At 34.3% G+C, this 63,749-nt stretch overlaps 5 protein-coding genes and 1 long non-coding RNA gene across 10 annotated transcripts in view; 4 read left to right on the top strand and 2 right to left on the bottom strand.

Annotated features, from left to right (window-relative positions):
* Positions 1 to 11,533: 11,533 nt before the first annotated feature.
* LOC130719781 (protein FAR1-RELATED SEQUENCE 5-like) lies at positions 11,534 to 13,471 on the bottom strand. The gene is made up of 4 exons (XM_057570390.1): positions 12,721 to 13,471; positions 11,968 to 12,625; positions 11,610 to 11,668; positions 11,534 to 11,568 (listed from the first exon to the last, which is right to left on the bottom strand). The coding sequence occupies exons 1-4, from the start codon at positions 13,469 to 13,471 to the stop codon at positions 11,534 to 11,536; spliced, it is 1,503 nt and encodes a 500-aa protein (XP_057426373.1).
* Positions 13,472 to 16,546: 3,075 nt separating this feature from the next.
* LOC130721512 (uncharacterized) lies at positions 16,547 to 23,920 on the top strand. Of its 2 annotated transcripts, none has more exons than XR_009013485.1 (5): positions 16,547 to 20,207; positions 20,706 to 20,774; positions 22,656 to 22,833; positions 22,928 to 23,175; positions 23,312 to 23,920. It is a non-coding gene; the product is annotated as an uncharacterized LOC130721512 (long non-coding RNA). The 2 variants fall into 2 exon arrangements; XR_009013484.1 differs by having other exon boundaries at positions 22,928 to 23,088; positions 23,312 to 23,919.
* Positions 23,921 to 25,676: 1,756 nt separating this feature from the next.
* On the bottom strand, positions 25,677 to 26,792 carry LOC130719780 (F-box/kelch-repeat protein At3g23880-like). Its single transcript, XM_057570389.1, has one exon. The coding sequence runs from the start codon at positions 26,790 to 26,792 to the stop codon at positions 25,677 to 25,679; it is 1,116 nt and encodes a 371-aa protein (XP_057426372.1).
* Positions 26,793 to 31,525: 4,733 nt separating this feature from the next.
* LOC130718251 (probable LRR receptor-like serine/threonine-protein kinase At4g29180) lies at positions 31,526 to 36,054 on the top strand. 4 transcript variants are annotated; one of them, XR_009012549.1, is made up of 4 exons: positions 31,526 to 31,897; positions 32,265 to 32,817; positions 32,915 to 34,897; positions 35,412 to 36,054. XR_009012549.1 is itself a non-coding variant. In XM_057568785.1 (2 exons), exon 1 carries the CDS (start codon positions 33,941 to 33,943, stop codon positions 34,661 to 34,663), a length of 723 nt encoding a protein of 240 aa, XP_057424768.1. In that variant the 5' UTR covers positions 33,625 to 33,940; the 3' UTR covers positions 34,664 to 34,897; positions 35,412 to 36,054. The 4 variants fall into 4 exon arrangements, 1 of the variants encoding a protein (XP_057424768.1); XR_009012550.1 differs by having other exon boundaries at positions 31,526 to 31,901; XR_009012551.1 differs by having other exon boundaries at positions 31,526 to 31,959.
* A 24,257-nt stretch (positions 36,055 to 60,311) lies between these two features.
* On the top strand, positions 60,312 to 62,131 carry LOC130716637 (F-box protein PP2-B15-like). Its single transcript, XM_057566618.1, has 3 exons — positions 60,312 to 60,723; positions 60,836 to 60,954; positions 61,400 to 62,131. The coding sequence occupies exons 1-3, from the start codon at positions 60,448 to 60,450 to the stop codon at positions 61,746 to 61,748; spliced, it is 744 nt and encodes a 247-aa protein (XP_057422601.1). The 5' UTR covers positions 60,312 to 60,447; the 3' UTR covers positions 61,749 to 62,131.
* An 868-nt stretch (positions 62,132 to 62,999) lies between these two features.
* The window catches only part of LOC130719779 (protein FAR1-RELATED SEQUENCE 5-like), a 3,115-nt gene continuing 2,365 nt past the window's right edge, over positions 63,000 to 63,749 (top strand). The window contains exons 1-2 of the mRNA XM_057570388.1: positions 63,000 to 63,042; positions 63,669 to 63,749. The exon at positions 63,669 to 63,749 is cut by the window's right edge and continues 2,177 nt beyond it. Coding sequence (XP_057426371.1) covers positions 63,000 to 63,042; positions 63,669 to 63,749 — 124 coding nt within the window. The remainder of the gene's footprint in view (positions 63,043 to 63,668) is intronic.

Raw genomic sequence — 63,749 nt, 5'->3', positions numbered from 1 at the left:
TACTGGTTTTTCCATCACTATATTTTAGGAAATCATCTTCAGGGGTAGATTTTTTGTCGAGTCCTGCAGCGGCCTAATCACATGTGCAACAGTATCTATTGATTTCAAGAATCTGGAAGATAGCCGATTGAACTAATTTGATATGAATAAAAAAAATGAAAGAGATTTAAAAATCAGAATAAAACTCACCGAGCTCGGAAAGGGGCAGCTTCTTGTGTGAGAGGATAAAAAAAACCCTTGTAGCCCCATAAACATTTTGGACACTTGTCTTACCTGTTAAAAAATAGGATTAAGGAAAAGAACACCACCAACTATATTTTGATTATTCGACACCAGATCAAACTTTTAAATACATTTAAAGGGCTTGATCTTTGCACATTGCACAACCACAACAACATTTGTTGCATCTCCTGGTGCAAGATAACCTATGACTTCAGCAACATACTTGCCAAAAAAGACGCATTCAACCCGAACCCTATTCAAAAAAATGGTAAAATATTAAACCGATTTCATAATAATAAAGATGGATTAAATGTGAATAAGCATTAAACATTAAGTGTACCCATCTTGGTCAAGTTGAATAGTAATTCTCTTTTGCTTTTCCCCATCCTTCTCATTCTTGCTCACCAGTTGCACTGGTGAGAATTCCAATCACATATGCTAAATCAGAAAAATATTAATCCAACTTTTAGAACAGTAATTTAAAACCAAAAATATTTGAAAATAGTATATACCTATAAGAAAAGACGCATCAATGTCCTTAAACATTATATCAGAGAGTAGCACAAAATTGTAAGGACTTAAGTTGATAGCCTTGTTGGGAACCAATCGCACAGAAGTATGAATATCAAAGTTGATCTTGAATGGATGTGAGGTTGGACGGAAATCACGACCGCTTTCACCAACACCAAAAAACAAAATCTGATATACACGTCATTCACTTAGCAAAGATTGAAATCGGTATATAAGAGTCTTTCTAACCGAAGCGTGAATCTTACAACCCTGGAATTCAATAAACAGATAACATAAGAGATTTACCAACCATTAAAAAAAAACTTAAAACATGGTGATTATGTGAAAAAGTAATATACCTTATCATCCATAAGAATCATGTCCATGGAAAATGGAAGCTTCGAGCCATATAAGCTCGGATTAAGCGATAAATGGTTCACCTATGCAACAATAGTCAAGTTCTCCTTCGAGGCAACGAGGGTGGCGAAATCGTCAATTGCCATTAGAACAATGTATATTTCAAAGCTAATAGTTGGTGAAAAATGGAAGGACTGATGAAGTTGAATAATAACATTAGGTGATTGATATAGTAATCAGCTAGGTGGGGCTCACAATGATGATAAAAGGTGATGATTCCTATTAGAAAACCAAAATTATTTGAATTTGAATTGAATAAGATGAATAAATGCAAATTTGATTTCATTCGAATATATGCTCAAATTTGGATAGTAGTAAATAGAATCAATGCTAATCTGACTTTTCCAATTAAATTTGCGGTTTTTATTTAAGAGAATTAAATCAAATAAATAAATGCAAATCAATACTTTATTGCTTTGATTTGCGGTTTTATGAATCATGTTTGTATTCCATAGTTGTTTGTTTTAAATTCTACCCATTTTAATTTGTCTTTTTCATTCAAAATACCCGTTTTTTTAAATAAATCAAACAAATAAAAGGAATCAATGCTGCTCAATACCAACGAAGAAATTCATTAATGAAGGGGGTTAATTTCAAATTCATTTAAGCATTCAAAATGTTTTCAAAATTGTAACAAAAAAAATCTTTCAATAATGGGTCTCCATACAAAACTCAAATAAAAATTTTAACCATGAATAGGTACACTCAATTTTTTTAAAAAAAATACTTAAAAATATTAATTTGATTATAAAAATAAATATCTACATAAGATTTTGATTTAAATAATTTTAACCGTTAATGGTTGAATATTTGATGAAATGATGCTTCTCCTAATTTAATCTGTAACGTTATTTAATTATTACTTATTTTGCTAATCAAGTAGATTGCTTAAAATTTGGAAGGAAAATAGGGAGTTTCAAAACCAATCATAAATTGCAGAGTTTTAGAAAAAACGACCATCAAGTACTGATTAATCAACCAATGCCAACAGAGAAACCAATTAATGAGTGAGGGTCAATTTCGAATTTGAAATACACATTATAGTATAAATTTCGAAATGAAAATTGTTTCTCAAAGATGGAAACAATTGAATACAGTAGTCATTGAAATTAATGTGTAACATTTTTTATTTATTAATATTTTTCAAATTCGAGTTCAGTGCTTAAATTATGGAAGGAAAATAGAGAGTTTTAAATATATGGGCTTCATACATAATGCAAATGAAAATGAAATTGTAATGTTTTGATCCAAATGAATAGGAGTGTGACACTTGTCATGTAAAGAAGGGGGTTGAGTGAGAGTCATTCTTGGAGTGTCAAATCATCTATGTGGGGATCACAACCTTCCTTTTTTCTAAAGCATATAAATGTGTTTTTTAATACGCGTCATAATGAGATTTTATTATTAGGAATGAATATGGTATATCATCATTTATCACATATTTATCTTCTCTTCCTCTTCATAAATGTTGATATCGAAATGATGTACAGTACCAAGCATTTGTTATCTATTGCTATAGTAGATTACTCCCTCCGTTCCTGATCTTTTGTTGTTTAAGGTTATGCACATTGTTTAAGAGTGCAATCATTGAAATATTTGTTGACATAAACACCCTTATTTAATGTTGAGTTAGAGTGAAGAGAGAGAATAGTAATTATTGGTTAAAAAACTTGTTATGATTTTGATTGGTGAAAATAAAAGGTGGTAGGTGAGAGATATAGTATTAAATGAGGGTATACATGGAATAAATTGAGAAAAAATGCATTGGGTTTGTAAAACAACAAATGTTTTGGAATTTAGACCAAAACTTAAAACAACAAAAGATCAGGAACGGAGGGAGTATCTTTCAATTTAGGCTTAATAACACATAGGCTAGGGAAAAATTTAACATACACAAGTAAAAACTTGTGTATGGTTGCACATCCCCCTTTTGACCTGTTACTTCAGGTTTTTTTGATTTTTTATATTTTTAAATTTTAAAAATCTAAATAATTAAGTAAATATATTAAGTAAATACTTATAATATAATTATGGTTTAACTAACACTAACTCATATGGTAACTAATGTGGTAAATAAGTAAGGTAAATAAGTTTTAAAAAATGAAATAATGTAAAAAATATTTTAACCACATTAATGTTAATCAGATCTACCCAACTTACCCTATCTACCCATTCAATTCAATTAAACCAATTCATATTATCCTCTCCAACTCCACACACAAAGAAACCAATCCAGATCCAGAATGTTCATCTAGGGTTCCTAGCCACCCCCACACCCACCATCGAACACTCCAATCTTCTCCGTCTCCAGAACCCTCCATCCTTCTCCGTCTCCCACTCCAATCTTCTCTGTCCCCAACCTCCCCCTTCGAAACCCACCTTTCCCTTTGAAACCCACCTCCCCCCTTCGAAACCCACCTTTCCCTTTGAAACCCACCTCCCCCTTCGAAACCGACATTGCCCATCGTTTGAAACCCACACCCAGATATCGATGGAAACCTTCCATCATTGTCCTTGTCGTGGGTTTTTCCGATCTGGGTGTGGATTTGTTATCCTCGATCGAGGCTGGGTGTGGCTTTGGATCTTGCTGTTCATGTCCTCATATCTTCGATTCTGGACATATTCTTCTTTCTCCCACGTAATTGTTCGATTCCCCTCTACTTTTGCTTTGTGGGTTGATATATGGGGATTTCTGGGTTGAATTCCTGGGATTTTGAAAAATTTTGAGGAAAATGGTTAAATTGATTTAGGGATTTTGGATGATTTTACAAATTAGGGTTTGCGGGCTGGACAATTTGGGAATTTGGAAATTGTTTTCTGAGAATGGTGATTTGGGTTAAATTAATTTGTTGTTTGTTTTGCAGTTTCCAAATTAGGTTTTTTTTGTGGTATAAATTTGGGATTTTCATTACGTTGATTTGGGGTTTAGGATACATCAGCTGATTTGTTGTTGTCTCTGGAATTGAATCACTGTTATTTGAAGAATTTTCTGGGTATTGATTTGGGGATTGAGTGACTCATGTAAGCATTTTATAATTGATTTGATCTGATTGATTGAATGCATACTAACAATTGTTCTTTGTTGAATTTGAACTTAGGGTGTTTATGGGCTAATCATCGTTCCCTAATCATCATGCGAAAATCAAAATCAATTATTAAGGAGGTGAATCTGATTTTGGGATTGCTGGGTGTGCTGGGATCGACGAAGTGTTGTGTTTTTGTCCGGTGAGGTTAGTGGGCCGTTGGCATGAATTTTTTTCTCTCACTTGCTCGTTTTTTGTTTGTCCTGTTGTTTTTTGTTTGGCCCACTTAGTTTTTTCCCCGAATCATCCTGGGCCATAAAACTACATGTTTTTTTTTTTACGGTCAGGGCCTGAAAACTACTTATAAACTAAACAAACTAATTTATTTTTAATTGACCAGAGAAAAACTATTATTTATTTAAAATAAAGTATTAATTAATTTAAATTTAAATAAAGAATGAATATTAAAAATTTTAATAAATAAAAAAGAAATGATAATTTGAAAAAAATAATAAATATTTATTATTAATTGACCAGAAAAAAATATTAAATTAAAAGAAAAAATATTTATAAATTATAGTTGTATATTTAAAAAAAATTCTTTACAGAAGATATTTAAATTGCACTATTAATTTCTTTAATAATTAAAAATTCAATATTTTTGAAAAATAATTAAATAACTATTAACTACTATTATTAACTTTTAAAATATTACTCCCTCCGGTCCTATTTATAAGCAGCAAAAAAAAAATCACATAGTTTAAGAAATGTAGTTAAACTAGATAAAATGCATTAAATTTGTCTTGAATCAAAATAAACTTCCAAAATTACCCTTTGTTATTAGTATTGGAAAGTGGGAAAGAGAGAGAATAATTAATGAGGCACATTTTACAAGTTAGAATTAATAAGGGCATCATTGGAAAAAAAAATTAATATAGCTCAAACTTTCATTTGGTTCTTATAAAAAGGACCAAGATTTTTCTTCTCTTTCATGCTTATAAATAGGACCGGAGGGAGTATTACCTACATAATAATATGTTGTACTGTACTGGGTTTGTCCTCTTCCTTCCCTGACCCCTTTCTTTCTCTTTCTCTCTCAGCTTCTTTTCTGCTGCCACGCATGTTGCGTGTTCAGCTAACATAGCACGTGAAGTCCCCTTCTTCTTTCTTTTGAACTCTGAAATACCACAGATGACAGAGGTAGGTTTAAAGCCTACTCTGTCTCTGTACCCTGTTGCAGCTTTTGCAGCTTGCATAGTTATCGAGTCGTTTGAGTAATAATAATACACAATTTTATTTATTTATACAGCCAAGGTAGTGATACATCCAAACCACCAGTTTAAAAAAATGCAAAGACGAAATAGGGTACGACCACCACCTCTTGAGGCAACAATGGGTAAATATGTTGTTTTTGTTGGTAGAGAGCCTGGGATATACGCAAATTGGCATGATTGCAACCGGCGGGTTTATGGATTCCCTAATGCAGATTTTAAAAAATACCCCACTTGCGAGGATGCTGCTAGCGCGTGGATGCGTTTTTTGGCTGAGGGAGGTGTGAGGAATTTTCCTTATAGAGGACCAAGGCCAGTTGAACATGTTCACTGGGAGGGGGATTTACACTTTGCCCCCACACTTGCTGCCTGTGGAGGCTTAGATGAGCCTCTGAGAGAGTCATCCTCTGAAAATCAAGGTCTTCGAATTTCAAATGCTCAACCAAGAAGTTTTTTGTGGGATTCCATGTGTTGTATTTTGTTTGGTATTTTCCTTGGCATGATGCTGACATCATATGTGCTGCTTTCCTAGTTTTGTTGTTTTGTAATTTTGACATTAAATGTATTTTTTTTAATTATGTATGTCTGTGTATTGTGTTGGATCCAAGTGTTATTGTAATGTAATGTGTGATGTGTAATATAATTTAAGTTGTTTATGTTTGGAAGGCATGTCTGTTTAATTTAAAGTAATGTTAAATTTGATAAATGATAATCTTCAATGAGTCTGGATTGGATTGTGGGTCCTGAGTTGAGTTCTGAGCATTGATAGAAATGGAAATGGAAGTGGTTTTGTGTTTCTGATTGTGGGGTCCCACGGTCTTACTTGGAAAATTCTAGTTATTTTCTATTCTAATTATCTAGTTGAAGTGAAATTGACTGACTAATGGGCCTGATTGGTGACTACTTGTAAACCCAAACCCAACAAAGTGACAAAGTGACTATATATTACTATTAAATTGGGATTTTCAACACCCACCCTATCACAATCACAATCCTCTGAAGTAAGATACTCTTACCCTTACCAACCCTACTAGTTCTCTTCCCTTCTCTTACTTTTTAGTCTTGTTGAACCTGTTTTTGAATTTGGTTAACCGTAACTCTTTTTTCGTGTAAGTCATCATGGGTGGATCTGGATCTGAACCTGGGAAGTTTGCCGAGGATGAACCAAGCCTGAATACTCCATTGGACGGAGGGGAAGGAAGGTTAGTTGAGTTAGTCTTCTTGCCTAACATCATTTTGATTTGAACTTGTTGCACATCATTTTGTTTGATTTTAACTATCTTTGTAACCTGAGTTTTTCTCTTTTTCTCTTCCATCATATTAACATTAGATCTTTTAAAAAAAATAACATTGTTTTAAAATTTGTTAGATATAGTTATTTAGCATTATTTTTCATACCTTATTTCTTGTCTTCAACCATTAATCAGCCTGAACATGATTTCTTACCTTATTTCTTACCTATACAATTTAATGTAATGTGAGTTTCGAAATATTCTTATTAATAATGAGATATTCCAGAAATGATCCAAGAACTAAGTTTCTAACTTCCTCTAATGTATTTAATCTTCAGCTTAGATACTATGACAGACATTGTACATGTGGAGGCTAGGGTGGTTGAGCATTTTGATCCAACAGCACTTTGCAGTGATGTTAAACAGATTAACACTGCTGTAATTAGTCTTGCTGGGTCGGTGAAAGCTGCGTTGCTGAAGTTTGAAAGTGTAGATGCTCGGCTAGAGGAATTTCAAACTATTCAGGCTGGGATGCAAGCTAATATGGGGAGGGTAGAGAAGTATTTGAGCATGGTTGAGAAACCAGATGTAACTACAGCACATCACAAATTTGTTAGTCAATCTAAAGGGTCTGCATCTTCTGCTGTTATGAAAGCTAAAGTCACTGCGTCAGAGCCTAAAGGTTGTAGTCAATCAAAGGGGAAAAGTGCATCTGGTGCTGGTATTAGGTCTAAACGCACTTCAAGTTCTGCTGGTAACAACAAAAGGATGAGGACAAGAGTTGTAGCTGAGATCATGGAAAATGACATATTGAATGTTGATTTTGATGGAGCTGATTTGGAGACTGATGAAGGTTCATCTGCTGCTATCCAAACCCAAGTGAGTGATGTTGCTGTTGCTGCTAGGGCTGAAAATCTGTGCACTCCAGAAACACCAAAGAACACAAAGAACACACCCTTTCTTACACCGTGGTTGCAAAAAAGCTTTCGGAGTGCTACATCTGTGGAGGTTTATATTTTTATTTCTAATGACCTCACCCTTAATAATTTGTATTTCTAATGACCTCAAGCTTTAGTGTTTGTGTTTGACATTGAATCTGCAATGTTGTAGGGAGTTATTGGAGCCTTTGTGAGGAAAGATGTTGAAGAAACAAAGCAGAAGCTATTTCGTTCCCCGTCGTCTGCCAAAAAGCCTCCAAGCAGTTTCCTAACTACTCTCCCTGCCTCTAAGGTCATTAACCCGGTGACGCAAGCTAGACTATACATTCGGCCCTCACCTGCTCCCATTTTTCCCAAGGTAATTGTAACAGTATAAAGTGCTGAATAACAGTGTTATTTGGTGTGAAATGTTAAACTTTTATGTCATATCTAACTTATTATTTATGATGGCAGTCTGCCAATTTAAAGTTTAACATCCCATCGGAGTTTGACTGGGGTCATTTTGAAGCTCAAGCTGCTGTGTATTTATTCCACAAGGACCAAGACCCGGAGTAAGTTGATCCTTATTATTTATTTGCAATCTGTTACAATCCTGATCCTGTTTAGATACGTAATGTTTTGCGCTGCTGTGTAACAGAGAGGTTGTACTAAGCATGGATTCACATGAAGCAAGGAGAAAGGATTTTGATTGCTTGGTGCCTGGTCAACAAATTACAGATAAGGTGGTTTATTGATTAGATTGTTGTTGCTTGCATTTAAGACTGTTCTTATGTATTTGTCTTTTTGTTTGTTTGCATTTAGATTTTCAATTTGATTGCTGTAAAGATAGCGCGGGAACAGAGCTATCTTCTGAACGATACTATATGGTGCATTCCACCATCTTTTGTGGTAAGTGTTAATTTAATTTCATATCCTCTTTTTAAATTATTCTGAAAATTTTCAATGGAGCATTTTTATTTAAGTTGTTGCATTTTTGTGCTTTTATTAGGATGATGTTTACAAGGGTGTTTCTATTGAAAAGCTTGCTAGGGCTTACTTCATCCCTTTCATGTCTCCATGGAACACACTAAGCTTTGTAAGTATTGATATAATTGGAAGGGGGATGAAAACTCATTGTGGTTACCAATTAACATATTTCAATCATGTGTAGATTTATGTTCCTATGAAGAGTGAGTCTGGTCATTGGTATTTGATGGTAATTTCTATTGTGGATTATGCTATCTGTTACTTTGATTCCCATCTCAATGTGGATGATGTACCCATTAGATGTGCAAGCATGCGAACAATGGTAATTACTTGTCTAACTTCAATATCTTACTTGCATTATTTATTCACCTTCAAATTTAATGTTTTTCTGGTTATGTTGGCAGTGTGATACACTTATGCAAATGATGAGTACATCAGGCAGATATGTTGAAATGGATTTCTTCCGAAAAATGTCAGATTTCCATTCATGGCAGCTGAAGGAAGCAAGGGGAATCCCCAACACTGGGAGCTGGTATATGTAACAATAATTAATGGATTATATAGAAATCCAGCAACTGTTTGTCTACTTTGTCTAATTAATTCCTCCTGGTTTGACTGCAGTCATGATTCAGCGGTTTGGGTGCTGAATTGGCTTGAGATGGGAGCTGGGTTTAGCCCCAATCACAGTGGATATGTAAGTAATTCTTAACATATGTACATGTGACTGTTTGTTTGTGCTATTTTTCCAATTAATAACATTTGTTTTAGCCCCAATAACATGAAGTTGTTTATGTTTATGTTGTAGCCGAATGATTGTGCTGTGCGTATGAAAACAGGCACCAGTCTTTTGTCTGGAGATCATAACGACATGAGGAGAGTTTTTGAAGAGAAGGCTTCCTTGCTCTGGACCAGCCTTCATGTTGCTGATATAGATTGAGGCCAGCACTGATGTTTTGTTGTTGATAGAAGTTTTCTGATAGAAGTTTTTTGTGTTTACTGATGTTCAGCTTGATGTGGCTGTGGAGGAGGCTAGTGGAAGTTGTGGAGAATATGGTTATTTTTTGTTTTTGTTGATTAACTGGTTTTTCAACCACATGAGTATTTTGTCGCAAATATGTTTTGTTCCCTGTTGAACCTCTTGTAATTATGCTACTGGATGATTGGATGATTCTGTGGTGTGGTAATACAATGCATTGAATTTCCTCTGGTGGGCAATGCATAGTATTACCACCATTTGTGGGATATGATATGATATTATTGCATTTGCATTTGAAAAATTGTTTGTAGTTCTGAGTTTGCAGGGTATTACCACCATTTGTGGGATATTATATGATATTATTGCATTTGCATTTGCATTTGCATTTGTTATTTCTATTATTTTTTATTTTTATTAAAAGTTGTCTTCGTGGCCCATTAAACAGTAACAAAAAAAAATATGAGTAGTGGGGCGCCTTGGCCCATTAATTTTTACAAAAAAATTAAGTAAAAGTGAGTAATGGGCCTACTTGGCCCATTGAATTTTAACACAAAAGTTTGAGTAGTGGGCTGACTTGGCCCAATAATTTGTTGACACTAAACCATTAATAAGAAGGATATAAGGACCTAAGTGCAAAGTCAGAAATTATGTGACTTTGAATGTTGGTCAGCAGTCAGCATGTTAGAATTTCAAAATTTTAGGAACCTAAATGCATGGTCAGGCACCGTTTCCCAACTTTATGGTCAAAGTTGCTGACCGTAACTACCAAAACTCATTCAATTACCCATTAACAAACCATTAATGCTTGTAACCACTCCCCCACCAACACACCCCTTCTATATAAACACACACTCATTCACGTCCCTTTCAACCCACCCACACCCTCACTCACGTCCCTTTCAACCGACCCACTCTCACTCACAACTCAATTCCATTAGAAAAAATGGCCTGCTCTACATATGGCAAGATCAAGGAGGAGCCAATTGAGGTTCATTCAGATGATGAATCACAACATGAGGAAGAGATGATCCTGCCGGAGGTCCAACAACCTGTTGAACGTGAAGAGAGAGTGGGGCATGGTCCTTTTGTTCCTTCTTTCACCAAGGAAATTACATATTCTCAAGCTTCAGCGGACCAAGCATTGGTAGTGAAACTGATTTTGTCATCATCTCATTAATTTGTGCACCATTTTTATTTTTCAGCATCTAATTTATTTGTGCTCAACTTTGATTTTTAGTGCATCCCCGCAAGTTTTGTCCGAACATGGATGTCACGAAGGTATTCACATGTCCATTTGGAAACCACTGGAGGGAGACGTTACTATGTGAGACTCATTTGGCATTACAACAGTGCATTCACGTGTTATTTTGGGGGGACAGGCTGGTATGATTTTGTGTTAGAACACAATTTGGATGAAGGTGATAGTATAACAGTTAGGCCTACTAAGTTTTGTGACACTTATGAAGTCGCTATTCACTACTACCGCCGTCGCCGTTACTGAACTTTATTGTAAAGCGACATCCTCACCGCTTTAATTTAAATTTGTCGGATGTAGTTTAAGGTTCCGTAGTTTAATGTTTGGTTGTTCAAATAAAGGATAAAATTCTCTTTTCATGTATTAATCGTCAACATTTTATGAGCTGATTTTAAAAATAATTAATTGGATTGCTGCTGGAATCACCCTACTTTCTTTGGATTGTTTGGGCCGGTTTGGGCCATTAAATTCTAAGGCCCAATCTATATCTATATCTTCCTCCAAAAAAAATGCTAAAACAGAAAAAAAAATTACAACCTGTTAACAAAAAAAAGCCTAATCCGTGAAGTAAAATAGGGAAAAACAGAATTATAATTATATTTAAGGCGTGTCCACTGGTCCAGCACATTTTGAAATAGCAGAAAGGGTACCACAAATGAAACCAACAAGGGTCCACATACTAGAATTATTACAATTCAAACAGACCAAACACACCACAGCTCATCAATGTATTGGCTTATGATCCATCATCATCAAACCTAAATGAAATCACAAATATATGAGTAAGGTACAAACAGACCATCTCCAGCTACATCTCCAAGTATGCACTTCAACTGCATCAATGCTCCAGCAGCACACCTGTTACAATACAAAGATCAAAATTAAATTACTACTACAATTAATTAATTGGATTGTGTTTTGGAAATTGATATGTCAAAAGGAGAAAAGAAAGGATAGAGCCTCAACACATTTAAACCCAACTAGCATCACAATTATGGACCAAAACAGAAATATTCTCACCTCATTATGTTTGTCTTAGGCAAGTTTTTCGATTATGCCCCGCATCACCGCAAAGACCGCAGTGGGTAGTACGTCTCCCCTCTCCAAGTGCACTATCCATGCGTTTTTTAACGTGTTTGAGGGGGTCACGCAAGTACCTGTCAGGATCATTATCCACCCTTGGTACAGGTTCTTTTACGACATCATCACTTTTTTCCATCTTTCTTGCCTGTTTCAAAACAATCTCATTTGTTTCCCGAAACTTATCTGGTGCTCTACAAGCTGCTTTAGCCATCCTCCTGCAGTTTTCCCTCAAAACGTGAAATCTACAAACATCCATTGGGTCCCATGAAGCCAATTGTTCCCCACGCAAGTCAAGACCCTCTTTTGTTGATTTGGTCCATCTCCCCATAATTAAGGTTGAGGGAATTTCAGGTAGGTCTAAAAATCTGCATACAGCAAGAATGTGATCGCACGGAATACCATGCGATTCCATCCTCATACAAGAGCATTTAAAGACAGCACTTGTTTGGCACAATGAGACAACCCATTTCCTACTAGACAAGGAGAAATGCGAGACAAAGTAAATGATGGAACTTGAAGTCTCCTTGTAAAGATCCACCTTTAGCATCATTGACCGATGAAGACCCTTAGAGATAAGCTTGAAAATGCTATTTGTATAATGGTTGGAAGCGGACCTTTCAAGTCTCTTTAGTTGGGTTTGAGGAACATGGTCTCCGTGCATAGATGCAAAATCAGCCTCAAGTTCCCTTTGTCGCTGATAACTCAAATATCGGTTGAAATTGTGCATAAAATCTGTCAAGTTATTCCATGAGTCAACAAACTTGCCAACCTGGGCGTGTAATCCCTCAACCCTCGAGAGGTCGTACGGAAGCCCGCAAAAAAGTCACCCCGCATATGTGCAGTAGCCCACATCTTCTTCCGCGCATACAAGTCTTGAACCCATTCATTCTCTTCACATCCACATTCAATCACCATTTCAGACCATTTTTTCTCAAACTCAGCTACTTCAAGATCCCAAAGCATGCATCTAGTAAGTATTTTAATGAATTTTGGTTCAGCAACATTGCTCACTGCATTCCGGAGAAGATGCCAAGCACATAACCTATGATGAGCATTTGGTAAAACCTTTCTAATCGCATTTTTCATTGCCAGATCTCCATCTGTGATCACCGACATTGGAAACTTCCCGTGCATTGCATCCAACAAATTCTGAAGCAACCAAACATATGTATCCTCTTGCTCATTGGAAATTAGAGCAGCAGCAAATATAATTGTTTGGTTGTGATGATTAACCCCAGAGAATATAACAAGTGGCCGCTTGTACTTGTTCTTCTTGTACGTTGCATCAAACGCCAACACATCACCAAACAATGAATAGTTGTCACGGCTGCAACCATCACTCCAAAACAACTTGTCTAGCCTTCGATCCTGATTATAAGTGTGTTTCCAAAACAGATCAGGATCTTTCTCCTTCAACTTACGTAAGAAACCAATGACACCTCTCGCATCACATACTTTGGCCTTCTTCTTTTTAAATCGTTCATTGTACATTTGTCTCGGACCAAAAGGAACATTGTGATATCCACCCATCTGGTTGGCAAACACACCGTAAGCTTTTGGAGTGTTGATTCCTGCCATCCTATAGCAATTCAATTGAGTAATGTCAGCCTCATTCATTTTCCTATGGGCAGGTGCCAATCCAATCAAATTGTCTCCAACAAGCACATGATTATGGTCATCACAAACAGATTCTGAGGGGGAGTATTTCGTCTTATGCTCTTACTATTTTTTTCCCACCTTCATTCTTTTTGCTTATGACAAAAAGGGGGAGAACTGATAGTATCTTGACAACTCCTATATTATTTAGCTCAGAATCTAGATATTACTAACGTTGATATTAAGTATTAGATTCAGGGGGAGCTTAGCTCAGAATCAAGCACGAGTCTTGGATTCAGAAGGAGCAAGAAAAACTATACACATCAGGATAAGTTTTAACTCTGATACCTTATACTCTGAGTGTATTCAGTTTATTTGTTTAGAGTTGTTCATCAAAATACATGGTTTTGTCATCATCAAAAAGGGGGAGATTGTAAGATCAAGATTTGGTCATGTGGTACAACTCTATGTTTTGATGATAACAAGTATTTATTTGTGGATGAACAACTATGATACTCTAATGTTTGTCTTGAGTGTTTTGACAAACAGGTTCTGATTCTGACACCAGAAGATATATTCGTCAGAAGTTCTGAAGATCAGAAGATCTAAAGATCAGAGGATCTGAGGATCAGAGGATCTGAAGATCAGAAGATCTGAAGATCAGAGGATCTGAGGATCAGAGGATCAGAAGATCAGAGGATCAGAAGATCTGAGGATCAGAAGATCTGAAGACCAGAAGCTCTGAGGGACCAGAGGCTCTGAAGGTCCAGAAGCTCTGAAGGTCCAGAAGCAGAAGTTACGAAGGTCAGAGGATCCAAGCATCCCTCTGACTCTGATCACCAAGCTTCACAAGTTCCAACACGAAGCATTCCTCTGATCAGAAGTCAATGGTTAAAGGCAAATGTCTCTATCAAGAAGTACAAGAGCAGTGTACTATTCTGAAAAGCCTACCTACCAAGGTTCAGCCACAGCAGGTTCTGGAAGTTCCAGAAATGCCCTCCAACGGTCATATTCTCTCAACAGAAATATCCTTTGCACCTTGGACTATAAAAGGCTGAAGAAAAAGAAGAAAGCAAATAGAGAGAGAGATCAAGAGCTGCAATACAAGAAAAGATTCAAGCTTCTACTTTCTTCATCTGTTCTTATTTAGTTTACACTCAGCTTATTTAGAAGCAAACCTTTGTAAACACCAACCTCAAACAGTTGTTTGATTTTCCTTAAGGGACCGGGTAGGTCAGTATCCTTAAGAAGACTAAGAGAGTGAATCTTAGTGGTGATTCCTTTAGGAGATCAAGGTTGATCGGATCCTAGAGAAGACTAAGAGAGTGAATCTTAGTGTGAGCTAAGTCAGTGTATTGTTAGTCACTTGTAGGTTTCAAGTGCAGTTGTAACAATTATCTGATTAGTGGATTGTCTTCATTCTAAGAAGGAAGAAATCACCTTAACGGGTGGACTGGATTAGCTTGAGGGATTTATCAAGTGAACCAGGATAAAATACTTGTGTGCTTCTCTCTTCTCTCTATCTTTATCCGCTGCACCATCTATCGTAGAGAAACCGAAAAGATTTACTTTAAATCTTAAGGGGAAAGTTTTTATATTGAACACGCTATTCAACCCCCCCTTCTAGTCGTTTTTCACACCATCAATCCGTGCATCCGAGTATACCAACTATAGAACAAGTAACCAACTTCGCGATCCGGAAAGTGATATCTAAGAATGTCATTCACAGATAGTTCTTTGAAAATTACACCCCCCCAAGTCTTCTAAACCATTGATAGCAATTTCAGTTTCAGCCGTATCATGAACTTGTTCCTCAACAGCTTGTTCATCACTCCCATCTTCTTCATCACTCCCATCTTCTTCATCAATCCCATCTTCTCCATCACTCCCATCTTCTTCATTACTACAATCTTCTTCATCACTCCCATCTTCTTCATGTTCTCCAAATGACCCTTCTTCCTCTTCACCAAGAGAGCAAACTGCCCGAGTGAGATGATGTTCTTGCACTAGAACATCTTGTGCATCCTGGCAGGCAGTGCAATCAACCAATAAAAATTAATTGTCACACGCAGTATGTAATTTTCAGAACTTATTTTTCCACACAAAGCATAACACAGCTATGGAATTTTCAGAATCCTTGATTACAAATTAACAACCACAACTTAAATGCAGGTATCAAATGCAGGTAAAACACAACTTCCTAACCCAGCTATGTAATTTTCAGAACTTAGCTGCTAGAAGACAGGGACCAGGGGCATTAGTAGTTACCTGAACTGGGGACTGCAGTGGGGGCTCATCATTATGACAGTTGGACCGAGACTCCTGGGTATTAGAAGACATGATCAACTCCAGCAACCAACCCAAAAACACGGAAAGCAAAATCAGGTCTCCTGTCTCCCGCTACAGTTCAAACCAGAACACACGAGGGCCAAATCGAAGCAACCATGAAGGAAATGGATGAGTTTTACCTAATCGGAACTCCAACAGAGAAGAATCGCGTTTGGGGATGAGGCTACATCATCGTTGCTGTGTATGAGGCTACTGCACTATGGTCACGATGGAACTGACGACAGATGGAGGTCACGATGGAGAATCGGGTTTGGGGGTTTGGGGGTTTGAGTGAAAGAGGAGAATCGGGTTTGGGGGTTTGGAAGTAGGCGTAACCTAACTGGAGATGATGAACATGAATGAGGGGATGTATCTAGATTCAATCAGGTTTGGACAATATTGAAAAAATGAAAGGTGAATTTTGTTACTGAAGGTGAAAGGTGAAAGGAATGGATGAAATTATTTTGTTAATGATTAATGTTTAACTTAAATTTTTTTTTTTTTTTTTTTTTACTGAATAGGTAACTGAAAAAATTACCACACCCACTTAACTATAATTAATTAATTATTAACTAACTATTTTACTAATTATATTATAATTTATTAATTATTTTATTTTTCAAAAAATATCAATTACCTGCTAAACCTGCTATTGCAGGTCAAAAGTAGCTTGTGTAACCTTACACAAGCTATCAATTGTGCACTCTCCATAGGCTAGTCATCAAAATTTCAGTGAATATTTACACAGTTGTGTGTTTTCGCAACTCCCTCTCTCTCCTTTTACGCTCCTGACCTTATTCCTCTGGGTGTTTGCCGCGCCACCGTGTTGTGGCGGCAACCCGCCAACCCCTTTGTTTGTTTCGTGTCTTACGTTGGCTGCCCTTCTCCCTTCCTTCACCTTTCAGTTTTCAATAAGGTGGCGGTCGCTCTTCCTGTCACGGCGGCGAAGATTCGGATCGCGCGATCTGGGTCGTGTTCGCCTCCCTTGGGCTTGCTGTGCTGCGGATTTTTGTGCTTCTTGTGCCACCCTTCCATCCAGCCGTCAGTCCTTCCGTTTTACCAACTCTCTTCTGTCGTATGCTGAGGTGTTTTTCTTAGATATGGTTTGTCTTCATCATGTCTCGTTGAGAGCTTTGAAGTTGCGTTGGAGGTTGGTACCGACCTTGGGTTTTAGGTCGAGTTCTGTTGGAGATCCTACAGAGTGGTCGATCTCTGTTTTCTTTCCCCTGTTTTTCCCTTGCGGTTTTGGTGCCTCAGTGTTGGCGGTGTGCTCTTTTCGCCCTTGTCTTTGGTGTTGATTCATGGCAGTGACTATGGAGCCGTTTTCTTGGCTTCACAAGCGTTCTGTTTGCTGGGGAAGATATAGGTACTGATAGTGATTTGGTCATCAAGGTTCTCGAAGAAGCTGGGTTTTCACATGACAGTTTGAATTTTATACGCAAGTTGGCCTGCAAGGGGAACATTGCACATGAGGTGGTAAGACCAAACAACACTTTTGAGAAGCTTGATGATTTTCTAGAGGAGCTTATGCAGATTCGTGCTATTTCAAGTTGATAAATACACATCTCACTGTATTGCATCAGTTGGTTTTTATGCACTTCATTCAGTATCTTTCTTGCTTTCCAAAAAAAAAGATTTTACTTGAAGAGTAGAAAGTTCTAGGCAGGTGATGTTGAGGTCGACAATGGTGTTTCCAGGGTGATGTTGTTTAGGTGGTTGTGACTCCGCTCTGATCTCGTTGTCCGGTTTGCTGGTCCGGCCAAATCAGCATCGCGACTGATTTCTTGGGTGGTTTTTATGTTTTCGCTTTCAAGTCGTTGTCCCGTCCTGATTTGCGTCCCCTCCTATGGCGGGATGGATTCAATTTTTGTCGGGTTATGAGGCTTTCGCTAATTCCCTATTGCTTGGGGTTTATCCAAATTGCAGGTGTGTTTTAGGTGTTGTGTTTCAATAGTTTCTTTACAAGTTGATGCACCAAATCAATTTGATTTTAGGCTTCCTTGTGTATTATAGGAGGGGATGTTGCTCACTTAATTTTTATTATGAACCTTTTCCATCTAATATAAATTTGTGCTTTCTAAAAAAATAAATAGGCTAGTTGAGACTCTTGTTAGGCACCTCATCTCACCTCTTTTCTTCTAATCCTTATTTTAGTTATTTTTCTTATGGCTTGCTCAACTTTTATGTTAGTATGAGGGTTCTTAATTTTCATGCGTTTGCATATCTGAGATTTTTCCCTTAATAGTAATTCATCTTTTTATTTAAAGTTGATTTATAATTTTTACACATGTTTGAATATGCGTTCTATTCATGACGTATGAATTCAAAGTTTTATTCTGTTCTATTTGTCTTATCTAAGCGAGTGAATCAGTGAAGCGATGGTGAATACTGTTATCAAAGGTATGTACATCTCTAACACTGATTGGTTGTTTACTTTGATGATCTTGTCTCTTAAGACCGTTCTTGTACTTTGAGGGGACGATGTCTCTTTCTTAACATGAACAAATCAAATATTGGACGATCGTCCGGTAGAGGATTTAGGATTCCAACTCACAATTGTGAGTTGAGTTTCTACTCAGATACTTGAATAAATAATTGAATTAATCTCCTGTGACCGGTGAAGGTTTTGTTGCACTTGACTATTACAACCCGTAGACTAACGTTTTTCCAATTTGATAATCCAATTGGTTGATATACTGCTTGATAATCAATCAACCCTCTTACTTGCTTTCATCTCTGAATTTTGTTTATAAGTCACTTAAGTCAAGAAAGTGATCATGGTGTTACACTTTGTACTGCACTATCAATTTAATTGCAGAATTATTTTGACACGCACTTGCGACTATGCGTTCGTCATAGAGAAGAAAAAATAAGTGTATTATGTAATTTCACCTTATCTCACCTTTCAAACATGGAGGGGTTTTTCTTAATAAATTTTTATTTTTTACTCTATATTTTCTTTTTCGTGAATGTTAACGTGTTAAAATCTTATATCTTTGATTCATGTTCAACATAATGTGTTAATTTCTCGGTCTCATTAATTCTAACCCTAAATCAAACTTGCACTAAGTGAGCATGTCCAAATATATTGTATTCAGCCCCTAAGAATTAGTCATCAATATCCACACTTTATAATTTATACCAGTATTTTTAAAACTGAACCAAAATATTGAACCGGTCAAAATACCGATTAAAGGTTTAAAACTTAAATGTTTCAAAAATAGTTGAATCGATAATAATCAAATAATATTAATTTACTATAAGATATATTATTTATTATTAAAAATTATAATTAACAGCACAACCTCACAACACTAAAAGTGAAAAGTGAAAATTAATTAACACTATTCTATGGATTAACACTATGAGAACCAAGTTCAAAATGTAGTTTTGCAAATAGGGATTGGATATAAGAGACTGCCAAAACCTAAGCTGTAAATAAACTAAAATATCAATGTTATGCTGCTACTTGAAGGATAGCTTTGCTTGTGTGAATGAATTCTATGATGTTAAACATTTCTATCATTCCCCTGCAATATTATTTCTCTGTTGTCCTGTGCAAGTTGCAAGGTTGATTTATCCTCGTACAATTTTAAATACAGCCTTCTTATATATCTTTATTTTGAGTTATGAATTTGTTTTAACTGTACGTATGACATATTTGTTAATTATAATATGGTCTATGTGGCCCATTATATGTGTATGGGGTGAAAAAGAAGAGAAAGATAAGAACAAAGGAGAAGAAAATGTTAAAGATATGAAATGAAAAAAAGTGGAAATATGAATGAATCATGCCTTTGATATGCCTTGCGATTGCCTAATTATTTGAAGTATCAAGTTTACTCAAGAACAGAGCAAATACATTTTTTAAAATAAGATAATTGACTACAACACGTGGTAAAATTCAATCTTAAGCATGCTAAAATAATAGAAAGAATCAATTTACCATAACACATGCAAATACACAGTGATTACATCATGGTCAATTTCTCATAATAAAAAGGAGAAATATCTACTACTTCTTATCTGTGAACCTCCTTTTCACTGTAGCTAAAAGACCTCCAATGGAGTAGCGACACCTGTCCTGCTTTCTGACCTTTTTTTATTTTTTTTTCACTCTGAAAGTTGAAAATGATGTCGTTTCCGCTTCAGCACTGTTTCTCTCCAATCTCTCATCAACCCTAGCTGGCAATCGCGTGTTTCCTCTCCTTTCTACCCACTCTGCCGTACAATTCATCATCTTTCGTTTCTCTTCCGCCTCCAATCTCCCTTCAACCCTAGCTGGCAATCATGTCACCTTGACCAGAAGATCTGCTTTCCACGATCTGCGGCTTCTTCTCATGGCTTCTCCGGTGCTGGCTTTCACGTCAATCCTTCAACCAATACGTGGGTAAGTTTCGTAACAGTTCTCCATTGACTGTAGCTGAGCACATCTCTTTCGTTTCTCCTAAATTTGTCCTTTATTTGAATTTTTAATCTGATATTTTTTATTAGATTGGGTGATTTGGTACTTGATTTGCAACTATTACCCGTGGTTAGGTTGGGTTCATCAGTTATTCATGCATTTGTCATTTCCATTTTGATATGCATCTGTCATTTCCACTCTGATTTGAAGTTGGGATTAGGTTTTTAGGTCTAGGGTTATATGTGGAATGCACAATCTCTTCTTCTTTGAATTTTTTTATCAGATCCGTTTGTCTATAAATTCTCACACAACCCTCACTCCAGCACCATTTACACAACCTTTGCTGCACCACAATTCACTCCACTACATTTCACACAATCCTCATTCAAACCTCTCAAAATCCAAATATGCAGGAATATTAAATATCATCTGTTTTTATCTGTGTTCATCCAATGAGTCTATACTATTTTTGTTATTTTGTAGGGTGAGAAGATTGAAGCAAATGTGCAGCAATCAATGATACCAAAATTATGTAGTTGCTTCCTGGAACATGTAAGAGTTCTTTAATTTCCCTATTTTTCTATCTTCTCAAACTTCTGGTAGTACATATTGGTATATATATATACGAAACTCTTGCTGTGTTATTGCTTCTCATCCTGATATTGTGAATACAATTAAGAATTAGAGTTCAGAAATATAGCTTCAAACAATTATAATAATTATAATGGTAAAAGTTCATAGAGACACTTGTCATGGTTCTCTTCCAAGGTGTGTTTTCAATTGGTATTAGTTGTTGCTTAAAAGACAAGGGTGGGTAATGTAAGCTTTGGGTTCAAGAATGAATCAGTCATTTGATCCTTCAAAATAAAATATTGACTGTCTCCTAATTTTGTGACTCACCTAAGTATTTCCTCTGGAAATTTATTTAGCATAATTTTCATTTAGATCCAATGATAATTTGTAGGCTTTATAGGCTGGATTACTTTGTAGGCTTTCAATCAAAAGCGCTGAAATTAACCTTGGAAGAGAATAATTGGATTTAGAATCCTTTGATCAATTATGGATTACTTTAAAGTGATTTTAATCCTGTAATCAATCTGTCATTTAGAATCAATAACTGGATTACTTTGTAGACTTAATAAAACCTGGTTTCAAAATGATAGTTGGCTGCAGCAGTAGCGACATGTTTTTGGTATCAACTTCATTGGCTTTGATTCATGCTTTCATCTCTTCTTATTTTTTATTCAGTGTCTAAATGAATGGTGGTGGTTTCTGGTTTTGCACGTGTATGTGTACACTGATACATTTTATCTAATGTCAAAATTATTGATTGATAATTGCAAGACTAATTAGAATTTTTCTTTTACTCTCTATCATAAGGATCAAACTTCTACTTTTTTCTTTCTGTGTGTCCATGTTTTTATATAAATTTTTTAGCGTTTACTCTCTGTCATAAGGCTCACACTTCTATTGATAATTTTTTTTACACTGTTCTGGTTTTCATTGAGTGCTTCAGAGTTCAGATTATGAAAATTACTATGATCTTATATTTTTACACTCATATATTAATTGTTTTTTTAGTCAGGGTTCATAAGGACTGATTTTTAGCTTGCCTACTAAAAGAAAACACTGGTAGTTTCGAACTTATTTTCAGAAGCTGCTTAGATTAGCTTATGAATTGACATACATCGACTTATAAGCTATTTTAGGCCTATTCCAATAAGTTTCTTAGATTATCTTATCAATAAGATCTTATGTGAAAAGAGTTTAGGCAATAAACACTTACTTAAGTTATTTACCAAAACACATATATCACTCATGCTCAAATTTCTAACATTAAATTTCCAAAAAAATTTCGACCTCTATACCTCAATGTGCATTTTTATGTGAGTTAAAACAGCTTTCCTGCAAAAAACATTAGACCATAAGGAGCATATTCCTAATACCATGTACTGAATTTTAGTAGTAAAAACATGGTTCATGGGTGGAGAAGTTCTAAACATGATCCACTATAGAATTAGCTAAAGTACATATGATGCGGCAATGAACTTGAGTGGATGAATTTGAGTACTCTCCAATTCACCTCTTTCTCCCACCTAAAAGGATTATTATTCCAAGTCTACTTATGTTCACTTCTGTCATTAGCCTCAGTTTTCTTTTAGTTTTAGTCATGGTGTTATTTAATTGCAAACTGCATAATTCATTAAGCTCTTGCCTTTATGTTCATTACTGAGCAATTTTCTAAGCTGAACCAGTTTCAAGTGGGTATTTGCTTCAATCTGTTTATCTGGGTTCATTGTAGACAATAGGTAAAACTAATTCATTTCATGGTAATTTAGTTAACTTATTTCGTAGAAGGATGATTGATCCCATGTGTTTATATCATTTTCTAGAGATAAGCTAATATTAACTCATAACTGATTATTGATGTAGGTATTCAATTGATCTTGGCTGGAGTAACTATACTTGATTTTAATCACTTCCTTTGAGTTGTTATTACTGTTGATTTTGAATACTGGAAGCATGTAGTTTCCAAGTCTTATCTAAATGGGATGGGAATTCAATAGTCCAATATGTGGGATGTTATGGATATGAGATCGATCCATGGAGGGTGAGTAAAATTGTTTCAATGTTGCTCTACATTATATTAACCTCTTATTTTTGCCTCCTGTACTTGACATCTTTGCCTGTCTTTTGAATTTTAGGTTTGCTGCAACTTTGAAGGATTTGAAAGTTTGGGTAATGAATGTGGTTACAATAGATACACTTCCTATTAATTATGAACGAGATCCTATGAATCAACATTACATGCTTTGTACCAGTCCTATGTATCATCTTTGGAAAGTTTTGGTGCACACATCTTAGCGTAAGATCCATATTCTGCTCATAATTAAGAATTGATTTGCTCTATTAACACAAATACTATGGGATGCATCTTGAAATTGAATGGAAGGTAGTTATAATTCTGTCATTGCTTTATTAAGTGCAAAATTAGTTTTATTTGAATCTTCCACAACTAGGAGTACTATCATTCTAGGGATAAACAAGAATGAGTTGCTAATAAGTACATGCTGCATCTTATATCGCAGAAAACAACCAAACTATCTTATTCCTTTGCAGAAGGATGGAGAATGTCATCGCATCACATTATGGTTATTAGCGGTCCGTCAATATTGATGTAGAGACCTTGCCATGGGTTCCTCACACTTAGGGTTGATTTTGCTGATGAGAGAACTCTGCCATAATTGACTTTGACAGACATCAGAGAGACTTTCAAGAGGCTTGTGGCTGAATTGAAGAAGACCCCTCAAGAAATCTTGGGTGCTATGAAGAACCAAACTGTAGATTTGGTCTCAACTGGTCACCCTACTCAGTCTGTCAGTAGATCTTTACTGCAATAGCATGGAAGGTCTGTCCATGACTTTACTTTCCTGTCATAACTAAGGAGGACTTATGTAGTTCATTTGTTGTAGAAGTTTCTTTTTGGAAGAAGAAATTCAAATAGGAAAAGAAAAAAAACAAAGTTACCTCTAGGAGTTCCCATAAGGGAAGTTCCCTTCCACATCCTATCATTTAGATTCATTGGAAACTGGAAATGCATGTCTTGTATAAACAAGAAATGTTAATATTGTTTCTGGAATTGTGACAATTATAGAATAAAGCTCAATCTTTTTTGTTGGTGATCATTTTCTTATTTTTCATGATTTTCATGATAAGGGATTGTTTATCCCAGTTGTATGCTAAAGATAAAACATTTGATAATAAACTGGAACTTGATGAGGCCTTACAAAGAGAGGTACTTTCATGATTCCATATACAATATATGATACCATTAATCACATGGTTCACCATCCAAATGATTTTATGAATAAATTGGACACTATTTAAAGCTCCTGAATATTGGCCAAGAAAATTACAACGAATCTATCCATAAATTGCACAATATAATTCTTAAGTGTGTGGTGTTAGCAAAGCTTAATGCTGAACAAATGACTGGAAGAGTCAAGTAGAATGATTCAAAACTTGGAAAGGCTATGCCCTGCCATTGAAAACCAATTTACTATATGGATAGAAATTATTTTAACCCGTGAAAGAGAGCTTTGAGAAAGGCTTGTGGATTTTAGTTTGTCTACTTTCCAAATTAGTATGTCCTCCCCTGAAGCTACTCCTTCCCAACCTAACTATTATTGTTAAAAAATACCTGGCTGTTGGTATCATGCTGAACTAGCACAGATACAACTATGGATTGCTTTAGATCAGGAACATGTATGAGAGCGGTCGGAATTCATTCTATAAAAGTTACTCATAAAATCATATATATGTATATCTTATTTATTGTTCCTTTCTCCTATTCTGTTACACTATTGTTTTTTAAGTTTAAGCTATAATATGTTTATAGTTCTTTCAAATGCATTGTAAAGTAATTTTTTTATTTATCTGTTTATTTTATAATATGTTTATAGTTCTTTCAAATGCATTGTAAAATAATTTTTTTATTTATCTGTTTATTTTATTAGAGCTAAAGACGAGAAAATATCTTATATAAGAGATATTTCAGTACATATTAAGAGGGTTGATTCTCAACACTATCTATATGAAAATAACAAGGGATGTTCCTAATTTTTTTAGCGGATTTAGAAAAATTTCATATATGTGGATAATAAATTATTCCCTGAATTTATGATTAAAAACTGTGAACAATCAAATGAGACAAAGACCATGTGGCCAAACTGCAAAGCGTTGGTTAATTAATTTATTGAATTTGCCAAATTCAAAATCGGTAAAAATTATTATGTGAGATATCCTTGATAAATGTTACTCATAAAATAAGGGTAGAATGTCATCTATCAGTGATAAATAAAACTGACTGTTAATTTATTTGATATAACATCAATGATTATATAACTCATGTATTTATCACATAATTAGTCTGAGCAAATTGTTGAACATATTTCTCGTGCATCGCACACACAAACGGGTATCTTTTGAAAGTGAGATATGAATAAATCATTACTTTTGGATATGTATAGAAGTATTTTCTTTTAGTTTCAAATATCTCTCTCATAGTCTAATATGTTATTATATTTCAGCCAACTTTTCATTTTTTATAGTAAAGATTGTGCCAAATTACAAGTCGACAGGGGTCAAACACAATTAACATTTAAAACTCATATAATTCATATAAGAAAAATAGACAGAAGATAATAACGATATATAAGTGTTTGACTAATTAATATTGTATTCTTAAAAAATACATAATTGTATTATTCAATATATATCAAATTCTGAATAATTGTAGTTAACAGTGGAATTCGTGAAAAATTATTCGTGCATCGCACAGACAAACGGGTATAATCCTAGTATACTATTAACCGTGAACGGCGTGAAGTAGGTAAAAAGTTAAAAAAAAAAAAGCTTAAATAGGTAAAAGATGTTAAAAGTTCAGGGCGCATTTCAATCATCTTCTTCACTTTGCTCACTTACATCAACATCAGGAAGTGAAAGGATAGACTCAGTATACATGGGCACATGAAATTCAAGATCACCATCACGATACTTGCAATAAGGCTCTAGTAGGTTCCCTTTATCACGACACTTCACCACTTCTCCTATATTATTCATAAAAATGTCACCACTTTTTGTAGAGCATAATAAAGAATAATTGAAGGTAAAGCTACTCGAAGATAGAACAAGAGTCTTGTTCCAAGTTGACTCTACTTTGTATTTTTTCATGTCCCATATTTCAATTGTACTAGTCCACCACATGAAAACTGATAGACTCAAAAAACTTCCATGCACCCACAAACTACAATCTGGTTCACGACCACCACGAGCAATCTCATCTAATCGGGGTATAGTATCATATGGTTGGGGTATTTCTACAAGTCTCTTTTGCGTTAAATCAAAGACGATAATAACATATGTTGATTCATCACAGTTATAAGACAACCAGTGAATGGCCTCGTTGAAGAGCAACCCGGGTCTTAGATCAGTAGAGAGTTTCAAGCGAGGTAAATCGGCAACACCCTCAATTGGTTTCCACATATTAGTTCTCAATGAGAAAAACTCCGCATATTGAGCATACACTTGAACAACCAAGTAGTCATCTTTTGATGAATCATACCCAAAGCCATATATATACCCAAAGCCATATAGAAGATGATAATTGTCAAGAATATGAGATGAAGGTATTGGATTGTGCGCACGTGTAGATGGATTCCACACATACAACCTTTCATCTAAGGTGAGTAGCAAAAAGCCTCTACATGAACCTACTATATCAATACCTATAGCTGTAGATGAAAAGTCCATCTTTATTGGTTCATAAATAGGATTAGAGTGAAGCGATTCATCTAAGTCTATGGTTTGAATACCATGAGAGATTTTGATCAAGGCGAGCCGATGACTATGAGCACCTAGTTCAAAATGTGATTTTGCAAAGTGGGGATCAGATATGAGAGAGCGCCAAAACTTGCACACACCCTTAAAGCGTATAAGAGATTTCACCGGCAACCTCAATAAAATTTCAGTTATAAAATCTTGAGGCACATGTTGAGTTTCGACCTTCATGCCTAAATGAGAAATAACGAAATAGAAAGTGAGACAGAAAAAAATACCAATTTATATGATTAAAAGTGTGATCACATAATTAAACATAAGTGAGATATATAAGAAAGACATAATTAACTGAAGGTTTGTGATGATTAAGATGAATTATGATCTTCCTATATCACCATGAAATCAATCAGAAATTCTAACATTTTCAAATTCAAATTATAAGCTATTCTTTGGATTTGTCTCAATCTATATTTGGCTTTGGTGATCACCTTCACCCCTGCTTAAGGCTATTATATATGTTTTCTTATTTTTTGGATTTCTTGTCAACGGTTTACCTGTTTATAATATTGACTAGATCAAAAGTAGGAACACGCAGAACAGTATGTGAACAATATTACATGGGCATAGAAAAGGTGGCTAAAGGGCTAGGAAGAGTCCCTAGATTGAAGAAAAATATGAGCCTGAAACTTCCCCTTTTCTTTCTGTCCTAGTGCTCCTCTGATCTTTCTCTTTTTCCGTTCACGATCGAAATGATGATTCAACGATGGAACTTTCTCATAAGTGATCACTCAACCAGTCAATATGCTTTGCTTCTTTGAACGTGTGTCTTCCCCCATCAACACTCTCGTTGGTTGTTCACTCATATGATTTTGTTGTTTTTATTTAGTTTCAATGTAAATTCTCTATACTTGGAGAATCTTCCTTATTTGATAACATTTAATTTATTTTTGAAGATTGAGATGAAGATTGATAAGATTTTGATTTATTTTCAAATCTCATGATGGAATTTGATTTGTTTTCAAAACCCTACAATTTTGATTTTTTTTTATGGACTCCAATTTTGATTTCTAATTTCATTATTTTTTAAAATCTTCTGAGGCTTTTTCACTTATTTTCAAAAAAAAATTATTTCATATTATTTTTAAATCTGATGTTTTCTTTTTTATATTTTTTGAAAGATAATTTGATTTTTAATTTTTAATTTTTGAAAGTATTTTGATTTTTTATTAAAAGTAAAGAAAATGTAGGTTGAAAAAATCAAGCGTTCATATAGGTTTGGCGGGGAGGTCCAAATATTAATTCCTGAGTGTAAAATTTGTGTTTCCGATGTACCAAAAAAATAAAGCTTAAATTTATGTAATTAATCAATCAAAATTAAACGTAAGATTTTGATTTATTGTCAAATCTCATGATGAAATTTTATTTGTTTTCAAAACAGTCCAATTTTGACTTCATGTTGGTTTTATTTCTAATCGTCTAATTTCATTATTTTTTTAGAATCTTTTGAGGTTTTTTCATTTATTTTCGAAAAGAATAATAATTTCATATTATTTTTAAATTTTCTACATTTTTAAGATATGATCTCTTATGTTTTTTGAAAGAAGATCTGATATCTTATTTTTTTTGAACATGATCTGATCTCTTAAAGGAAACGTAGGTAAAAAAGTTAGGCGTTCACCTAAAGCTAAAAATTTATGTAATTAATCAATCAAAATTAAACAAAATAATATAATATTTTAAAATAGAATTATATAGATATGTACCGTTAGTGTAATTGTATAGATTTTACACACTCATCCTATTGAATTACGCAACATCATAAAATATATCTTTGTTTTAATTATAATTTAAAATGAAAGTTATTATTCTTCCTATGTTGTATGTTGCGATTGGTTGTCAGTGCAAGACTGTTTTACACCGACAATACGTATCAATTAAACTTAAAAGTAATCTTATTGAAAAAAACTTTGAAAATAACCATCAAAATTAATTTTTTCAACTAAACTAATATGGGTTGGTTAAATGGCCGAGGAAGGTTACTTAACTCTACTCTAATTGTGAGAACATAGGATGCAATGGAGGGTTGCTGCAAGAGGATGCAATACTCGATAAGGCACAACTTAAGGTGTGGCATGGATATCTGGCAGGGTAAAGGATTTTCACTGTTCCATGTATGAATGGCAATCTCAACCTATTCTCTGCCCTCTTGATGGTTTAAAGTATCTTTCCCATCTGTTTCTGACTTTCTGTGTTTTCGTGACTGAACTGAAGGATGGTGCTTCTCTACAATTGCTTGTGTGTTTGGAACAGAATAGGGAGAAGCTTGGCTGGGCAAATTAAAGGGTTTTTGAAGGGTTCTAGTGCTGCACTTCCGCTAGGATGTCTAATACTTGAGTTTTGCCTTAGACTATTCTAGTCAAGTTGCTCCTGACTAGTGCTCACTCAGTTTTTCTCTGTTTTGCTATGTTTGCTTTTGTCTTTCTCTAATATACATTGATTTTTAAAAATATAATAATCAATAGATGAAGTAGAAGAGTCAGAAGTGATGAGCAAAGTAAACAAAAATTCATAAATTGAAACATGTCCGTTGCACGGCGGAATTTACTACATTGATTTTATTAAGTGAGAACAATTTTTATTGTGAGAGATGAGAGCATCAAATCGTGACCATTAAATTTAACATGAATGATCAAGATAAATTAAAACACAAAGTCACATGACTTTTTAACAAAGTCAAATGATCATTAAATAACATTAAATCTCAATCATCGATGTATAATTTAATGGTCACGATATAAACATTGCTCTAACTTGATAGCCCCTATATATATATATATATAAACATTGCTCTAACTTGATAGCCCCTATATATATATATATTTAATGTAATTACGATTTCCTCCATCAATTGACGTGAATTAACCCTCTCATTGTTCTCAACCCCCGGGACTTATCGGTTTTGGGGGAATAGTGAGAACGATTGTTATTTTGTGAAGGATGGTTATGCCTGGCTCCAAGACCGATAGCAAGAAGTTGTTTTGCAGACGGAGTGGCAATGGCTTTGGTGGTTAAAGATTCTGGAGCGGATTCAATTGTTTATTTGGCTTGTGATGCTTAACTATATGCTAACAAATTGGTATAGGTTCAGATGCAATATAGCAATTTCACCTAACTGTACCCATTGTTCTGCAGCGGACGAGGATGCCCTCCACTGCCTAAGGGACTTCCCTCATTCGAGGGATATTTGTTTGAGGGTGGGAGCCCTGGCATGGTTGGGTTTTCTTTCGAATGAATGTCGAGATTAGGTGAGAAGACAAGCACAGGGAAGGAATACAACTCGCTTTGTCACCTACTTGTGTCGAATTTGGAAATGGCAGAATAGCATGGTTTTTTAAGAGGCCTCTTGGACCATTCATGAAGAATGGTGTCGTCAGTGTTATGAGCATGATGAAATTGTGAGTTTTATGGATGGGAACGATGGAGGAGATGATGGGTTTTGGATGGCTCGTTGTTGGCATTCGCCCCCGGCAGGGAAGGTCAGCCTCTGCGTCGATCAGAGCTTCAATCCGGTGACTAAACACATGGGGTCTTGTGGATTAATCCAATAATATGTGATACTCAAGGGCAGTGGGTTTGCGGTTTCTACTGCTTCAAGGATGCGGGGAGATTGCTGTTGTCGAGGGCTAGAGCTTTGGGAATTGGCTTGCAGTTTGCGTGGGAGAGGGAATTGTGAGATGTGATATGCAACGTTGATTGTTATGAGTTGTTGTATGCTTTAGAAGATGATGATATTCGTCAAGTCTTTCCCATTCTTGATGAAATTCGAGAGATGATGGGTAGAAGGTGGACAATATCCCTTTATGCTATCAGCAGAGATTGTTATCAACCGGCGGACTGGTTAGCCAGAAATGGCGTGTCTTCCCCAGCCATGGACATGTACTTTTTGGAGACACCGCCTTCAGAGTTAGAGATCATCATCCTAAGGGATTGTTTTGCAATTTCTTAGTCTTTCTTTTGTTGTTAGTTTCCCGATGTAGCAAAAAAATAGATAGATTCAACCATAAGTTATCTTAAGAAGTTTATTAATTGAGCTCAAAATATGAGCTACTATGAGCAATTTATTAAAATAAGCTAAATAACTTTATATATGTAAGTCGTTAGCTATTTACATAAGCTATCACAATTAATTTATAAGCAACTATGACATAAGACAAATTTAGATGAACTTTTTTATATAGAATATTTTTGGCTTAATTGCACTTTTGGTCCCCCAACTTTGCCCTGTTTACTAAAATTGTCCCCCAACTAAGAAATTAGCAAAAAGCATCCCCGAAGTTACCTTCCGTTAGCACATTTGGTCCCTTTAGTGTTTTCCATCCAAAATCTAACGGGTTGAGGGACCAAAAGTGCAATTAATTCAACTTCTTCACCATCGTGACCTGCAATTTTGGTCCCCCAATTTTACATTTGGTCCACTTAATTGCAATTTTAATCCCTCGGACCGTTAGTTTTTTGATGAAAAATACTAAAGGGACCAAATTTGTTAACAGAGGATAACTTTGGGGATTCGTTTTGCTAATTTCTTAATTAGGGGACGATTTTTGCATAAAGCATAAAGTTGGAGCACCAAAAGTGCAATTAAGCCAATATTTTTCTAAACTCTGCTTTCTGGTACAGAGTTGTTTTGCAGGAAGTTTGTTTGATATAATATATAAATGTGAAGGCATTGTAGGGTGTTTTGGGCTTTTTGAGACATGTGTTGGGACTAAAGTTATGCTACTGTAGACTTGCTTTGGGTTTGAGTACTCTATTTTCTTACTAGATTTTTTCCCACTGCGTTTTTCTTAGCAAAGTTTTTTTTTTTTTTTTTTTTTGGTCAATTCTTAGCAAAGTTTTAATGAGGTCCCTTGGCTAAGTTTGGGTCTACATGGGGGTTTTGGTTAGGGGGTTATCTACTAACTTAAAATGCAAGGTGCAATTTCACTGTTCATGAGAGCCATTAATTTTTTTGGTACCGTCTGCTTGCTTTTGGGCCTATTGCATTCTTGGGCTGCAGTGGAGGATCTCATCTGAATCTTCATGTAGGGTTAGGAATTAGGTTACTCAAAACCTACTTGCCTCTTCCTGTGGTTTCCGGCCGCCGCCGTCGCCACTGAACCTATTGCTCCTTTTTTCGTCCGTCACAGATGTAGGAGCTCACCCCTCTCACCGGCCAGCTGTTCCAGCGTTTGTGCATCGATGCCCGATCCCTAAGGACATATTCTCTTCCTGTAGTAGCTCTCATCATCCAGCCAGTTTTCATGGCTTTTAACCCATAGCTGCGAGTGTAACAATCCGTAGGTACCTTCAAGCTACTAAAACCAGCTGGAAGTTCTTCTTTACAGAACTCCAATGGCATGTACTGGTGGTTAATTTCAGTTGTTACTTTCTTCACCTGATTCAAATATGAATGCTACTTTATGGTTTTATTTATTAAATATTATTTCTAAAAAATAGTCTTATACAGCAGGTTTTGGGGAAAGGGATTTTCTGATAGAGAGCATGTTTAGACTTGAAGTCCATGTATATATTTTTTTCTTTTTGGATTTTAGGTTTACATTTTCCATGTTATTCAATGATATGATATAGAGTCATAGCTGGTCAAGATTAATTTTATCCCAAATTTTTATTTTGAGACCTTTTTATTTGATTATTTTTTTTCAGATTAGAACAGAAGAAATGGATTTGATAGCCAAGAGGTGCATTGGTGCTCATGATAGTGGGAGTGTTTTGTGGTTCTTCTTTATTTTTTGTTTTGGTGGTTGGTTGTAGGGTGTAGTTTTGAAAAGGATTGTTTCCATGAAGGAAGAAACTTTGGACATATTATTGGTTTTGATTACAAATTCGTAACAAGACATCATATGGATATCTAAAAATACAACATTTCCTTGCTTGAGCTTCGTAAAAATTGAAGGTGTAGTTCTTTAATGTAGTTGCTTCAGACTGCTTCTTGCTTTTGTTTTGATGCAATTTAGACACATTTGGAATAAAAGGACAAATGTCTCTGATTTGTTCTTTACATGGATTTTCCGTTCTGGCTTTAAAGGCATTGGTCTCTCTTTTATTCCTCACGTACTCTTTTCTTTCTCTTTTTTTCTCATTATTGGGACGAAATTAGCTCCGATGCTTCATGATTATCTTTTATTTTGTCATCATCAGGTTCAACAGGGAGCAAATATTTGGTGGCTGTGATTTACATACGACATGATACTATGAGGTGAGTATAGGCTACAATATCTGATGTTGTTAATTAGTTTATTTTTATCAAGTGGCTAGACTACCTTTGTTTCTGATCTAATTCTTTGGTTATGCAGGGGTTATCAAAAGCTTGAATAAATTGGATTTGGAATTTGATGTCATTGTATTGCCGTGCAAGCTAAGATCTAATACTTTAAGTTTGCTGACAAAGGTTGTGATGTTTTTGTAAACTTTCTGATTTTCTAATTTTTGGGTTAGCTCTCTCTCTCTCTCATGATAGAATTTCATTGACATCCATTTGCTTGGTTTGATCAGTATGTGCTCCTTTGTTTTATCCATCACATGAAGCATATCAAATTGTTCGCCAAATTTTGGGATTTATCAATGACTAAATTTCTATTTGGTGCACTGTGGAATTAGTTTTCATGAAATTTACTTGAATAAATTGGATTTGGAATTTGATGTCATTGTATTGCAGTGCAAGCTAAGATCTAATACTTTAAGTTTGCTGACAAAGGTTGGACCTTTAAACCATATAACAAATCCTGGTAGAGACCATTTTTTTCCTTTAGCCTTATAACCCAAGGATTGAAAATAATGGGTTGAGTGAATATCAACAATGTCTAAGTCACACTTCATAAGCTAGATAAATAATGCAGTGATTTTAGGTTTCTATGTTTTGTTACCTATATAAGTTTTGGAAAGCAGTCCTACTTATGTAATATGTTTTTACTATAACCTTTTACCACTTTTATTGTGGTTGTTGCTTCAAAAGCATTCATGTAGTTGGAGAGACTTAAAAAGTATATGTTCATCATCTATGTAGGATTGTGAACCTAGAGCATTAGTTCCAATTGCAGTCCCATCTCTTCCCGGAATTTCTTGATTAGTTCCAGCTCTTTTAGAGAAAGCTTATTGAGATTCACTTTAGTAAAACTGGAAAAACCTTTGGTTTTAACAATCAAGCATGTAAGTTCTCTGCTATTTAGTTTTTCAAAAAACCTCGTTTCTTCTTCTTTGATTTATCCAGTAATTGAGTCATGGGGATAGGATATAACGTTTCACATAGATATTGATTTTCTTAGGTTCCTTTTTTTTTATATATTGATTTTTGTTCTAATCAATTCCTCATTTTAAACTCAATGGAAACAATCAGCAAGGCAGAGTCACAGGTGACAAGTGTTTGTGTGGTGAACAAGGGAACTGGAACTCCATTTATCTCAGGATTGGAACTTAGACCACTTAGTAGTTCAATTTATAATACTGACTTTGGGGAATCTGCTTCACTTTTGCTATATAAAAGATGGGACATGGGGTCAACCAATGGAAATGGTAGATATGAAGATGATATTTATGATAGAATTTGGTTCCCTTACAATTCCTCTACCTGGGAATCGGTCAGCACTTCTTACAAGATAAATGTCAATGGTGATGGCTATAGAGCTCCATTTGAAGTCATCAGAACTGCTGCTAGACCAAGAAATGGCAGTGATACTTTGGAATTTTCATGGACCCCAGATGAACCAAGTTGGGAATTTTATGTCTACTTGTACTTTGCTGAAGTGGACGATCTTCACAAAAACCAACCCAGGAAATTCAATATATCCTGGAATGGATCTCCTTTAGTTGAATCATTTGTACCACAATACTTGCATGCAACCACTCTTTCTAATTCAAAACCCTTGGTGGCGAGTAAACATAGAATTTCTATACACAAAACAGAAGATTCAACCCTTCCACCTATTCTTAATGCAGTTGAGATTTATGTAGTAAGACAACGGGATGAACTTCCAACATTTGAACAAGATGGCATGCCATCAATTTTTCTCTTGGCTAAACTGCCTACCAAGCTAGCAATTGAATAAGACACACTTTGGTGCAACCTTGCCAAAGTATTACAAATCTTTTCAGTTTGAATGATTATTCATTTTTATGTGATTTCAACCATATTTAAACACAGTTGATGATGTGATGTCCATAAAAGAAAGTTATAGAATCCAAAGAAATTGGGTAGGTGATCCTTTTGAGCCAGAGAACTACAAGTGGGAGGGCTTAAAACGCAACTATAGCACTTCACTTCCTGCCATAATCATATCACTGTGAGTAATCTCTGCATAACATTGGCAATAATTTGACATCATGAAATTCAATTTTAGAAGAAAGTCATTTATTTTTATAGGAATTTGAGCTCAAGCAATTTGAATGGACCTATGTTGTCTTATCACTATTTTCTCTATTTAATTTTTGGTTTGGATATTGGTTCTTTTGTTTGTGTTTAGTTTGAAATCAGTAAAATTGTATTTAAGTATTTCAGAGATTAATAGTGTATTTACTCCAGGCAAAATCGCAGTGACACTTGCCCACTATTTTTGCCATTGCGGTCAGATTGAGTGGAGTTTTGGATCTTGGTTCTTCTATTTGTTTTTAGTTTTCAACCAATGAAGTGTATTTTTAAGTGAACTTTTGTCCTATGGTGTTTTATCTCTTACAAAATGAATCAGAACAAAAGATATTTTAGTTATAATTGTTTCAGGTTCATTGGCAGGTTCAATCTTTACCATTGTTGATTTCAGACTTTCACTCTTGCTTCTTTTTATGGTTTCTGTTTTGCAGGTAACCCCTATCATTGACCATTGTTAATTTGCAACAGGTTCAGTTCAAGAGAATCATTGCACCCTTAAAGAATCATACAAAGTTTCTTGGTATGCATTTTCTTTCATATAAGTGCTCTTAGGGGTTTGATGAGTCGTTGTGTGTTTGTACTGATCACTGACTCTCATGTTTTATGAATTCAACTTATAAAACATTGCTTCACTTAGCTTCTACTGAAGGTCATTTATTCAGGGAGCAACACGAATCTGAGCTGCATTTGTTTAGAGACCGGCAAGTGATCCAGCCTGTTTGAGAGATGAGGCTCGGCATAGGGTTTTGGGTTCGGCATCTAATGTTACTATGGCTGAACTTTGTAAATATATGGAGAAGTAGTTGTAAAATCAATCAGTCAAATGTAAGTTATTGGAGTAATTAAATTGGACATTTTCCAGGGATCTCATGGTTGTTACTCTTTGGGATGGTGCTTGAGTTATTGCTATGAAAAAGGTCTCAAATCATAATCTTGATTATTTTGATGCAACAAAATATTCTATAGCACAAACTTCTTAAACTAAGGGGTTAAAGTGTGTTAAGATAGAAAAGTGATGTATATTTAACAATTGACTATAGTAGTTCATTATTGAGATTTGAGACTAATGCTACATTATATGTTGCATGTTATGCTATTCATTTTCTTATCATAACTTCATTACTTACTATGTACGGTTTTATTTATAAGGACTAAATAAGAGGTTTACATAGGTCTCCCATGTCAAACACTAACGTTTTATCAATCATGTGATCTATTTTTTCCGGTCTCCTAACCTTTAATTGAAAGTTCTGATTTCACTGTTTATGGGACACTTTTTTTTGTCCCAATTTCGTTTGGGTTTGGGCTTGTAGCCAATGTTAGCCCTTAGTCGATTGTAGGGGTTTCGTACATCTACGTTTTCCAGTTGTGAACTTTAAAATCTCATCCACCATTTTCTGTAGTGATCACCTCAAATGCTCATCCCAACAACGAAAATGCCATAGCCCCAACTCGTCCTCTCGTACCTATTCCATGCTATTCTTACAATTGTATCGTTCTTCTTGTATCTCTCCTGGATTCTCGCTTAAAGACGGGTACGAATTTCCTATAGTAGTTGTTCTCCTCTATCGCTTTTCCATGATTTTCTTCTTACTTTTACTGGGGCAATCTCTTTTATTTGTCTATTTGCATTATCATGTTGGCTTAGTTAGGCTTACACTTGCATGATGTGTAAAGTTCTTTTGATATCTCATGCATAATAGCAATGAAACTATTTTCATAGTGGAAAATGATGTGCAGTATCTAACAATAAAAGTAATGTTGTTATTATAATATAAAAGTAATAATAATTATTAGAAAAACTCCATTAAAATCAACAAATAATTTACAATTTACATACTTTAAATATTATTATATATCTAAATTTGTATATAAAATATAATTAATTTAAAAATTACTTTTAACATGTATTAGAACATTAACTTTTGACATGGTTAAGTTCTTGTGTTATCAATTCCAATCGCATTAATTATGTTTATTATAGGCTTAAATGCATTTTTGGACCCTCATGTTTTAACTTTTTGCGATTGTCAACCCTTATCTTTTTTTCTATGAATGGGAACCATATTCTTTTAAAACGCTGCACCGTTTACCCTTCCGTCCAAATCCGTCAAAAACTTGACGGAACACGCTGATATGGCCTTCCACGTGGATCAAAGGGGGATTTAAAAAAAATGGCTTAAATGCACTTTTGGACCCTCAAGTTTACATTTTTTGCGATTGTTGACCATGATCTTATTTTTAGTGTGAATGGAGACCCTAATCTTTCAAAACGTTGCACCGTTTACCCTTCCGTCGGAAAGCCAGGTAAGTGGGTTCTGTCAAGTTTTTGACGGATTTGGACAGAAGGGTAAACGGTGCAACATTTTAAAAGATTAGGGTCTCAATTCGTAGAAAAATAATATCAGGGTCAACAATCGCAAAAAATATAAACTTGGGGGTCCAAAAGTGCATTTAAGCCTTTTTATTATATAACGTGCATCATTCACATAAAATTATTTTTCTAAGCAAATAAATCATAAATTAAACCTTGTGCATCGCACGGGTATAATCATATATTCATGTCAATCCACACTACATATTATATTTATCATATACTTTTTTCTCTTTCTTCATGCTTAGAACATGAAAATGATGTAGAGAACAAGCATTATTGTTATCTACTTTTCTCTTTTCTGATCTTGTATGGTTCAAGATATAGAGTACACTTGCACCTTATAAGCCACCTTATCTATTGCTATAGTAGATTTTCTTTCAACTTGTTCCACGACAAGTCAGCATACCTACAGTCTACAGTCACAGAACATGTCAAAGTCCAACAATGACACCTATCAAATTTGCCTATGTTAAGCGGAAAAAACCTCCCTTGATCATATTCCATTTTTTTTTCTTTAAAAGCCAAAGCACCAAGCTCCAAACATCAAATGAAACTGGATCCACCATAGAAACATTGTCGGAGGATTGTGTCTCCAAAATTCTGTCGCACACATCTCCACCGGACGCATATATATGAAGATATTAAGCAATAGAAAATCTATAATTTGTTATTAGTTAATTAAATTAGTTTGTAAGCAAGTTTATTTTAATTCTTCACTGAAAAAATAACATTGGTAGCGGTAAAATTCTGTCTGTAATTATAAAATTGGCAGTCATTAAACGTCAAAACAATTAAAACATACACAAAGTTGGAAAGTAAAGTGCATGTGTGACTGTGTTAGTTTTCACAACATTTAACAAAGAATATATTTTTGTGAAGTCCACAAATAAACGTTAAAGTGATGATGATGAACGGTAAGGAGCGTCTGAATAAAACGATGATGGTGAACGACGATGAGATGAGGAATGACTGCTGGGGCTCCTAGTAATGAGGAGGAGAAGGAGATGGAGGTTGGGAAGGAGAGGTCACTGGGTCAAGAACAAAGACCAAAAAATGATTAGAGAAAATTTTAAATAATTGATGTAAAAGTTACACGTGAAAACTTATAAAATTGTCATGTGAGTTGTTGGCTAAAAATAAAAAAATGTCAAATAGTGACTAATACAAATCAAACAAAATTTTCACGACAAAATAAAGAGAAAATTATTTTTCAGAAACTATTTTAAAGTTAAATGTATAAGTTAGAAACCAAGTAAAATAAGGTAAATTCCGCTCAAGTTGTGGATATGTCATTAGGGTGAAAGGAGGATTTGGATGTAGAGAAGAATGGAACAAACAATTGTCAAATACTCAAGTCGCAAGTCCTATATCCGTGGGTTTTTTCCCGTTCCTAATATCTAACAATTAATCCAACACAACACTAAAAATAAATTTTCAATTCAAAAGTAAAGTGAATTAATTTTTTTAAATTTTAAAAATCTTAAATTTTTTTTCTATTTAAATAAGTACAAAATTATGGTGAATAAATACACAACCTGAAAATATTGAAAATAGGATAATCAGTACAGATCCAAACAAAAATATCAACTTTGGATGTATATTTCAAACAAATTGGCTACAACAGTACAAAAATAAAATTGCATATAACAAAAGTCACCCGTGCCTCGCAGGGGTAATTCAACTAGTAATATACTAAAAGAAAGCTTTTTTTATAGAATGTTCTGTCACGTGGCACCCCCATATCATCCAAATTCCCTCCAAAACAAAAAACCAATAACACATTCCTATATATAAAAAAAGAGGTTGTTGAACAACCAAAGACTAGATAGGAATTGAATTAGGTTGTCTTTTTTTTTTAAAGAACTTTGGTTGTCAGTCTATAAAAGATTTAAGAATTTAATTTAAAAATAAAAATTGACAGCCTTAATACTATATCTTCTACCTTTCGAAATAAAATTTTCTCTTTTATTCATTTAACAAAAAAAAATTACTTCTCATATATTTTATTTCACAACTTTTTAGTTTAAAATTCAAATTAATTAAAAAAAGATTTTTTACTTCAAACGTTGTAAATAGCGGCGATTTTATTGTGGCGGTTTCCTAAACCGACGTAATCATGTGTATATTAGGGCGGTTGGGCCACCCGCCGTAATGTATAATATAAGTATGTCGGTTTCCTTTACATATTAGGGGTTTTAGCCGCCATACTTTACTCTTTTTTTCGCGACCTCACTTATTGTGTGCGCGCTCCTTCCCTTGCAAATGAAGATTTTCATTCTTCTACCTTCTTCACACTAAACAATTTCAAACCCTCATTCAGATTCTTCTTCGATACCTAGCCTCATATTCATCGATTCTTCTCCAGTTCTCCATCTCTTTTGCACAGACACTGTGATACCTAGCCTCATATTCATCGATTCTTCTTCTCACCACTGTGATAAGAGTCCCTCCATCGATTCCTCTTCTCACTTAGGCTTCATTTTCAATTTCAATTTCAATTTCAATTTCAATTTCGTTTTCAAGTTTAATTTCGCTAAGATTCATTTCGAGAGAGTGAGCATTTCAGAATCAATTTCGATTTGAAGTTCAATATTCTTAAAAATCGCTTTGAGACGCAGCAGTGGTGGGATTCCTCTTCTGCGCACAGGATTTTAATTCTTCTTTTGCGGTTCCTTTCTCACCGTAGCAAGGAGGTTCTGTTGAATTCTTCTTTCGCGATTCCTTTCTCACCATCGCGATTCCTTTCTCACCGTCGCAAGGAGATTCTTCTTCAAATATATGTGATATATTTTTATTTTAACTACTATTTTATTTTCTTATATTTTAATTAATATTATATTCTTTTCTGATTGTTTTCTTGTTAAAAAAGTATCATGAAGTTACTTGTTTTTCTATTTTTTAGCCCACATAATACTTGCTTCAAATGGGTCAGATCCTATTTAGTTGTTGATAGTTACAAACTTGCTGGACTTCATATTGCCAATTTTTATTTTACATGTGACACTTTGTCAAGTTGGGGTAGACGAGTTACGGAACAAAACCTTTTCCCCTTCATCTTTTGGATACTTAGCTTTTTCTCTTTTTTACTAGTTTTTTATGAAGTTTTCTTTAGAGCACATATTTGTTCATCATTTCGGGGATCTTTCACTGCACATGATTGGTCTGGCAGGTTGACGTATCTTGGGAGATGAGCGCATTTAAGTTCTCATTCTACCCAGTGCAGTTGGGGCGTTTTCTCTCTAAGGACAGCGCATAGCGCGGTTCAACCCAAATTTCATCTAAACCCTTTCTCTTATTTCTTTATTATTGATTAACGTTTGATTCTCATTGTAATATATGATGTTTGATCAATATCAGTATGCATTTCCTATTTGATTATTGTAACACCTCATTTTCCGATTAGTAGATTATTTATTAATTAATTTTAATTAGTATTAGGTTATATAGTGATTTGAATAAATAGGTGATTATGAGATTTTATTATATAATAAGGTGATTAAGTGATTTTATTAGATAATTAAGTGAGTAGTTGGAAGTGGGGCCCATAATAAGACTATTTTAGGGTTAGGAGTGAAATAGAAAGAGAGAAATCGGAATTTGAAAATTGGAGGAGTTAGCAGAGCAGAAGAAAAGAAGCGTGAAAGAGAGAAGGGGAGAAAAGAGAAGAACACCTAGAATTTGATCTTCAAGAGGTAAGGGTTTGAATTCATGTTCTTTGGATTGGTATGATAGTGGATAATGATAGAAAGCATGATTTAGGAACCCTAGGATGCAATTTTTTCTAAACTGAAGGTGGATAGTTTGAATTTAGGGTTATGAATTGTGGGTGGAAAAGAGGGGGTAACGCGTATGAGGCTGTAGAAATTTACGAGCTCTTGAACCCTTTTTCGAGCTGTGTTAATGACCGAATTTGAAGAAGTAGTCTTCATAAAAGTTGTATCTCTTTCTGTTATGAAACTTTTTCCGCTGGTTTCACGTCAATCCGACGTCTGTAGCTCAAGTAATCTGCGTATTAGTGAGGATAGATTAAGCTGTCTCATTTCTCACGAACATCTATTAGTGTTAGATTTTTCCTGAATTTTGTACTTTGAATTTAAACTTAAAATTTACAGGGATTTACAAAATGTGTATACGAAACCATGATAAAAATATTGGATTTTCTGAGTGTATTTCATTTATTTTAAAATTCGCCAAAGTTGCGTAGAGAGATGTCGCGACATGGCGAGTTGCGCAGGGAGATGTCGCGAGATTTCGCACATGGCGAGATGCGCAGGGAGATGTCGCGATATTTCGCACATGGCGAGATGCGCAGGGAGATGTCGCGACGTGGCTAGTAGCGCAGTGAGATGTCGCAAGATGGCGAGCATGAGCATGTCGCGAGTTTTTGGAAAATTGAGAGAAAATCAAGTTTTGTATAATTAATTTCAGAACCTGTTAAATATGAATTATATTTAATTTATATCTGTTTAATAGTTTATTGTTTTGGTGTTGTTTTTCTGAATTGATGTTATGTGTTGAGTTGCTAAGTTACTGTGACTGCAAATTGTGCAATTGATAACATGAAAGCTATGTTTTGCAAAATTGGTGATGATTTCGTATGGTTGAACTGGTGATTAATATGCTAAAAAATTAAGACTTGGAGATGGTCTGAATATGCATATGTTAGTTGAGTTTTGCACAATACATTGCATAGTTGCCAAGATGCAATGTTTGTTAGTTCTCGTGGAGGCTAGTGACTTGTCCCAAAACTGGAGTGGTTTTGAAAGCCTAGAGCGAGGGTTTTATTGGTGGTTATCTGTCTGGAGAGGACGCGGTGATACCGCTAAGGATAACAACTTTGGTATCAAAGGCATTTGCACGGGTCTCACTTGAGTCATATGTGTTAGGGTGTTGTTGATGCTAATTAATGATAATTGTGATATTTTTTGAGATTTGATGTTGTGGTAATTGGAGACAATAATATTTGCTTACTTGATGCTATGAATTATGGAGTATTGTCATAACTGTGAGATTGATTGATTATATTAAATTACATAATTTATTATTTGTTAGTGAAGTGTGAAGAATTTATATGGAATAGTTAAGTTTTTACATTATTTATTATTATGCTTATCTATATGATATGAGTTCTCACCCTTCTGTTGGAATGATGTTCTATGCGACATCGCTCAGGTACCGAAGATAGTGGAGCTTCTCGCGAGGGTTAGTTAGAGGAGCTATAGTCTTTCATTTATGGTTTAGTTAGGGGAGTCATGCTCTGTTATGTAACACCGGGGAAACGCTTAGTTTGTACCTTGATGTTAAGAGTTATTTTGTGACCTCTCTTTATTTATTCTTGGATTATGTTTAATTTTGAAGTTGAAAAATAAATCTGTTGTGCTATGCATATGATGTTATGACACTAAAGTTTGAAATTTATATATTTATTACGAGCATGACGGGGTGTTTTCATTTATGGTTTTGGAGAATAAGTGTGACACCCTCAGTGTTATGCATTTTACTCTGATTTAAGCTATAATATTTATGCGGGGTTTAGAGTGTGTTACAATTATATTCATTGTCTCTCAATGTTTGTTATGTAAAGTGTAAACGTATATTTAATTTCATATCAATAATCTTATCTATCAGGTTCCTCTTCGTAGTAAAAGAATCAGTGTTGGTGAGGGTCGCAGGCCCAGTCTTACTTTCCAGGTTCCAATTATGATTTCTCTTATTACTCCAGGTTCTGCATCCAATCCTCCTAATGTACTCTTATTTTCCGATTCAGATGCTTATAAAAAAAAATTCCGATTCAGATTCTGATACATGTTGTATTCTTTGATTTGGGATTATTTTGCATGTTTTATTCTGATATGATAATATGATTTCTAAAGTGTTTGTGTGTTCCTCTGAATCAACATACATAGATTCTGTTATGACTCGTGAAATGGATTGATAGCATCATAGCAATAAAAGTAATATTAGAATCCCAAATTAGAGAATAATATCTAACATACAATATCTTTTCTCATATTACTTTCAAAATTCAAGTAAGACCTTTTCTCATGTATCATATTACTTGCAAAATTCAAGCAAGGAAGTCTAATCAATATCAATATCAATCAATCAATATCAATCAATATCAATATCAATATCAATATATATTAGAAAAGAAGAACTCTCATCAGGTTGATTTAGTGATGTGTCGTTCTCACGTTAATTCTTAGTGACGTGTCATTCTTACGTTAATTCTCATAAAAAAAATCCACGTGTCATTCTCACGTTAATTCTCCTAAAAAATACATTTTAAAATTTTAGATTTGATTAGGATTTAGGTTGTTTATTTCTTGATTTTATCTTAATTTATTTTTGATTTATTTTTAGAGTATTAATTAATTTTAATGATGAACATGATTTTGTATCAAAATAAACTTCTCATCTCTTTAATTATAGTAATTTAAAATAAAATCTTTTTTAGATATAGATAATAGATGAACATGATTTTGTATCAAAATAAACTTCTCATCTCTTTAATTATAGTAATTTTAGATAAAATCTTTTTCTTAGATATAGATAATAGATGAACATGATTTTCTATCAAAATAAACTTCTCGTCTCTTTAATTATAGTAATTTAAGATAAAATCTTTTAAATTGACCATGAGTTTTTTATTTTTTTTATTATGGTGCTATAAATTGTGTACATATAATTTAATTATAGTAACTTAAGACAAATATTTTATAGATTGACCACGATATCAATTTTTTTATAAGAGTGTTATAAATTGTGTCAAGAACAAAAGTGTGCAATACATAGTGTGAGGAAGAAAAGAAACGGGTCATACCAAAAGAAGGAGAAGAGATTTAGGTGTTTATCTTCTATTGAGTAAATTTTTTCAACAGATGACTATTTATCACCCTATTTAATTTTTTATCATATTTAATACATGATTGTATATATATTTTTCTCTCATAACATGAAGAACAAATTCTCTTCGTTGCTCATTTTTTCCCTTTAACATGCAATGAGCAAAGGTTTTTCTAATGCACAATGTTGTATATCTTTTTTTTCATCATTCTTCTTAAAATATGTCTTTGGTTCAAAAGTTTGTTATTTCTGATCTTATACCACATGCAACCGTACAGTTATAGTTGTTTTGTTTTATTCACTGCCAGTGTTTTTTACTTTTTTTCTTTTGCAATTATAAAATATGACTATTTAAATTATTTTTATTGTATATCCAGATTCACTTTTTTTTTTGGAAGAAACAACACAAGAATTTTAATTTCCATCAATTAAAATTAGTTTTTGCAGAAAACAAGGATGAATACCGTAGGATAAGGAAATTGTAACCAATGATAGGTATTCGCTTTTTTGGGTGTTTTAAACCAAACGCCCAACAACTTGAAGAAAAAAAATGGTACATGAATGACCTCAATCATGCATGCTTATTCAAATTGAAAAATAGTTTACTTTAATTAAATGTCTAATTCATAATTTTATATTCTCCCATTTATATTTTTAAAGTTTAAGTAAGATATAGGAGTAATATTTTTCCTACAAATAATTTGAATGATTAAAAATGACAAATATTTCCTACCAAAATATTGATCACATTTAATAGGTAATTGGAAAATAACCTAAAGTTTTAATAGAACCTGAAACACAAGGAATGAGACAATGAAATATTTTACAACATTTTATTAGTTTTATATTATATGTTTTATTTATTAATTTTTTTCTTGCAAAAATTAAATTTGTTTATATAAAACACAATTACTAATAATTGTTAAAATTGTAATGGGACCTAACAAGATAGGGACCCCATGGTCACTATACAATATATATAAGCTCTAATTAGAAGTTATTTTGGACATGTGCCTTTCAAATTCATACTCATGTGCTGAAAAGTAATTTAAAATTTAAAATCTAAAAATATTAAAAAAGTCTAGAACATGGCCGCCTTTTATTTTGTCAATAGAATATAGCTATCAATTTGTATCGGGCTTTACCTATTTATATTCATCATCTCTTGATTAATCTTGCAGTGATATTCTGGGTGATAAAATTATTTAGGAAAGTGTTCATAATGTAGTCAATTCATAACTAAAAAAAATGACCGTAAAAAAAAACTATAAAAAATATTGTCATCAATTATGATTATGATTTAACTTATTTTGACTATCATATCTATATACTATAGAAAAGAAGAACTCTGTGAGACCCACTTAGATGAGTTGGCACTCTCAGGTTCACTCTCACCCACCCTCCTCTTTAGTTGACAAGTGTCAAGCTCTAATTCATTTTGAATAATTTTTGGTCAGATTAATTTCTCCTTGATTTTAGTTTTGTGTCCCATCATTCTCAAGCATTCAAATAATCTTGAAATAACTCATTAATTGTTGTTTAATGATTTTTAAAGAATTTTTTAAATGAATATCAGGGAAGGATTATTCAATCAATTTTTTTTTAAAATTCTAATTTTAAGTAATCAAATTGTTGCATCTATTATGGAATTAAATCAATCAAGCATACATAAATTTCATTTTTTTTAATAATTCTAAGATAAATTATGCAAGATATGCTCTACTATTGATCAACCAGTATTCAGTGTTACCTTTAATTTTCTTTATAACAAATTATGAAAAGTCATTTTTTTCCAATCCTATTTTTGGGAGAAAATCCACGTTTTAATGGTAAAAATATGATTAATATTTGAATAAAGTCCAAATAATAATTGTGAAGAGTTTTATTTTATAATCAAAATAAGTTGGAACAACATAAATTTCGTAGATTAGGAATCCTAATATTGATATATTCACATTACCTTATTTATTTATCATTCTTCTCCCTACATACGGTCTAAATTTCTTTTCCTCTGGCCTATTTGTTACTTTGTAGTTTCTATAAGGTTTGTTTAAATTTTTCAAATTATACATAGTTTATATTTGTATCGATTACTGATTATTACTCTTATATAAAAATTTCCCTTTGTAGGTTCTATAGCTCAAATATGCTTGATTAACAACAAGATCGGTTATGAAGTTTTTATCATTAATCATGGACTACAACTTCTAATAAGGGTTCATGTTGTTGTCATTGTTATGTTTATCTCATTTCAATTTCAATATAATGCATTCCTTAAAAACTTGATTCTTATTACTATTCAAATGTTAACATTGTGAGGTCTATACAATCTCATCAAATTAATATATTTATTGTGGTCCATTCAAATAGTTATTCATAAATTTCCCTTTTTTTTAATTATTCAAAGATAAATTATGCAAGATATCTATATCTATATACTTTAGAAAAGAGGAAGGTTGTGAGCCCCACTTCCATGACTTGGCACTCCAAGAATTACTCTTAACCACCCCCCCTCTTTACAGGACAAGTGTCACCTTATGATTGTTTTGGACCAAAATACTAGAAGCCCAATTTTATTTCAATTTTTTAATGGAGGCCCATTATTCAAAGAATGATGATTTAGTTTTTATAGTTATATGACTCCTAATTAATTGCATGGAAAATTCGAATTATGTGTAAGAATGGAAAATTTGAATCCGTTCAAATATACATTTAATGCTAATTACATTGTAAAAACAACAATCAGCTATTTTCTTGCTTAAGCGTAATTTTCTATAAATACTCTAATTTTTTAAATACTGTATTATTTCAAAAAAATTCGAATACCTCCCCTAATTAATTGCATTCCCTATTTTCCTTTAATAGGGAATCAGATTGAGTAGTTCACGCAAGGCATTTGGTGAATTTAATTGGTGTTATTACTGTTTACAAAAAAGTCAATAAATTGGTTTCAATACTCTTACAAAAAGTCAAGAATTAAAATCAGTTTTAATACTCTTAAAGGTTAGCAAAATCAGCGATTAAAGTAGTCAACAAATTGGTTTTAATACTCTCACAAAGTCAAGAATTCTAATGAAAGGTTTACATGAAAGGTTTGCATCTACACATTAATTTGATATTTTTCGTTCCACCATGAACCGTCATTTTAAAGGGCCTTGCGTTTATTCGTTACAAAAAAGTCAAGAATGAAGATGAAGCTTTGATTACGCATATTTCAAATAAACATCAGTCGTTATTTTTTCTTTTTTCCTTTTTAAGATGAATATACCAGTAACCCTAATTCTCAAATTCCTATATAAACACCTCATGGTATTCTTCAACTTCATCATTTATTCCCACCAACTATTAGCTTTGAAATAAACTGTGTTCTAATGGCAATCGACGACCTCGCCATCATCGATGCCTCCAAAGAGAACTGGTCTATTGTTGCAAAGGTGAACCGTTTGTGGCTTAGTCCGAGCTTATATGGATCCAAGCTTCCATTTTCCAAGGACATGATTCTTATGGATGACAAGGTAAATCACTTTTTCACATAAACACAATGTTTTACGTTCTTTTGCTTATACTATAAATTGCTTATGTTCTCCTTTTATTGAATTTCAGGGTGTTAAGATTCATGCTTCGGTTAGGAAGACTCTGATATACCGATTCCAATCTTTGCTAAGTGAAGGACATGTATATCAGATTTCGTTCTTTGGTGTTGGTGAAAGCGGTCGTGATTTCCGACCAACCTCACATCCATTCAAGATCAACTTTGATATTCATATATCTGTGCGTTTGGTTCCCAACAAGGCCATCAACTTAAGCCTGTACAATTTTGTGCCAATATCTGATATAATGTTCAAGGATCTTCATACGTATTTTCTTATTGGTATATACTCTTTTTGTACCTTTTCATTTTTAAATTACTGTTCTGGGTTTTGGATTAATGTTTCTAAGATTTTGCATATGTGATTGGAATTCTCACTGGTGCAAGTGCTGAACAAGAATTCGAAAAAGATGGTGGGAAGCAGAAAAGAATTACTATTGAACTTGACCAAGATGGGTACACCCAATGTTCAAAGCTTATTCAAATTTTATACATCTTTAATTATTAAGTTTTTACGGTTTTATAATTTCTCATGCGTCTTAATAGGGCTCGAGTTGAATGCACCTTTTTTGGAAAGTATGTTGATGAGGTCGTTGGTTATCTTGGATCTGTTGATGCAACCAATGCTGTTGTTGTTGTGAGTTGTGTCAAAGTAAAGCCCTTTAAAGGTGTTTTAAAGTTTCATCTGGTGTCAAATAATTAAAGTGCAGTGACAAATTTTTTGAAAACATTCATAATTTTTATGTTACAGGTAAGACAAGTCTCCAAAATGTTTATGGAGCTACAAAGGTTCTTTTTAATCCTCTCATAGAAGAAGATGCCCCCCACACATACTTTTGTGGCTTCAACCTCAACACAAAATTAAAAAAATTGAGGATATAGACAAACATGTTTCTGCAGAGCTTCCTGATCCTAAAGTTTATCCAAATTTATACAAGGCAGTATCATCATACATGATGCATGGTCCATGTGGTGTTGTTGACCCTAAGTCAGTTTGCATGGTCGATGGAAAGTGTTCTAAACACTTTTCAAAAAAAAATTCAGAATTGCACAACAGTTGATGATGATGGTTATCCAATTTATAAAAGAAGAAGAACTGGGATTACAATTTTGAAGAAAGGAGTTCCTCTCGATAATGGTTTTGTGGTTCCTTATAACCCGGTCTTGCTTATGCGCTATCAAGGACACATCAATGTTGAGTACTGCAATAAGTCGAATGCTATAAAATATAACAAAGGACCTGATAGAGTCAATGTTCAGATATCCAATGGTGGTACCAGTGCTGACAAATCTGAACAACAAGATGAAATCAAACAATATTATGATTGCAGGTAATTTTCCGAGTCACAAATATGTTTTACTCTAGAAATTAATTGAGGTATTTTTTGTTTATTCTTGCATTGAATGCATAAGTTCCTCCAATAAGTGTGCATGAAAAAAAATTAAGTCAGTGTTTAAAACCATTTTAAGATGAAAACATTAAATTTCGTAAGCTAATGTAGTGGGAAAAAAATGGTAATTTCGTTTTATTCCTTAAGACTCTGATTTTTCCTTTCTTATATTTAGTCATTAAGAAAGAATAATAATTTAATGTCTAAGAAGAATTTATACAGATTAGTTCCTTAATTTGTGGATTTTAAGGAGTCAATTTATTTTCATTTTAATATCAAAAAATCATTCCATTTATGGTGATGTCTTAAATGTTTGTCAAATGTAAATTCCTATTTTAAGAATGAAAACGAACAGTATTGATTTTTTTCCATTATTAGAAATATGTGTGGTTGGTTTTACTTGATAAAAAAAACATAATTTAAAAATAAAAGGAACCCGTCAACTAAGAAGTGAATATTTAAGTTTAAAACGGTAATTTTTTTTGAAAACAAGTACATTATTAGCAGGTACCTAAAATGCAGCTACCATATAAGTGAGTTTATGATTAATATCATTTGAATTTTTTAACTCTTGAAATTAAATGCAGGTACCTTACTCCATGTGAAGCCGCGTGGAGAACATTCAAATATGATATTCATGATATATGGCCTCCAGTGTTGAGATTAGGATTTCATCTTCCAAACCAACAAAGTGTTTTATTCAAAGAGAATGACGATTTGGAAGTTGTGAAGGAAAACTCAACTAAAAAGGGCACTCAATTCTTGGCATGGATGGATGCCAACAAGAAGTACCAGGAGGGAAGAAATCTCACATATGCAGAATTTCCTTCCAAGTTTGTGTACAACAAAAAATCAACAATATGGCTTCCTAGGAAAAGAGACATTTTTCTTGGTCGATTGCAATTTATTGCTCCTGGGATGGGAGAAAATTACTACGTGCGTGTTTTATTAAATAGGCAAAAAGGTTGTGACAGTTTTAAAAGCATAAGAACTATAAAGGGTGTTGTTTATCCCACATTCCGCAATGCATGCGAAGCGATGGGATTACTGGAGGATGACCGAGAGTATGTTGATGGAATTTCAATTGCAAGTGAACTTGGTTCCGGATCTCAGCTAAGGAAATTATTTACGAGAATGCTGATGACAAACTTGATTTCCAGGCCACAAGAAGTTTGGAGAAAGTCTTGGACTCTTTTAAGTGATGGGATTTTATATGACAGAAGAAAAGCACTCAACATTCCAGGTATTTCATCAATATTAATTTTTTGGCCATAATTAGTAATATTTTCTTTTTTATCCCTAAAGAATTAGTATGCATTTATTTTTTGACATGTATAATTGTCCACTGCTATTACTATTTCTTTCCATATGTTAAGTAAACCAAATAGTATTTACCGTATTTAGAAAATTATGCAGCAATCTAAGAAATGTACTATCATAATTTTTACACATGCTAAAATGTAGAAATTACATACCGTATCTATTTTCTTATTTTTATGGAGATACTTTTTTCTTATACTCAAATTAACCTATAATTAGTTTTCCCAATAAAAAAAAACAAAGACTTCCCTACCAAACTCACTATTATTTGTTGCACGTTAAAAAAAATATCAAAAAAAACTATATCAGAGCTTCTATTATCTAAATAAATGTGTCAAGTTTTTATAAAAATACTTTTTCACATGAGTATCACGTTAAAACTACTACTATTTTATAAAAATAATCCTAATTTGACATTATCAAAATATGGTGAGTGTGATTAGAAGGAAAAATTAAAGTTGTGTAAATGTATTTTCTTTTTCAAAATAAAAAAAAAAATCAATATTTCTCATTTAATTTGATTTTCTAATTTAATTTATTTGCCTTATTTCATTTAATTTCCTTCAGATCTTCGTATAGAGGATGAAGAATTACATAACTTATGTATGATTGAGATTGAAAAAATATTGCAAGGCAATGGAAGGTCACTTAAGGAATTTCCATGTTTACCATACCCTAAATTTTCAGAAATTCATAATTTTGAAATTTTCTTTATCTCATGTTGGACTGTATTTGGCAAGGCCTGTCTTTACTCACGGGCAGCTATATGTTGCACTTTCTAGAGTTAAATCTAGAAAAGGGTTGAAGATGATCATCATAGATGATAAAGGAGTTGTATCTAACACTACACGCAATGTAGTGTATCAAGAAGTCTTCAATAATATTTGACATGTAAGTGTTTATTTATCTTACAATTAATTTCAATTTAAATGGTAGAAATAGGAAAACTGATATGGTTATTCTCTTTATTGTTTTACAGCATAAAAAGATATCAAGCAATTTATTGATCATCTAATTTGAAGGTGTAATGACTTTTCTATAAGGTTAGTTTACCACTTTCAAATTATACACAGTTTATATTTGTATTAGTTACTGATTATTACACTAATAATTTTTTCTTCCTTTCTAGGTTCTATAGCACAAATATGCTTGATTGACAACAAGCTCGGTTATGAAGTCTTTATCATTAATCATGGACTACAATTTCGAATAAGGGTTCATGTTGTTGTCATTGTTATGTTTATCTTATTTCAATTTCCATGTAATGCATTACTTAAAAACATGGTTTTTATTACTATTTAAGTGTTGACACTGGGAGGTATCTACAACCTCATCAAATAAATATATTTACTGTGGTCAATTCATCTACATGTTTGTAACATATGTTCGGTTCCATATCTTTTATACTTACTGAAAAGAGTCTAAACTAAGTTAAAACATATTACTACTAATTTATTTTTACAATAAATTTAACCGCCGTGCAACGCACGGGTAAAGAACACTAGTATATTAAGAATGATTAACTAAAAAAATTCAAATAAGAAATTATTCTCATCATCTTTAATTAAATAACATACCAAATTTACTTTATTGGATTTGGAAAATTTGATTATTTTTTGCAATGAGTTCATCCAAACATGTACACATATTTTGTTTGTTGTGAACGTGTTCAAAAATTACGTGAGTTATAGAAATTGTTTTAAAAAGCTTCACATTAGATATAGCTATGTAATTGACATCTTGATTCAATGTTTAACCTGATTAATCTTAGCATATGCTCTGCATACGGACACGAGGGTTAAATATCATTACTGAATACATCTTTGGTATCATTTACCTTGGAAGAACAATAGCAAATGTATGCTTCAAAACCTACGGTTACATAAGCATGGCTGAGGGGACATATCCAGATTTTTGATGTTGTGAGGACAATATATGCAAGGCCGGTCCCGACATTTTGGAGGCCCTGGACAAATAATAAAAATGGACCCCCAATATTTTTTTTAAAGAACATTATCTATTTAAATTATAAATAGCATCAACAACTTCAAAAATATGTGACTAACATAAACAAAATGTCATATTCTAGTCAATATAATCCAAAAAAACGTTTAACTACTTAAAAAAAGCCTCTCTCCTAGCATTTTTTGAAGCAAAATTTTCAATCAAGTTTCATATTGTATATTCTCCAACATATATATTATTCTCAATTGCTATCAATGCTAACCCATTAAGCTTTTCAAGAGTTAATTGGTTCACCAATTAATATCCACTTATCTAGTAAATTAGGTAGAAGAACCCAAGGAAACCTTCCACATTCCAATGCTAATTAAGCTCTTACAAACTCGCTATATATAATTAATGTCCGGAATCATAAACTAGCAATGTGTTGGTTCGCTTGGCAACACATCTCCTGACCATGCAGCTCGCGTCTCGCGGGTTCGAATCCCAGGACCCGACTTTTTGCATAAATTTTGAATTTAAATTCGAATTATTCGAATTAATGGCTAAAAATTTAGCGCCAGGAGGATTTGAACCTGTACCACACAGGTTCCAGAGCATAGTGTTTTTCCATTGAACTAGCTCACTATATTAGAATATTTTTGAACATTAATAATTTATATATTTTGAAAATATATCTAACAAATTTTTTTTTGGGGCCCCTTATTTTTGGAGGCCCTGGGCTGTGGGCCTACTTGCACAGGCCCAAGACCGGCCCTGATTATATATGCATATAAATTCATAACAAAAATCTGGATCTGTCCCCCCTTGAGGTTTGCAACAAAAACACCTAGCCTCATTTTTGTTGGAAACATACACACCACCCCACTCTATTTAACAGAGTTAACTTCATTGTTGAAGATTCTCACAGAATATTCTATTTAACTCAACATAAATCATGGTTAGTAAAAAACAACACGTAACAGTCATTATTAACTTTTTTTAATGTAACAATCACTAGTTTACGTCAGCAAAAATCACTACTTAACATATTCCATTTTTTTTCCGACGTTGATCTTGGTTGGCGTGCTTAAAGTCTAAATTCTAATATCATTATTAATGTTTAAATATATACTAAAAGTTATGTTTTTAATTATTTTTAAGCTTTTAAATTTTTATTTTTATTTTATTTTAACAATCATATAAAAATATTATTGAAAGATTTAAAAAGAGAAAAATTATAATTTGGAGTGTGTTTTGTTTTCAGTTTTTTTCCCTTCTAAAAATCATTATTTTAAATTTTTTTCTAGAAATCATCTGTGGAAGAATAAATCCAAGTTACTTTTTTTTTGAAACTAAGTTACTTTCTTTTCACTTTTATCCCAATTAGTCCCTTGTAGACCTGCAAACATTTTTTTCCCAAAACATAACATCATATTGAACAGGTGAACCTTCTAATTGCATATGTGAAAATCAAATCCCATCCGAAAACAATTGAGAAGCATAAAAGCTCAAATATTTGCAACGGAGGAAACCTGGAGTAAACAAATTAAATGATAATCATATCTAAGACAAATGAAATGGAACAAAATCAAGAGACATATGGAACAACCCTGCAACGGAGAAAAACAAAACCAGCCTCTGTTTCATTATCTAAGTGACCAAGTGATAATCTAACAATTAAAGAAAGGGGAAGAACTCACAGGAGAAAGGAAAATCTGTCAAATTTCGTTAAACACCATAAAAAGGGGGGAAGAACTCGCAGAAGAAATGAGAAGACGTTTCTAATTCCCGCGTGTAGTGAAGAATGGGTTGGGGCAACTTTGATCAGGGTTATGGTTCAAAAAAAAAACCTTTGGTCAGGGTTAAAGTGAGATTTTTTAAGTGTGGTTAGTCTAATTAGGGTTATAATATGATCAATTTAACAGTAACTTAACTCTGTTAAATAGAGTGGGGTGGTGTGTATATTTTCAATAAGAATGGGGTTAGGTGTTTTTATGGCAAACTTCAAGGGAGGTAAGTATATTTTACTCTTTATCTTTTTAAGATGAGTTTAAGTAACTAATCATCTCAATTAACCACTTATAACTATAAACACTTATCATATAAGTGTGTATTGATGAGCTAATTTAGAAGAATATTGAAACAAACTTAAATACCTTTATAGGTTTTAAGTACTTAGTGGGTGTTTAAACAAATGAATTAATTAAGTGCTTGCAACAATAAGTGTTTATTACATAAATGTTCATCCATAAGTTAATTCAACAAGTTTATTAAATTAAGCTCAAAATAAGTTATAAGTAAACATTGGTGTTTACTTGTAAGCTAATATGAGCAATTTACTAAAATAAGGTCAATTAACTTTATATGCAAGTTGTGAGCTATTTACATAACTTATTACAATCACTTCTATAAATGTTTATGTCATAAAATAAATTCAAATCAACTCTTTTATATAGAACTTTTATTTTAAAATTGATTTAATTCATGAAACAGAAATAGAAAGCGCAGTGGCTAGTACATCAAGCTAGACCAAGCAACAAGTCTCTCAATTGGACTTCCTCATTCTAAACAAAATCACCCAAAAACAACTTGACCAAAGTATCTGCACAAAATTACTAGTTCTACAAACCAAAATTAGATCAACAAAATCTAATGAAGAAACTAAATCAAAACAATCCTAAATACTACAAGCTAAATAGAACATAATTGCATATGTTATAAGATAAATTTAAAAAAATTCATTGTACGTAATTGGTAGACCACGAAACAAGATCTGCATTTATTTTATATCTCTATATCTTTCTACACATTATATATCTCATTTATCACCTTTTTTAGTGCCTATATCGCGAAATGATGTACAATACCAAACATTATTGTTATCTATTGCTATAGTAGATTTTCTTTCAATTTGTTCAAGGACAAGTTAGCAGCACAAATACAGAACATGTCAAAGTCCAACAATGATACCTATCAAATTTAGTTAAGCAGCCCAAAAACCTAGCTCCCCTGATCATATTCCATTTTTTTCTTAAAACCAAAGTATCAAAGAAAAAAAAACTTAGACCAAACTATCAGCTACAGAATTATCTGTTCTATGAACCAAAATTAGATCAACAAAATCAAATGAAAAAACTAAATCAAAACAATTCTAAATAATAGAAGCTAAATAGAAGCGAAACAGAACATAATATGTTATAAAATAAAGGCTTAAATACTCTGGAGGTCCTTGAAATTGTATGGCGTACGAAAATAAGTCCCTGAAATTTTTTTTTCCGATTCCGAATCCCTGGAAATTGTTTTTTAATCAAAATCAGTCCCTGCGTGTGTTTCATGCTTATGTGACTCAATTTTTACACAGTCATCAATTCCACATGTATTTTTTCTTTTTCTTTTATTCCAGAGTCATCAAATCCATACCCTATGTGGCTCAATTTTATATTTTTTTTTTTGAAAAAGAAATGAATGATATTAATATAAAAAGTATGAGTCAGAAGCAACTTCAGACAAGAGCAGAGTACAATACAATCTTAACCACTGGGACCAAACCCACCCTTCCTCTGAAGAAAAAATAACCCCACCACCAACCCACAGAATGACTATAAACGTTCCCATGAAAGAGCCTCATTAAAACCTTACTAGGCAAAACCCAGTGGGAAAAAAGCCTAACAAGGAAAAATAGTACTCAATCATGGAAAAATCATTCTGCAACTGAGAACAAAATCCTATTTAAACAGCAGCTAACATAATACCAAAATTACAACCAAATGTCCAACAGCAATGTATTAAGCACCTCCCCAATATCACTATTTGCACTCAACTACCAGCATAAGAACCCCCTCCCTTGGACACATCGAGCATTTGAGTTTTGTATCCTTTAAACTTTGAATGAACAAGCATCACCATGGGAGAAAGCTATATCAGTAGCACGAAAATAACCACGGGCATGCCTCACACTTAACAACACCAATGAAATTCAGCAGCTGCATTATTAAATCACAAAAAGCCAGTACCCCAAGTCACAAATTTAACTCAACCACTTCTAGAACAGATCACGCACCTAGTTGAAGTAGATGAGTCACACCCATAACACATAGTATCTAGAAATACCAGTCCTTACAAACCAGTACCTGATCAATCAAATTATCATGGACAATGCACCCACAAACATTAGTGCTTCTGAATTGAGGTGTGGTGAAATACCATATACATTCCATGTGAGCCAAGGTCCCGGCATCTCAATTGAGGTATGGATGATTTTAACGGATTTGGGCTTCCAAACCTCTCAACATTAGTGCTTCTGAACCGCGTGGTTTTAATCCTAGCTCCTGACCAAGCAACCAAGCTCGCTGCGCGCGTGTTGTGACGCCATCCTCACCTGTAACTAGTTCTAAAAAATCAATCGGCAGCGCTATAGGTTTATTTTTGCTACCCTTAGGTCGTCCCCTCTGCGAGCTTTTCTTAGAGGAATTTGTGTTTGGGGAGTTGTGAGGCGTTGGTGTAGTTAAGTCAGCCAGCGATAGTTCTACTTCTTTGAACGGAGACCGAAGTTCCTGGAGAGGAGAGGAGGTTTGGTGTTGTGCATCACATCTTTGAGGGAGTGGAACGTTGCTAGTGGAATTCTGCCGGATTATTTGATGAGGAGAAGTTCGAACGTATTGTTCTTGACTTGCAGCTTCTGTCACGTTAAAAACAGAACCCAACGGTGCTGGCAGATAAGTTGCAAACCTCAACAAATCAATTTTATTGTGAATTCCTTGAGGCAAACAGGGCCTTTGCAATTGTTGAACTTGAAATGGGTCCTAGAAAGTTGAGTAAAGAGGCCAGCTATATTTTTGAGGAATATCCTGTGAATTGAATGAAAAACCTGTAACAGAATAGAAATTATTTGAAATAAAATCAGGAGATTTGAAAACAAAAGGAAAGATTTGTTTTTTGAATAGCATATTTGCTTCTGTTCTTGTATTTCTCCTCCATTCCTCAATTTCCTCCACCGTATAGCCAGTTTCTTTCAGAACCTGTAACTGCTCCAAAACTTCCTCCCCTGCGTTGAAAGCTCCATTCAATGCAGCAAAATTTGAATTTTTTTGTTGCACCCCCTCTTGGTGCGAGGACGGGCGGACAAAGGCTGCCGCCGCCGCTGGGTGCGTGTCCTGTAGCTGTGCTTCACAACCACCGGAATGCAAAACTGAGTTCGTTCCTGGAGAAATTCCCTCCACGTCCACCCTACTTTGGAACCCTTCCATTGTATCATTCCTGAAAACCTCATCCTCTTCTCCTGAATTAACATCAGCAACATCATCAAACTTTTCATCCAAACGAAAGACTGGTTCATGTGCCTCCTGACTGAATATGTCATTATCATTTTCCGAATAATCGCCGAAGTCAGTAGCATCCTCCGAGTTGTATAGCTTTACCGGAGTTGACGGCATGGTTTCCATCTTGCCATAATCATAAGCAATATCATCTTTCTCTACTAGAATCACACATGTTGTTCCCTCCATATCTACTGACATTGAAAAACAGTGAAGAAGCGGATGATGCATACGAACAAGAATGCGAGCAAAATCCGCCCGATGGCGCTGTTTAGTTGCGACATCCACTTCTACAAATCTGCCCAGCCTATTTCCAATAGCTGTAAAAAAGGAATCCGACCATAAACCTAGCGGAACTTGCCACAGACGAATCCACACTAGATGAGCAACCCCAAAAGTTAGCGAAGAACAGGGGTGTAAATCTGTTAATTTCTGTTCCAGGAAGAAACTACACTCTTCTAGAGTTTCTGTCATCTCCTCCTTGCTCTCGAATTCTAACAAAAGCTCCTCTGCACCTAATGGTATTAAGCGAAAGTTGTACATACCAATTCGAGCAAGTTCGTCCTGAATTACATCTACCGGTTTAGCCTCAAGAGTGCGAGCTCGTGCACAACGTTGGTACCAGATATTATCCATATCAGAAGGCGAAAATCTCAATTGTCCAACATCTGGTTGTCGTGGAGCCTCACGAATGCTGACTTCTTCCTTGAGTGTCTTCTTTTTTATGATCGGAATTGCTTGGTTCTGCTCTTTCTTAGGCCGCCATATTTTCCTGGGCACGGAGTTAGTGGTGGCTTGTTTTGGGTTTGCCCTTTTAACCACCAAATAATTGCCATCCATTCGAAGACCATTCAGAGTTCGAATTGCCCTCCAAGCCTCTTCATCGTTCTGAAACCGAACAAATCCGTACCGGAAACGCCGCTGAAATTTTCTCTTGAATTGGATGAAGACATCTTTCACTCTCCCTGCCTTTCCAAAAATTGTTTTCAATTTTATCAAGGTAATCCTGTCACTCAAACCATCTACATAGACTTAGAAAGACTGGCCCTGTGTCTTCATGTCCTGACCAACACGAGATACCGTCTGGCGCTGGCTATTTTTGTTTACTGAAACCGCTGGTATACTCCTCTGATAGTGCTGATGCTGTCGATCGCTCCCAAGCCATGGCCGCCACTCACGCTGTGATGTTTGGTGCTCCTGCTTCCGTCGTGGTAACCAGTTTTGCTGTTGCGTGTTCCAGGAGCTCTGGTGCCTCACTTGATTGTTTGGTTTGTAGCCATTGGACTGAATCTCCGTTCGCAACCACCGATTCGCCCGCCGGACATGACCTTGCGTCGGCCACCGTCGTGATTTGGGCCACCACCGTGAAGGCAACCCGTCAGAGCCTCTCTCTCTACTCCCTCTCTGGCTCAATTTTATATTTTAATTGAAAACTTTTATTTTTATTAAAGAAAAAACCAAAAAATAATAGAAAAAATAGGGTGAAGTTCAGAATTCTTCTTCAACTCATCCCCTCTTCTTCTTTTTCATACTTCTTCATCACTCACTTGAAATTATTTCAACCCAGAAAATACCACACCAACTCCCAAATCTACAACCTCCACCCAACCCACCAACACCCACCGACCCACCCAAAGATTGAAGCCCAAATCTCTAGATCTGCGACCTCCACCACCCAAAAACCCATAGAAAAGGAATCACATCAGATTGGAGTCATGGAAAGGAAAGGGTTTGGTTCAAAATTGGAGTTTAGATCTAGATTTATATGAATTGGCTACTTGTAATCCATTTCCTTGGAGGAACATGTCTACACCTCTAGTCTTCTTCGCCCCTCTCTCTTCCATCCCCGCCGCACTTCCCACACCAAAACCCACCTCTATGCAAATTTGATTGAGTTTTGAGATTAATGATTGGGTTGGGTTAATTGTCTTTCCAGAAGGTCTTGCGGTAGGTGCTGCTTTTGCAGTGTTATTGAATGCAAGAGAACAAAACAATTGTTCTAATCGAATCTACAATAATGGAGAAGGGAGGGGTTCTGCAGATATGGTGGTGGTGCAGTGAGGGGAAGGGTTGGAGAAGAGAAGAAGATGAAGTTGAATTTTCCAGAAAAAAGAAACCCCTAAATAATTTTCTTTTATTAATCCATGTGTAATAAAAGAAAAAGAAAAAATACACGTGGAATTGATGACTGTGTAAAAATTGAGCCACATAAGCATGAAACACGCGCAAGGACTAATTCTGATTAAAAAAAAAATTCAGGGATTCGGAATTGGGAAAAAAATTTCAGGGACTTATTTTCGTACGTCATACAATTCCAGGGACCTCCAGAGTATTTAAGCCTAAAATAAACTCAAAAAAATTCATTGTACATTATTGATAGACTGCAAAAAGAGATCTACATTTATTTTATATATCTCAATATCTTCCTATTAATCCCCATTATATATCACTTTTCTTTTTATCTACTGATGTACAATACTAACCAAGAATTATAGATTTATAGTTATCCATTGCAATAGTAGATGTTCTTTGAATTTGTTCCACGACTAGTCGGCACACCAACAGAACATGTCAAAGTCCAACAATGACACCTATCAAATTCGCCTATGTTAAGCAGCCCAAAAGCCAACCTTGATCATATTCTATTATTTTCTAAAGACCAAAGTACCAATCTCCAAACCTCAAATGGCAACTGGATCCACCATAGAAACCTTGCATGAGGAATGTGTTTCAGAAATTCTATCTCACACATCTCCACCGGACGCATGTAGATTCTCCATGCTCTCCTCAACTATGCGCTCAGTGGCTAACTCTGACATGCTCTGGCGTAGCTTCTTACCCTCTGATTACTCTGACATCATCTCAAGAACTCTTAATCCTCTCTCCCTCAATTCATCATCTTCATTCAAGGACCTCTTCAAAGCTCTTTGCAATCCACTTCTCTTAGATGGTGGCACCATGGTAAGTATATATTATGTCAGTTTGAATCAGCTTCTTTCATCATTCATTTCATGCTTGATTTACAACAATAGAACATTTTCTCTTATTAATTTTGTTCCTTTGATACATTCAGATTTTCAAATTGGACAATTTTTCTGGCAAAAAATCCTATATTCTTTCTGCAAGAGAGCTATTGATAACATGGAGCAGTGATCCAATGTATTGGACCTGGAAACCAATGCGTGAATCAAGGTAATTAAATTGACTTTTACTTATGTGTGTATTTGGATTAAACTCAAATACCTACTTGATGTACTATTATTCAAAAAAAAAAAAAAAAAAAATTGGCACGATCAAGTTTTCTTATTTCAGAATCAATTTTGACTCAAATAGATTATGGAATAAGGATTTCCGGAAGGTGAATAATCAAATTAGTCCCCAAAGCCAAAAGTGTTAGTTAGTAACAAGTTCATTCATAAAAAAAGGAAATATATCTACCACTCTTAATTGTATAAAATGCCTATCAAGTCATATGATTTGATCAGAAAGACTAATTTGGCCGACATTTACACAATATGATACCGCTTGTGTATTTTCCAAGTCCTGAGACCAACTTGTCATCATGGAACAATTTCAGGAATCAATTTGATCATTCAATAAAATTTCAAGACTTAACAGGAATTTAATAATTTTACAGATTCCAAGAGGTAGCTGAGCTAAGAACTGTGAGCTGGTTAGAGATTCAAGGCAAAATCGGGACACAGATTCTAACACCAAACACGTTGTACTCTGTTTACCTCATCATGAATGTCTCACACCGTGGTTACGGCCTTGATTCTGCGCCGTCTGAGGTATCATTGACGGTGGCGAACGACGTCGTGCACACCAAGAAGGTGTATCTGTGGAAGAAAAATGAGAAGAACATGTGTGAGAAGTATACCCTGTTTCGCGGGTTCCGTAGGGATGTTGCTGGAGAGACGTTGATCATTCAAGATCAGAAAAATCCAGGTCCATTGAAGTTATTATGGAGGTGGGTTATCAGTTGAAGGGAGGGCTTATAGTTGAAGGCATTGAAGTAAGACCTAAGCAAGTTTGACTAAACAAGATCAAGGGTATAGGGAAAGTTAATCCTTGCTTGTACAGTGTGAGAATTAATTACTTGATTTTAGCCATAGAAGCTGCCATGTATAATTGCAAATAGCTCGGAATAATTGGGGGGAGAATTGTTTTTTTTTTTTTTCAAAATTATAGAGTACAAGCGCCAAAATAAAACATACAAACTGAAAAAGAAAAATAATAAATGTTAGAATAATTAATCCTTCACATGAAAGAGTTTCATTTGTGCAAGAAAGAGTTATGGTTTTTTAATTGACCAATATCTTCTTCTTTTTTTGGAGGGGAGGGTGGTTTTTAATTTTTTATCCTTTGCTGTCTGCCGAGATTAATTCGTGCACTATCAGTAGAAGATTTTTCTGTTTGGTTACTTGACACCGTAGAGGACATGAATGTTTATGCAAGGGCCCTATATGCTTTTATAAGTCTTCGCAAATCGCGAAAAATTACGGTGCCCACTAGGGTGGGGAATTATCAAACTGGTCCACCCATGGACCAGTCTTTTTGACTGGAATTTTCAGGTTTGCCGGTTCTGGGCTTGTATGGGTATTGTTTTCTGATATTGCAATTAAGGGCTTGTGAAATACGGAAAATACGAATCCCCCACCAAATCGAAATGAAAAACTAAGGGAAGGAAGGGAATAACAGCAAAGTTCATTTCCCCTTAACCGAGAACTCATGTCTATCCCTAAACGATAGTCTCCATTGTTGCACATCTTGAAGTACTTATGTTTTGTAAAATCTGGAATCAGTGCTGGCATCTAATCTCGTTACTTCTTCTTTAGGGTGTGGTGGTGTTTGTTGTCGTTCTTCGGTGGGTGTCTCTCTATTCCGATTCCGATCTCGTACTTTTTCCGAAACAGGTGAGTTGAAATAGAAGATTTGGGTATGAGTTGAATCGTGGGTGTCTCTCTATTCTGCGGTTTAGGGGGTTTTGATTGCCTATAGACTATCACTCAAGTGCTGTCGTTTTTTACAATTTGGGTATGTGATTTGGGTGTGGGGTTTTTACAATGATGTTCGGATTTTATGAATTCTGGTAACTTAAGTAAGGATTTGAGACCTCTGGGTCATAAGTTCTTACTCCATTAGTGATCTGGAAGATGAGGTTGTTAATTTCCCCCATTAAATTTGATAAATTGAACACTGTTGCAGGGACACTTTACAACTGGTGAGTTGTTTTGATGGCAGACTTAGAAATTCCCAGTTGGTGTTCAGTTGATGAAGGTATTATTTGTTATTCTTCTTTCTAGTTTCTATTTTGCATAGGAACAATGCAAGACATGAAATATAATCTCCTTTATTAGTGGCATGATTCCTGAACCAACATGTATGTGGTTAAGTGACATTTTAACACAGTAGGAACTCGAGCCAATAGGTTAAGTTAATGGTTTCCACTCATTCTGAAGGTTGTATTGGTTTGAAAGATCAAATTTGAGTTATTTTGTTTTGTTGTTATTTCTTTTATATGTTTTAATTGCTTTCTTGATAGGTAACCACCTCTTAGTACTTTGGTTAGTTAGTCCTTTAAGGAAAATCATGTGGTTAGTTAGTGAGTTGGTTTGAGGTTAGAGAGAGTGAAGAGAGACTATAAATAGTGGAAGGTATTGAATTTGTAATTGGGAAATTGGGTAGAGTCTTGGTCTCTCGAATACCAGGTAGTTGATGTAGTTCTTAGATCTTACTTCCAATGATATTCAGTATTCTCTTTGTTCATTGCTTAGCCAGATCCAGAGAAACCTGATCCTTTCTTTACAATAATATTTACTAACCTGGTACTGTAGTGAGAAGTTGCAGTTTTTCTCATAGTTAGATACCTGTAATTTATTATTTGACTTGGTCCCTTGGTGCAGGTTTTTCATCAGATGGTGAAGGCAAAACCGCTGCTGTTGCTGGAATAGTTTCGTCACCAACACCGAAGTCGTCGGAGTCAA

This window comes from Lotus japonicus, chromosome 5, assembly GCF_012489685.1.
Source record: "Lotus japonicus ecotype B-129 chromosome 5, LjGifu_v1.2".
Lineage (NCBI taxonomy): Eukaryota > Viridiplantae > Streptophyta > Magnoliopsida > Fabales > Fabaceae > Lotus > Lotus japonicus.
This window is presented reverse-complemented; position numbering and strand designations above follow the sequence as displayed.

Coding starts and splice junctions, on each gene's coding strand:
- LOC130719781 (XM_057570390.1), bottom strand. CDS start 13,471: ATGGCAGGAATCAACACTCCAAAAGCTTACGGTGTGTTTGCCAACCAG. Junction 12,626..12,720: donor GGCTACTGCACATATGCGGG/GTGACTTTTTTG, acceptor ATAACTTGACAG/ATTTTATGCACAATTTCAAC. Junction 11,569..11,609: donor TGGAGATGTAGCTGGAGATG/GTCTGTTTGTAC, acceptor GATTTCATTTAG/GTTTGATGATGATGGATCAT.
- LOC130719780 (XM_057570389.1), bottom strand. CDS start 26,792: ATGAAGGTCGAAACTCAACATGTGCCTCAAGATTTTATAACTGAAATT.
- LOC130718251 (XM_057568785.1), top strand. CDS start 33,941: ATGGAAACAATCAGCAAGGCAGAGTCACAGGTGACAAGTGTTTGTGTG.
- LOC130716637 (XM_057566618.1), top strand. CDS start 60,448: ATGGCAACTGGATCCACCATAGAAACCTTGCATGAGGAATGTGTTTCA. Junction 60,724..60,835: donor TCTTAGATGGTGGCACCATG/GTAAGTATATAT, acceptor TGATACATTCAG/ATTTTCAAATTGGACAATTT. Junction 60,955..61,399: donor AAACCAATGCGTGAATCAAG/GTAATTAAATTG, acceptor ATAATTTTACAG/ATTCCAAGAGGTAGCTGAGC.